Here is a 67,516-nt window from a genome sequence, read left to right as displayed (position 1 = left end):
AAAAAAAAAAAAACTTTTTTTTGTCATTTTTAGTCAAATTTTTGACACCAAAATTTGAATATCTTTACAACCACTTATCCTCTGGAGGCCTATGACCCCTCATTTTCTTTCTTTTTCAAAGCTCTACAAGATAGGATAGGTTTTGAAAAAAAAATTAAAATTTGAAAAATCTTCTGGAGTTGCTAATTAAGAAAGTCCGTGCGATCGAAAAAAATATGCTTAATTAGGATAGAACTCCTGACTGCTAGGGCAATATTTTTGATGCCAAGTCAAAAAATGTCACAGTTTGTTGCACGTCTGACATTTTGATTAAAAAAAATGGTGCAAATTTTTCAAATTCTTTGGTTTTAAATGTTTGTTTAGTTGTTTATACATGACAGACAGTCATTTAAGCTACGACCCTCGACATGGCCTGAGAATTCTCCGGCCAAAACTTTTATTGGAATTCGCGTAAAGCCCGAGTATGGCCCGAGCTGGCCCGAGCTGGCCCGAGAATTCGGGCCGTGTTCTGGCCACACACGGGCCACACCGAATGCCGAATCAATCGAAAGCAATTGAACACAATCGAATAATTGCAATTCGATTGTCGAACGCAATTCGATTGTCGAAGGCAATATGGTACTTGTAAAGAAATATGGAAATAATGAAAAATTTATGAATTTTGAAAATAATGAAATTTTCATGCGGGTGCTTTTTAGAGATGCGGGCGGCCGACGGTGGTAAACTCATATATAAATTTCATCGGCCTTACTCGAACGCAATCGAACACAATCGAATATTACCCAGGAATCGGCCGTTCGATTGAGATTCAATTACGTTTGACAATCGAATTGCAATTATTCGATCGCGTTCGATTATGTTCGATTGGTTCGATTGCGATTTTTGTTCGAAGTTGTTCGATTGACACCGTCTGGATTTTTATACTATATACTAGCAACTTAACTTGCAAATTGAGGTACAGGTGGTGTCTGGATTGCTTCACAGCCCTTATACAATACAGTTAGTACAGCAAATATTATATACAAGCGAAAAATGAGAAAAAAATGAAGTTTGTAACAATGAAATACCTCTCATTTCTATGTGAAATACCTGGAAATGCTTTCACCTTTTGAAAATGTTGTGCAGCAGCTTTTGTCTACCATTTTACCTTTCGTTACCGAACTTAAAAATATAGTTAGAACAGGCACAGGGCTCTAATACAAAAACTTTCCAAAAATGCTCTTTCTACTCTTTATATTTTGAAATCAGTGGTTCTTGCTCCACAATTTAAGTTGTTATGTACACAACACTGTAGAACCATATTTATAATGCCGTCCAGCCTTGCGGTGTACGTTTAAGGCTGTGCACTTATCAAATATTGTAAACATGTTTTTGCGCGGGTAAAAACATTGGAAAAGCCTATACTGCTGATGACTGCCCACATTACTTATGACATTATTATGACATACAACTTAAATTCCAAATGGGAACAAATATGATAAAGGTAAAACAATTAACCCTTAGTTTTTGAGAAATTCCCTCTACAAGTCCAAAAAACTTTGAAGAAATTTCTTTCAAAACAAAGTTTTTGGTTGCCACCCCACTTTGTTTTGTCGAGGCAAAATATTTTTTTGAAATTCCTGGATTTCCAATACAAAAGCAATTGAAACTCCTGGATTTCCGATACAAAATCAATTTTTTGGTGGAAAAATCTGGAATTTCCGATACCTTTTTCAAAACTTTGACAAATTATGTGGAATTTCCAAATGTTCAGATCAAAATAAAATTGAGCAGAATTTCCGAAGCACTTTGAAAAATTGACTGGATTTCCGAGTGCTTCTTTTATCTGAAAATTCCTGTCATCCACCCCCTATATCAATTTTTTTCTGGAAGAGCCAAATGCTAACAAGCTGACACAACACATGTGTACATGTACATTGACAAGTAATCCCTGAGAGAAGTTTTTATAGAAATCTGCAACAAAAAGGAAAGCTTCCCAGCGCTCCTTTGCAGCTGTTTATCAAACTTCCACCAATGAGGTTGCCGCATTTCAAACAGCCCTTTTTTTTGGCACCCGTAGCCTTTCAGTGCCTTGCACGACGGGTGGCTGTAAAATCCCACCCTTCATATATTTGTTTCAATCCATGATCCGTGGCTTAGGTTTTTTTCTCATCTTCAATTTACTGAAGAAAGCGGGAATTTGATGCAAGAGTTAGATTGTCAACAAAGTGCGGTAAAAAATCATTGAATAAAAGAAGAACTTAAAATCTTAAATATTTTCATTTGAAGAATAGGTGCAAAAAAGTGAAACATAGAAAAGTTTCATTTTTCATTGCATTAATCGAAATGGGGGATTTGGAAAATTTTCTATGTTTAGTTTTTTGCACAAACCCCTGTAACTATGGGCAAGCACCCCGCTGCTAAGATGTTGGCTTGAAATCGAAAATGAAACCACTCAAAACGAAAGTAAAATAGGCCCGTACTCGAAATCCCGTAATCTTGATTATTTTAAGTCTATACTGCCATTACCAGATGATCTCAATCGAACAGAACGGACGATCGAACCAGTCGAACCAAATCGAACGCAATCGACTGATTGAAATTCGATTGTCGAATGCAATCGGATTCGATTGATATTTGATTGCGTTAGATTGAGATTCGATTGCGTTTGATGATTGCGCGGTGCTAGCGGTTGCGTCATGGTTCCCGTTTTTTTGTTTCGCTAACATTGAAACGCTTCTTTTTTTTGCAAGGGAAAACATTTGGTTTTGAACCGTGACCTAAGGATTCGGCCCGAAGTGAGTAAGGGCGGGATAAGAAAAGCAAGTGTTATCATGGGGACGGAAGGACAAATTGCCGAATTAGGTCACGTGACAAATCATATCCTTTCCATACAGTTGAGAAAGTATGACGAAAGTGGTGGATTGTATGTTTTCGGGACATCAGAAGGCGTCAAACAGTCTTCTTTGAGTTACGATGGAAAATCGGTCTTTTTTAGAGCATAGAGCAATCAAACGCAGTGGAAACACGATTAAACGGCAATCGAACCCAGTCAAATGACAATCGAATGCTGTCGAACAACAATCGAACCAATTGAATATTACCCAGAATTTTGACGTTCGATTGAGATTCGATTGCGTTCGACAATCGAATTTCAATCGGTAGATTGCGTTTGATTTGCTTCGACTCGATCGTCTGGCCATTAGTGAAAGGTCTGGTTTTAATTTCTGGTATGCCATTGGATTTGAGAACTTAGCTCTCACTGTATACATTTAATATGTAAAACTTAAAAATCTCAAAAAAATACTTTGTACCTCAATACAATGTTGCACGCAAGCAACAAGCTTAAGGGGTCACTCACATATCGATCCTTCCCCCACGACTAACGTCAAATTGACACAATGGGATGGGGGTGGTTAGAGTCTGTGACGTTAAGAAATTTCACCATAAATATAGATTTTTGAGACGTTTATTCCGTGACAAATGTTACTTTCCATATTTCTTTTCCTTCGTAGGACCCTCCCGGCGCTCGGGAAACGTCCGGAGCAAAAAGTGTTCGTCACAAAAGCACAAAAGTGTTCGTCCAGAGCACTTCCGGTGTTCCGGAGCATGATTTTCAGCGATTGGTCTGCACCGGAACTCCGGAACTGTGTTAAGAGTCAGTTGCACCAGAAGAGCTCCGGAATTTCCGGAGAGAAAAATAGTGTTTTTTAGCTGCTCCGGAAAACTCCAGAAGTTTTCGGGGCGCCGGGAGGGTCCTTCCTTCGTTCCATTTTATAGAACAATATTAACCAAAACAAACAGCTCAATGTTTATGTCTCGTGTTCCTTTTGTTTAGACAGTCTGCGCGGCCCTTGAATTTTGCTGACGGTCGGTCTTTTTTTTGTAAACTGAGCAAGCCGTAGCAAAATAAAAAATGGCTAACGAAACAACAATGAAAGTGAAGGAGAGAGTTTCATCGATTTTTGATACCGTGAGTGGTCCTAAATCCGACAGCCCTGCCTAAATCCGTCCCCCCAAATAGCTGCTATGAAAAAAATTCTATGTTTACAAACATTCTCTCTCCAGTTCTAGTTCTAGTTCTATTAAGTGATCACATAATACGCTAACGTACATTATCATGATATTGAAAATAAAAAGTTATAAAAAATACCTAATAAAATGAAAATAACTAAAGCTAAAAGTGGCTGTAAGAAGAAGTAGTAAGATAGCGAAGTAGCGAGATATGACTGAAGCTGAAAGACACCACCACAAGGACTTAGAATAGTATGTAGTAAACGGGAGGCTAAGATGTGATAATGTAGACCTGAAAGGCTTCTGATTTGATGAAGTTAATAAGATATAAAATATACATTTAAATTTTTATATAATATATAAATATGATTACTTAAAATTAAATATTACGATTCAGTGTTATGTTTAATATAGGCTAAAAAGAAAGCAGAAACATTAATAGTAAATAATAACTTTTGCCTTGAATGCACGACCTAGCTGCTGAGCTGAATAGAAAAGAATAGAATTAGTGAGAGTTTGAGATTAGAGGATGATGACTAGATTGAGACTAGATACTAAGGCACAGCAGGAATATAGCTAAAATAAAAAGCTTGAAATCAGGAGGAGTTATGAGCAAGTGAAGGCAAAATGTAAACAATTAAAATGATACATACAAGTTAAGTATAGTGCTCATTGACACCTTTACAAAAAGAATCATAATTTAACTCAGATATGAGATTCACGGGTAATTCATTCCACAGGCGGATGGTTGACGGGAAGTAACTGAATTCATATGTTTGAATCCTTGCATTGATTGGAATAAGTTTAAGATGAGTGTTACGTGCACGAGGTGCAAGAGCGGATAAAGATTCAACTTTGCCATGAAGAATTTTATGCATGAATTTAACTTTATTTGCTGTTCTCCTGGTTTGAAGGGTTTTAAGTTCAAGATTACGAAGCATCGATGAGGGACTACTCATTTGCCGCCAGTCATTCGAGATGAAGCGTGCAGCTTTCCTCTGAACCATTTCCAGCTTATAGATGTTGGAGGCTGAGTGAGGGTCCCATACGACTGATCCATATTCCAGGATGGGTCGGACATAGGTTTTGTAGCATTGAAGCTTTGTATTTGGGTGACATGATCTGAGATTCCTTTGTATGAAACATCGAGTTTGGTTGGCTTTCTTAACAGTATAGTCGTTATGGACATTCCAGGAGAGCTTTTTGTGGATATACACACCTAGATATTTCGCTGAGTCAACAACTTCGAGTACTTGGTTGTCCATTGAATATGGTTGAATGATAGTATTACGCTTGTTGGTGATTCGTAAAACTTTACATTTGTCCGGGTTGAACTCCATTGACCATTCATGTTCCCAATTCATGAGTTGGTTTAAGTCTTCCTGAAGGCTTATGGCATCATTAATTGAGTCAATGACTCTGTAAATGAGTGCATCATCAGCAAACAATCTTATTTTACATTTAACCAATTCAGGAAGATCGTTTATGTAAACTAAAAACAAAAGAGGGCCGAGGACTGTGCCTTGAGGAACTCCAGAGATAACATTAGCTTTTTCAGATGACTTGCCGTTAACGACAACAGTTTGAGTGCGATCGGAGAGGTAGTTGGTGATCCATTCAAGAGTTTTACCCCTTACGCCATAATGATGAAGTTTTAGACAAAGTTTTTTGTGGTCAACTTTATCAAAAGCCTCCAAGTTGAACGATAAACTATATTGCAAGAACTCTCGAAATAAAACATCTAACAAGATGACTAAAATGTCAAGATGTCAGTTAATGGGATAAAAAAAGTTCGTTCGTTCGTTCGTTCGTTCGTTCGTTCGTTCGTTCGTTCGTTCGTTCGTTCGTTCGTTCGTTCGTTCGTTCGTTCGTTCGTTCGTTCGTTCGTTCGTTCGTTCGTTCGTTCGTTCGTTCGGAGGGAGCCAAAAAACGCCTAAAAAAAGGGTTTTTAAGACTTTGTGAAAAATTGGAACATTAATTTTTTTCTGATTTTTTGCATGAAAGAAGTAACATCATTGGTAAAAAATGGCTGAAGCAGATTTTCACAAAAAAAATTTTCGGCTCAAAAAACGAATTTTTATCCATAAGAATCGCTATTTATAAGCATAGATCAATGTTCTTGTAGTCATAATATTATTATTTTTATTACTCTTTTTTTATGATGAAAATATCACGGTGGAGCGCAATGGTTTGAGTTTTCTAGAAACCTTTTTTATTAAGCTGTGCTTTCTTCTGATAGTGGATTGTTTTTATAAAGAAAAGCGTTTAATAGCTTTTTTATTCCTTTTCAATAACTGTTGATAATTTCTACCAATAGATATGCTTTCATTATATTTTTTGGACCTACCGGGAAGTCCTTTAATTTGACCGTTGTTCGTTCGTCTGTTACAACCTTTTCTCGGGATCAGCTCATTAGTTTTTTTTGATTTTATGCCTAAAGATGGAGGACAAGGTTCTCTAAAACGTGGCTGAAGAAGTTTTTTTCGGAAAAAATTTTTTGGCCGTAAAAATTGGATTTTCTTATTTGGGGAAATTCCCTTGTGTCATTTTTAGGGAAAAAGAGCATTTCTCGCGATTGGATTGATATTTTTTTCTGATTTTTTGCTCTGTTGTAAAATGGTAATATTTAAAATCTGATGAAGCCCAAATGGGCCAAAATATGCCTAAAAATGGGTTTTTTTGGACTTTGTGTGGAATTGCTTTATTAGTTTTTTCTAATTTTTTGGACAAAGATAGAAAGCAAGGTTCTCTAAAAAGCCTTTTTTTCTGGAATTTTTTTTTGGCTGTAAAAGTCGGATTTTCTTAATTTGGAAAATTCCTTTTTGTCATACTTAGGCGAGACCAATTTAATTTGTTGTTTCCCCTAGGGAAAATGAGCATTTCTCGTGATTGACTTGGTATTTTCTCTTATACTTTGCATAATTGATATAAAATGGCAGGGCTGCAAATAAGCGTTGTGTCGGAATGAAAAAAGAAATAAACCATTAACTTGAGAGTTAAATATATCTCTTACACCCCTGTCTCTTACTTGGCCTATTCTTTTAATACTCGCTTCCTTTGTAGCTTTCAGGGTGTTTCTAAGTTAACTTTTATCGACTTGCTTTCTTTGTTACTTTCTTTGTTTCTAAGATCACTTTTATCAACCCGCTTTCTTTGTAACTTTCAAGGGTGTTTCAAAGTTAACTTTTATCAACTCGCTTTCTTCTTAACTTTTAAGAGTGTTTCTAAGTTACTTTTGTCAACTTGCTTTCTTCGTAACCTTCTTTGTTTCTAAGATCACTTTTATCAATTTGCTTTCTTTGTAACTTTCAAGGGGTGTTTCAAAGTTAACTTTTATCGACTCGCTTTCTTCGTAACTTTCAAGAGTGTTTCTAAGATCACTTTTATCAATTCGCTTTCTTCGTAACTTTCAAGGGTGTTTCAAAGTTAAGCTTTTATCGACTCGCTTTCTTCGTAACTTTCAAGAGTTTTTTTAAGACCATTTTCATCAACTTGCTTACTTCATAACTTTCAAGAGTGTTTCTAAGTTAATTTTTATCAACTCACTTTCTTCTTAACTTTTAAGAGTGTTTCTAAGTTAAGTTTTATCAACTTGCTTTCTTCGTAACTTCCAAGGGTGTTTCTAAGGTCACTTTTATCAATTCGCTTTCTTCGTAACTTTCAAGGGTGTTTCTAAGTTAACTTTTATCAACTCGCTTTCTTCTTAACTTTTAAGAGTGTTTCTAAGTTAACTTTTATCAACTTGCTTTCTTCGTAACTTCCAAAGGTGTTTCTAAGATCACTTTTATCGAATCAATTTCTCTGTTATATTACAGTAACAAACTGTTCAAAGGTAACTTTTATTTTTCCTACTCGCTTTCTCCGTAACTTAAAAAAAAATATACACTGAATGACCGACAGGATTTTGAGTTTGACCGACAGGATTTCATTTCTGTCGGACATGATGTCCGATTGACTAAAAATATTTATTTGCAGCCCTGAATGGTGATATTTAATTTTTGATGGAGCACAATTTTCGAAAAAATAATTCTATGGACAAATTTGGGCCAAAAAGTGCCTAACATGGGTTTTTTCGGACTTTGGGGAAAATCACCCTTTATCGTCAATAGGGAAACCACGCTAAAATATTTATTCACTCCAGTATCTACCATTATAAGTCATACCACTTTAACAGGTCGATATTAATTTGAGTTGTTATACTCATGGTAATCCATTCAAACTACACTTTCTCACTCTCTTGCTATTTGTTCTATTTTTATCTGATTTTGATCAACAGTTAAGGTCCATTCAGCATGTTGCTTGTTTTTATTTTGTCTAGTGATGTCTTATGTGTTTCATTGTTTCAATTTTTGTTTCATTGATTAGTTTTGATAATCAGGTAGGTCAATAAAATAAAAATCAATTGATTTCATAGGTTAACATATTGAAATGAATAAATTATTGAAGCTGAAACCAGTAAGCATTGATTTCAATAGGTGCTTTGTTCAACAACTTCATAATAAAAGTAAGTCAGTTATATGTCAACATAACTTACCTGAAAAAAGTTGTTTTTTAACTCTCTTACCTTGTTGAAATGTGAGCCATTCCTCTGAATCCTCATAGCTAAATACATTTTTTTCAACAATCCAGCTGGAATTTAATTTTCTTCAAGATTTACCATATTTGCTAATTTTTAATCCCTGTCAAAATTAATTAAATTAAGGTATATTATATACAGTCCTTCAAACCTTATTACATTACTCCCTTGTAAATTCATAGATGATAGATTTGTTTTGGGATGTGGAAGCAATGTAGTGGATCAGATACATAAAGTTCAAGCTGTACCAGATGTTGGTACTAAAGGTTTTTTCCTGAGGTACAAAAAAGTTAGCTATATGTGACCCCCCAAGGGATTTGGAGTACATTAAAAATGAGACCGGTCTTGGTGCGGACAGATCGATAAAATGCGCGGCAAAAAAGCGGCAAAAAGATTACCGTGCGGTAAAATGATACTTTTGTATCTACCAGAAATTATCCAAAAATCTCTCCTAGAAATTCCATTCAAACGCACTTGATCGATCACTAAAGAGCACCATTAGAATGAGTGCGGTATTCAGTGCGGTCATGGTGCGGACATTTTGTTTTTATTGTTTTGCTTGTTTGAACTCGAGGCTGAAATTCTTACGACAATCGAAAGAAATATAAACAAACAGCGGGGACCGCACCATCGTCCACTTTCGTCGCCACTTTGTCCGCACGGACCATACGGTACTGTGCGGTCTTCTGGCCGCTTTTTTCAGCTTTTAGTCGCACAATAACCAGTCCAAAAGCTGCAGAAGCATGACCGCACCAATACCGGTCTCATTTTTAATGTACTCCAAATCGCTTTGGGGGTCACATATTATCTACTCTAAATCCACGTTTAATAATCATATAATATTTAATTATAATAATTTAAAAAGTTAATTAATGGGTGTGAGTAAATAAATAGAAGCAAGGCAATACAAGATAATTGAATTTTGTACCACCAAAGTGTCCCTTTCTACCCTAAAAAGTAGGGGAACCTACACTTCTCCGCTTTGGATTATCCCTCCCTGCCTCTTCTTACTTTTAGCACTGATCCTACTTTACAAATATTCTAGTTTATTTCACTGTGATAACATTAATCACAGACCGCCATAATCCCAAGCCAATAAACATTCTTCCTAACATTCCTATTTCAGTCCAACAAAAACACTTGAAAAGTCAATAGTTGGTGGAGTGACTTTGAATCATTTAGCTTGGGCATCACTCTTTGGAGGTATTTCCAATTAATTTAAACTGATAATTATGTTTGATCAGTTTTATAAGAACTACTTCATTTGGTTTTGATATTATTTACGCACATAATAATGAAAATTACTTTCTTGAAGAAAAGCGCTGTACTATGAAAAATATATTGTTATCTTCAAGTGCCAACCGGATTGATGGCATTACAAGGAAATGATAACGCAGGAAGGTTGATTCGAAAAGAGCTAAAGAATTTGAAAATCAGCGATGAATTTGTTGTAGGTAAAAACATATTTTCATTAATTGTCTGTTTTTTGAACATAACAGAGGCCACCAGTGTCCCCTTTTGGGCTGATTGCTTAATCACACTGAAACCTTGATCCAACTGAAAATAATTTCAATGATAATAATCAATTGTGCTCTTTTTTAAATGTTTTTTTTTTACTGTACAATAAATTGTATTCAACTCAAGATACAGCTGAATGAATTTTATCTACATTTTTCAGTGAAAGATGAGTATACTTCGTCGGAATCATATGTGTTTTTACAACCCGATGGTGAAAGATCTATCATCATGGCACCTGGAGCAACAAGCCTCATAAATGGGGATGCAGTGAAAAACAATTTTGGTAAAAGTTTTCTACTTTGTAAAATATTATTATAATTGTTATTATTATATTATTTTTCAATACTACATTTAAATGCCAGTTTAATACATTTGTGCTTGTTGTTTAGTCTAAAGGCAAAAAATTTTTGTCATGTAAAACTGCAATAGAATTGTGAAAAGTAACATTTCTTGTTTATGATTCTATTTTTCTTTCACAGGACAAGCAATCAATACCAGAGCAAGTATGTTAACAACAGAAATTTCTCAAGTCCCCTTGAAAGGAGTTTCAGAGCTGTTGATGCAAGCAAAGTAAGATATAGACTTTATGACAAATTTTAATTATACTTTACTTACAAGAACACTTTAGTGCACCCCTGGACCATGACATCAGAAGAAAGAGACATTTTTTGTTTGACTATCAATTTCTTGACTTTCTTTAGGAAGTCAAACATTTTGTCAATTGTTGACTTAGATGTATCACCTTCAGTAAGTATATTGGAAGTCTTTCAAACAACATTTTTTCTTTCATCTTACTTTTGATGTTTTATGCACAGTAATTTGCAATCTAGAGAAGCATCTGGAAGTATTTAAAAAATTATGTTTTTCTTGTGACCCTCACTAGAACTTTAAAACTTTTGATATGACCAAACTCTGTCCGTTGTCATTTATTAAAGAGCCTGTTTTTTAGAACTCTATTTTGTATACTAGCTGTAAATGTAAATGAAACATTTTGCAACTTCCAAGACTCTTACAACTTTCAAGACAACTTACAAGATCTTTTTCAATAAGTCACATGATTGTTTTACAGGTTGCATTCGATGAAGCAAAGCTTGGAACAATGGATGAATTGAACAAAGTTTTATGTAATGCAAGTATTATAAAACCAACTTTGCATGCAGCTGAAGAATTTTTAGCAATAAACAGACCAGACCTGAAAGAGTAAGGCAGGTTGTGTTATGTTTTAACTGTATTGGATTACCTCGTGTTTTCTCATCAGAGTAACTCTTGAAACTTCTGAAATGAGATTTTCAATCACTCAATCAAAATTTCCAATTTTGTATGCCTGGATCATATGCTGTGGAAATAACATATTGTCAATGGAGACCTTTATTTCAAATTTCAAAAGAAGTTTACAAAATATTTTTCCTCTCGTAATTATAGCAATCTGAAGCCAGATGATGTAGTCAAGTATTTGATTGAATTAACCAATGCCGAAATGGTGGCTATTACAAATGGTTCTAAAAATGCAATCCTTGGTACTAAAGACCATGTAAGTGATACGTTTTTGAAAATATATTACTTAATTAAAAATGTAGGAACAAAGTTTAATCCCTTAGATGACTGCTTTTAAAAAGTTTAATTTTGCTAAAAATATTAGGATTGAGTTTTTAAAACTCAATCTAGGATTGAGCATTTATTTGGCTGGTGGGGACATAATAATGTGCTTATTATTATTATTATTATTATTATTCGACGTCAAATACAAAACTGGACGGTTGTCGTCTGAAAAATGCACAAAGATGGCGGAAAAAATTCAAGAAAATAATCAAAAATCACCATCAATAAACGACTTTTGCAGCCCGTCAAAGTGCATCATAAATGAAGAAAACGCACTAAAAGATACCCTACAATGCAGGAAGTGCCACCGTTTAGTTCATTATCTTTGTACAGAACTGCCACTTTACCAGATCCAGATATGCTTGTCATACAAATCAAGAAGTTTCCAGTGCCAAAACTGTACCAAAATCGCACCACAGGTAATGGAAAGGTATAATTCAAATGAAACATCAAAAATTGAAGGATTCAAAAACGAAATCAAAGCTTGTGAGAATATAATGAAAAGGCAGGACGAAGAAATAAACCATTTGAAAGCACAAGACGTCAATGTTATGGTCAACGAAATGAAAGAAACTATCGACACCAGAATAACCACGCTTGAAAAGAAGATTGAAAGCATCATCGAAAAGAAAGAAGAGAAAAGACCACCAATGAGCTACGCTAAAATCACATCCAAACACATCGAGAAAAACATTGGAGATGCGATTCGAAAAGAAAAAACAGGAGGAGCAGCTGATTCGATCTACAGCACGCAACCTAATTTTTCATGGGATTGATGAATCGACAGATGAAACTGAAGAAGAAACAAAAATCGAGGACGAAGAATTTATCCATGACAAAATTATTGGTCAGCGGCTCCATCTGAGGAATATAAAGATTACCGAGACGCAGCGGATCGGGAAATTTACGAAAGAAAGAGAAGATAAAGCGAGATACCGACCAATCAAAGTCACATTTACGAACGAAGAGGACAAGAACACAGTGTTGCAAGCAATAACAAAAGAAAAAGGCTTTCCTTACCGAGTGACAGAGGATTTGACCAAAAATGAAAGACAGATAATTAAAGAATGGTGTAAGGAAGCCGAAAAAATGAATGCTAAAATCAAGGAAGACAACACAAAATGGAAAGTCCGGGGGAGCCCGCGAAAAAAACTCTATTTCAAAAAGATCATTGTAAAAAGTACGAGCGGTTTATAGAGGCCCATGTGTCTCACGGTGGCCTGCAAACCTGTAAAGCTTTATTATTATTATTATTATTATTAAAATCACTGAAATCATTGACAAAGGATCTCACACCTAAGAGATTCACTTTTGTTTCAGAAGGGATTTTTTGTATTATTTGCATTAAGTTATAATTTCAACCATTTTATCCATTTTGTCCTACAACAGCCAACTAGTCTTCATTTTTTTATATCTTCACATCACAGCTTGTAAGTGTGCCGGTCAGACCATTAAAAAAATTAGTGGATGCAACAGGAGCTGGTGATGCTTTCCTTGGTGGTCTCATTGCTGGTAAGTGTCACACTTTTACAGTAGCATAGACAAGAGGGACGCAAAATTTGTGCAGAAAAGCATGATACTGTAATCATCTACTTATAGTATTAAAAGTCTGCTCTTTTACACAAATTTTGTGCCACTTCTGTCTCTGCTTCTGCTATTTTACCCATGTCACTGTCTCACAATTCTTCACAGAGACCTTGAAATGCCCAAAAAAAAATACTATGCGCAATGTTAAAATATAAAAAAATAATCCTGTGATTTTTAAAGAATCCAACCTGAAAGTCGTAAGTAAAAGTAAGTGTATTCAGCTGTTGGTAGGGTCTGGAGTGAGGGGATCCTTTACTAGTTGGGCTAAACCTGAGAAATCAAATACTGAGGTAGAGTGCAACAATTACTCTCAGCTTATAGTTACTTGTTGCCTAGATCAGATTACCCAATCTAAAGCTACTCATTTCCTGAGTTAGCATATATTTCTAAAGTTCTTCCCGTAGAACAATAAATTAAATTTGTCTCTCCTAAAAGCACTAAATTTGGAAAAGATCCACATGCATGGAACACAAAGACTTCTTATACCTTTAAGGTAGTACGGCTAATTACCTTGATTAACAATGTTTGAGATTTAGCCATTATTGCTTGATTATTAAGTATATTTAAAAATATTACTTCTCTAACAATTTCAGGAATTCATTTCAATGGCTTCCCTTTGTCTGAAGAAGAACTATGGTAATTATATAGTTGACCTCACAATCACCTTCTAAATATCGACACCCTTTTTTAGGGATGAAATTGAAAGTCGTATATTTAAAAAAGCTTTTTTCTCATCAGACTGCTAATTAAATAAAATATAGTTTTTATTAGTCACATCCTAACCTTCTCTTGTTACTGTCTCAAAAGAAGGGTATCAGGTTAGGAAGGGGGTTTATTTTTTAAATACTTCTATTCATAATCATACATTTTTTTATAAACTTGACAAAACCTTAAAAGGCAGTAAAAGGACGAAGTGGTTAGGTAAACCTAAAGGTTTGTCGTTGTAACTGTTATATACCTTCAATGGTTTCTGCCCCCCCTTAAAATAAGGGGGGAGCAAAAAAATTGCCTTTTAAAAAAGGGGGAGCAAAAAAATTGCCTTGTAAAAAAGGGGGGCTTTTTTGTCATTTTTTTTAAATAAGGGGAATTCTTTATCAAGGGCTGCAAGAATCTACCAAAATAAGAAAAAAGGGGGGACTAAAACATTTGGTTTTATTGATAATAATTTTCTTTGTCTAATAATATCTTCTTTCCCGTTTGTGTGCTCACAATCTCATGCCCACTATTTTGCAGACCATGCTATATTGAAAGTTATGTACATTAGAACAACTTTTAACAGACCAAATCAAACCATAAAAACTATTATTCTCCCCAATTAGATAACGTCTTAAGGTGTTTTGAGTGTGTAAAAAGTGAAAAATTTTCTTCGACATTTTTTCCTAAATATCCCCCCCCCCACTCAAACGGCTCGCCGGTGCCCATGAATCTGTATCCTCTCTTCTCTCTCTCTCTCTATTGTAAAAATTGTTTGCTGAAGGGTACAAAGATTTTCTTGAAATAGTTGGTCGACATCAATGATCTTTGACATTAATGATCTTTGACATTTTCAGCTCTGTCACTTCCAAAATCAATGTCATAGGCATGAAATCTTACTTGTATTTTACTGCCTAAATTCTCTACTTGGGAAGACCACTCGCTTGACCTAACTTAAACTAGGACTACAATCAGAAAACATTCCCAGTTCAAATCTAATGATAAAGATAATTTACAAGGCCTAAGATATGAACAAAACAAAACTGTTATACCAGATACTGCATCTTTTGTTTGGTTTTATTCATAACAAGTTTTATTTGTGTCATTTGATTATAGGATCCAGTTTATTTCCAATGATTTCTTTTTACTGAATTTTATTTAGTTGGATATCAATCATTATGTACCCAATATAATGTTGATGGCATTGATATCAAACCAATCGTTGTACTTTGTTATTGTCAAACTCTAAAAATAAAAATCTGAGGGGGGACTCCTTTTTTTTTTCATTTTAAGGGGGGACATTCTAACAAGGGGTATCGGTAATTTTTGTTCGATTTAAGGGGCGAGTTTTCTTTAAGGGCAAAATTGCATTTTCAGGGGGGACTGAAAAAGTAGGCAGAAACCATGCTTAGACCCTTTTCACACGTAACGGTTCCATTTCCCTTCCAATCGAAATGAAGCTATTCTATTGGCTAGAAGTGACGTAAAAATTCGATTTAACTTATTATATAATGGCTTTATTTCGTTTTGGAGCAAAACGGAACCGTAGCATGTGAACGAAATCTAAAAGAGTAAGTTTAATTACACACCTTACTTTAGTCCTAACTTTTCTATGTAAACTCAATGTAAAATCAATCTTTTATTTATGTTTATTTTATGTTAGGAAACTTGGAGAGCTGTCAAACAAAACAGGTGCTTGCAACTGTATGGTCCTTGGTGCACTTCCCAATCTGGAATCAAAACATCAGTTGCGATCTGAAATTGAATACTTCCAAGCCATGACAAATACTTATACTAGCATCTCACCACCTTCAAGTTCAGATACTCAACCATCATTATTTTTGGAGAGCATTCAGTCTGATTTGAATTCAATTAAAGAGTTACAGCAAGTTCTTAATTTGAAGTCAGTTGATGAATTTGTGAATCAAATTGATAGTTGTGGTGGGAATGTTTTTGTTTCTGGGATAGGTAATGATGTCCATCAAACAGAACTTTTAATTTTTTTATTTCTTTTATAATACATTTTTGAGATGTGCTATTCTCTGTTACAAAACAGCTTTGTATCCTAAAAATGTAGATAAAAAAAGGTATCTTAAGCACCTTAAAATTGTATTTCGTAACAATTAGTGTTTCGTAAACATTGTAAATTTGGGATGGGTGTGATACTGATTAGAAAATGTGTAGATATTTTTTTTAATGTTTGATATCTTCTTGCTGTGGTTTTACTGTTATCTACTATTTTCCTTTTCTGTTTAGGGAAGTCAGGAGTTGTTGGAACTCGATTTGCTGCATCTTTATCCTCTATTGGTGTGCCTTCCCAGTTTGTGCATGCTACAGAATGGGCTCATGGTGATCTAGGTATTTTTATGGATAAGTATAATAATTGATCGACAGTAGTTTAAGTCTTATTATAAATTTAAAAAAAACAAACCAAAAGACGTGTTTTAGATTTTTGTTGTAATAAAGGGTATCATTTAATTTCATTTTCAATAGATACTATCTTTTGATAGATAACCATAGATACTGTGGTTTTTAATTTTTATGTTTTTGTTTTATTTATTTCTTTGCTGTATGATTTTAAGCTGTTTTCTGGGATTTCAAAATTCGCAAAAACATATTTCTTTATACTTTCAAAAAAATTAGATGTTTTTTGTATAATCTGCCAAGTATCATCTGGATAATATTGTTAACAACCATAGTTCAAAGGGAAGGACACCTTCCAAAAAAGTGAAGAAGGGGGGGGGATCAGAAATTTTCACTAAAAAGGGGGGGATAGCAAGGAGGGGGGTCGTTTAAGAAGGGGGATCGTTTAAGAAGGGGGATCGTTTAAGAAGGGGGGGCTTACATATATTGTAGATTATTTTCCAGCACTGTTATGAAATTTAGTCTGCATGAAAGGAAATTCTTTATTTTCACTAAAAAGTGGTATTATATTTGCCAGACTTAATTTTCTTTACTGTTTCCCTTCCCTTTTTACCATAAAAAAAATAGCCCAAAACCCTTGGGGGATTTTTAAAGGTCGGGGGGATGCCAAGAAGGGGGGGGATCATTTAAGAATGGGGGGGGGGTCAGACCCCTTTCCGCATATGTGACAACTTTAAAGAATAAACTATTATTTAGATGATAGTGGACAGATTATTGGTTGTTATTAAAACAGTATATAAAATAATTTTGATATCCTTTAAAAGTCCTTATCAACATATCATCTAAAACCATCATCCAGGAACCTGCACTGACCTTTGTTTCTTTTGCTTATCAGGAAAAGTGAGTGATAACGATATTGCCATCTTAATCTCCCATTCTGGAAACACAGATGAAGTTACTCGTGCGATGCAGCTTTTGAAAAAGAAAAATATCAAAATTCTTGCTCTTATTGGGTCAGAAGGTATTTCTTTAACTTATTAACTTAATAAAATTTATTATTTTGTTATTCATCTCCTTTGCGTGTATGAACACCCTCCAACTAAGACAAAACGGTCATTTTTGAGCTACCTTAAGGGAAGAAATTTTCGCGCAATTTAATTTTGCAGCTTTTTGACAAATCCGCGAAATTAAATTCCGCGAAACAAGAATAATCTCATGATTTAAAAAATCACCTAATACAATTGGTGTTTTTGGGACAAAATAAGCCATATTTTAAACAGAAATTCCTCTCTGCCGCGAAATTGAATTCCGTGAAACTTTCGAATTTTGAGCTGTGAACCGTGAAATTAAATTTTAAATAAATTTACCAGGATAAATATTCATTATATGTGCGTTAAAAAATCTTTTTTCCAATATTCTGTAACCTGAATTAACTATAAATGTTTCTCGTGTTTTCTTTCAGACTCTATCCTTGGTAGAGAATGCAACCATTCAATCTGCTATAACGTTCAAAATCTGACTGAACCATTGGGTGGGATACCAACCAGCAGTATCATTTTACAGGTTGAACGGTTTTCCTCAAAATTCCCAAACATACATTAATTGAAGTAGACTCAGATGCTTTTATTTGATCTATTGGGCTCTTCCAGAAAAAATTCGTTAATAGCGGGTGGAGGATATATTATTTTTTCAATGATCTACCCCTGGACATTTCGATTTTTCACCCCATGGACACGCGTTTTATCCCTGGACAAGCATCAAATCGGCCCCCTGGACACTAAAATTTACCCCTGGACATTGCAAATTCACCCCATGGACATGACTGTTTTTCAGGATTTTTTCGATACCCCTGGACAATATATCTTCCACCCCCTATGAACGTTTTTTTTCTGGAAGAGCCCATTGTAGCGTCTTTTAAAAGTAAATCAGAGCTGTTAAGTTGTTATAAAAGGCTGAGAGTTCAAACAGATGATCGATATCAAAGCATTCTTAATATTGACTGACTTTATATTAAATTTAACTGTAAAAGATATCAGTCGTAAATTCTGAAATTGGAATATCTGTATCACTAAATTTTAACAGAAATAGTTTCCAGTCTTCAAAATTAAAAAATTGAAACAGAAATGTGTTGTTTTAGTGGCCAATTGTTTTTGTTTCGAATGCTGGTTGAAATGTAGTAAAATAATGTACGTTTTCTTTTTTCGTAGGATACTCTTATAAATGGCATCATGTGTGAATTGATAGATCGACGAAAATTAACACGTTCAGATTTCGTTAAAAACCATCCCGGTGGTTCACTTGGAGTCAAGTTTACAAAATAGCACCACTGATCTGAATTTTACTCCGCTTCATTAGTTCTTATTTTCTTTATGAAACTGTTCGAGTGACAGCTTGAAAAAGATCGAGATCAGTGCATTAGACCAGAAACAGGCTGTAGTTGATCATCATGTGTAGGCTATCCAAAAATCAAGTGTACGATGTCAACTTTTTGTACTTTTATTGCCTCGATTAATCGAATGAGCGCATGGGCCAGAGAGATTTAACTGCAAACAAAATGTTGTCACCTCAATTTGTCATTAGCCATCTTGTCCACTAAGCTTTAGTTGTTATTAAAAGACACATTGAAACTATTGTATACGCCTATCAACACTTCGGGTCGGGTCGGGTTTTGAGAGACTGCTATAGAGTTTACAAGAAAATGACGTCTAAATTCAGACATTTTGTCGTCATTCCTTCCTTGTAAACTCTAGCCCACCCTTCTCACGCTTTTAAAAGTTGATAGGTAAAAGGTGTATTTAGGGCAAGTAAATAAAAATACATATAAATGTTGTTTGTATGGGTTGAAGGTGGTTATTTCGTCCTTGGCAAGTCAATTTAAATTAATTTTTACATACGCGCAGACTTTAGAATTAAAATTAGTTTCCAGCACTACATTTATCTGAAAGTTTTTGTACGGTTAAACTTTTCTTCAAAAAGGACAATTCAATTTTTTTTTTTGATTTTGATAACTTTGTAAATAAGAACGCATTTTTATATTGGTATAATTTTTAACAAGAATTTATAGAACAGACGACATTAAAGAGAAGTAATGTAACAAGCTTTATAGTGTGTTATTGATTCACTTTTTTGGTACAAACGCAACGGGGAAATCATCCATTTTATGTTTTACTAATGACAATGCTTTTTTATCCGTTTCAGTGAAAAATTGAAAATGAAATACAGAAAAAGAAAGAAATAAAGTACTGGCTACAAATCAAGGATCTTGGATTGCAGATTCCAGTACCAAAACCAAAACGTTTCAGTGATATTATAATACAGGAAGAACAAAGATTGTCAATTTAGAAAAATCTTGGGAAGATTGCTGCTCAAAGAGACTCTGGAATCGGAGATTGTCCAACTTAATCAATAGCACAAGAACAATTCCATCGGAATCGTTTGGTAGTTGAAAACCAAAACAACAAGGGAATCCTTTATCAGCACCATCATGGAGAGGATGTCTTTGTTGGAGAAATTGAAAACATTGAATCAATGGCAACTACAACAACAACTTCACTTTGCCAAACTACAATCTGATGTTGAAGCTGTCAGCAGTAAGAATATTATTCCAGTGTCCACTTTTTATGTTTTTTTTACACTTTTTGTCTACTTTAATGGGACAATTTTTCGCGGATGGTATCATAAGGAGACAAAATTTTCATGATTTCGTTTCTTTTTGCTGCCAAATTATACGTACATTTTTTTAGTTTTGTTCAGAAAAATTTTACGGATAAGACCTTTCTAAATTCCATTGGGACTTAATTTCGCGGATGAGACCTTAATCCGTGAAACCCGCGAAATTTAATCCCCGAGAAAATTTATCCCATTAAAGTAAATTTTGACTTTAAAAGCTCATAAAAGTGAGGAGCTAGTGGGTCGAATGGTAATGGGTCTAAAGCAAAACTTCAAATTCTAAGTTGGGAGTTCTACTTTCTAAATTGCATTACTTCAAGGGTTTTTTCGGCCCCAAGACGTAAAAAACTATACGAAGTATTTTGTAGGGGACTCTGTATCTTTAAAAAAATTTTGACCTAAAGAATATTCGGAATAACTTTGTTATCATTGATACCATTAAAAGTATATTTCATGTAATTTTACATGCCGCTTGAAACTCTTTGGGAACTTTCTGATGAGATCAATCGCAAAGGGTATTTTCTTTTTGCCTCAAAATACCTGTGGGGATCCTTTACATGAAGTTGTTTATCAGTTTTCCTTTTCAAATATAAAGGTCCACAGAATCTGTCAAACAAAGAGAACCTCGTCATCGGGCGTCAACAACAACAACAACAACCAGCCGACAGTATACACCAACAACACTTTGAAAAACCATCACAATCAAATTTCATGCAAACAATGAACCAAAATGCACTCACAAACGCATTAAAAAGTGTCAACTCGAATTCCTTGAATACACAACCAATACATTCAAACCTCATGAACGAGAACTCTTTAAACTCGGTGGATTATGAAGAAAACCTTATAGACGAAAAAGACGAGATTGCACAAGCACAAACTACGAACAAAGGCGGTGGGCTTGACAACTGGTACTTATCCGGCCTACAGACAGTCAAATTCATGTCTCCTTCTGATTGCGAGAATCTCACCGAGGTGGAGAACGATGATGACGTCATCAGTGACCATGAGGAGGAGAACAGTTGTCATGACAACCAAGAAGATTTCTCTGATCTTGATGACGTGGTTTTACAATATGAATCTGAAGATGGAGTGCGACCCTTCTCCACCGATGTCTCTGAAGACGAACATGAAACCCTTCTTCGTAGAGATGAAAATTCTAATCATGATCTTCAAGACCCTTTCCAAAGATATTTGAATGTGAACAGCTCCAAAACACAAAGACTGGTGCCTGAAGCTAGTACAGTTTACACAAAAAATGCTCACGGAGGAGAGCAGTACAATCAAGGTCTTCCAAATAGAGATAATAGTGCACTCTCACGCGGAGGTCTTTACGAAAATGAAGGAGACAGCACCAGTGAAGAAGAAAATGAATGCACGGTTATCCATAATGAAGAAGAAAGTGCTGAAGATGAGATTGCGGTGGGTTATTATTTTTCCCTTTTAGTTTTTGAAAATGTTTATATTGATCAATGAGATTAAGACTTTCAGGCAAACCTCCGCACTTAAATATTAACATTTCTTTCTAAACGAATTTTCCATACAGTTTTTTTGTTTTCAAGGCTCTTAAGAATTAATGATTTCCAGTGGGTCGGACTAATGTCCGATCAGAGTTTCTTTTACTTTAAAATTAGATTTTTTGGATCGGACAAGAGGCAATTCCAAGTCCTGCGTTCTAAAAGCAAAGCGGTTTGCGCCTGGTACGTCTTGTTTTTGGGTATAGCTTCTGGAAATATACTGTTGCGTGAATGAAGGTAGCAGGAACCTCTTTTGTCGGTAGTTTTCCCCGGATACACTTATGATTACTCTCATTCACTTCTCGACTTCTTAATGTAAGAGGCATAAAAATCTTAGATCATGTTCATGATGGTGGAAAGCTCCATAGCAACCATTCTGGCTGACAATCCCGTTTAATAATTACACTCTTACTCACTTTCGTTCTTTAGGCAAACATTGACGAGAGACCTGTCAAGTCAATGATCAATGGTAAGCAAAATAGTGTACTTTATACTTCTTTTATATTAACGTACACAAAAGTAGAATCGTCTGTTTATCACGATATTTAGTTCTCTTTCAGAACTTTATCAGGTAATTTTTGTATCTTTTACAATAGGCCATTTCACAGTCACAAAGCGTAATGGGTAATCAGAACCACTGCGCGCTAATGACGACTTACTATTCGTCCAAAGTTTTGTAAAATTTTGAAAATTCTTACGTCTCTAACCAACGGGAAACCGTTATCGGGGCGCAATCAATCCTGATTACCCATGATCCATTTCAACTGTGAAATGACCTATATAAATTAGCTCTAAGGATTAATGATCTTTCTTGAGGCGCTGTTTTGACGCGTTGTTTTGTAACTTTGTTAAAAAATAGACAACTATTTTGAAAGGAAAGGCGCAATCTGTGTACCTCATATAATGAACGATTCTATGTATTGTGTAAACCATACCTATTTGCATACTGGAAGATTTAGAATTTATAACTCTTTTTTAAATTTATTATAGGTATTGGCGTGACGTTTGAAAACATAGTTGAGAATGAGCTCAAGAATGACATGGTAGGTATGACTTAAGTGCCTTAGTAGAGAATCAATTAAATTCAAATTCAAAACCCTTCTTTTACAAACTTTCTGAAAAATTTCTTTCTAAAACTGTCGCCGAAATGCCTTATGATACAAAACTCTCCATAACTGGAAAGCCCACGTGGGGAACGTATAATTGTTCGAGCTCAGAAAATTTCGAGTTATGGAGATTGGATTATAAGGCATTGTTAACTGAAAGGACCAGCAAATTTGTTCGAGTTATGGAGACGTTAGATTAATAGAGCTTCGAGTTATGGAGATTCTACTGTATTTGATTCGATAATTGATATTTTCTTACTTCAGGAGAATGTTTTAAACACGTCCACTCCAATGAAAAACAAAAGCCACAAATTCTTAAAACGAGGCGAAGGATTGAAGCGTTTTCAAAAAGGAAATAACGCTTTCATACCTACAAAAGAAAAAGAGAAAAACAAAAACAAGAAGCCCGCCTACCACAACAAGCAACCAAAAAATGACAAGGCCTTTGTTATGAACATTGACCCACCCCCGCCCAATAAAGCATCAAAAACCGCCTTGGTAAGGAAGACCCGCCCTGGGTTACCATTGAAGTTGAAATTAAAACATCGCGTGCAAAAGGAGGCATCGAATACCGTTTCTAACACAGTCCCACAACTACAACACTTGGAAAAGATTGCAGATACAGTTAAAGCAACGGATACAATGGACCCTAAATTCACCTCACAACCTCTTAAGTAAGTGCTTCTTGAATCGATTATGAGAGGTGTATTTTGCAGCGTTACTCTCTTGGTTATCATTCTAAGACAAAACGCCCAGTAAAAAATGACTATCGGTATAAAATAGAATTACAGTACACTAAGTATTTGTTACAGAAATTCATTGACATGTAAGACAAGTGCAATGAATTGCAATTACGGCCATTCCAAAGGAAGGGGTACGTTACATCACGCTCAATTGACTGAATACCGCCAGTAGGTCGACCTAGGAGCGCCGCGACCCATGCACCATTTGATACTGTTTGATAGCACCCGGTTTGATCAGGCATTATACTCCAATCGTGGTTGACAATTTCTTGGAATAGCCAATAGCTGTGGAGATCACTGCACATCTGACATTTTCTTCACTTTAGAACGACCACACGCCATGATCACCGAGATGCTGTTTCATCATCAGTGATGGAAGCTTCATTTCAAAAAATGTTGATACAGTATACAAACAAAGAGGAGGTTTGTTGAACACAAAACGCTAGACCTCCTACTCTACCACTATTGTATAATCTCAAAATATTTTTTAAATGGCGGCTTTTGATATACCTTTTACAGTAGAGTTTCTATAACTCAAATACGCACAGGGAACATAAATTTGTTAAGGAAGTGTTATTGTTAAGGAAATTTAGTTATAGAGTAAGGTTTAAAAGGCATTGTTGGGCTTATAAACATATTAAAAATTCTGAGATTTAAAAAAAACTTGGCCTGGGTGAATTATAAACATTATAATTCATAGGCTTGTAATAAGCATAGGCTATGCCTGGGTGCTTTGAAAGCTTGAGCATACACAAGCCTGACCAGACACTTGCTTATGTAAAAAACATGTTTAGTGCTTGGGAATCGAACACATTGCAGTGCAATTCTGTGGGCAGAACCCTCATACTACCGATCGGCAGAATGTTAGTGAGGTACAATAATAGCCTTATCCAAATATAAACTCGTTATGAACTAAGAAAATGATTTGATCTTCTTTCAATCCTTCTTTTCTCCTTCATTTCAGAAAGAAAACAAAGATCTTGACGATTTTGAAGCGTTAGAAGAAGCAGCAGAAAATATGTCTTTGTCATCCAATTGTTCCTTTGTCCACAAAGTTCTTGGCGGAAAGACGAAAACAGTTTATCAGGGCGAACATTCATCTGCTCTGATGGTAGATGGGCTGCAAAAATTCCAAGAAGGTAAAGATAAATTTTGGACTCTCATCATGATGATATGAGCCCTCCCCCATCAGGGAATACTCCTTACGAAGTAGCAATTCCTCCTTTTTCAAGTCGGAACGTTTAGCGCTGTCCAGACACCGCTGGTTCTGTGCACGCGAGACACAGATACCATTATGCATAGCTAGTGGAAAACAATCAAAATAGATCGGCTTTCGTTGAAATGATACACCCTACAAACGGTTTAGTCCAAAATCAGATCCAAACAAGAAACTTTTCGAATTTTTGTTTGCTGCTTTTGGATATGAATGGTATTTGTTTCGTCGTCCGAATTGATTGCTAGCCTAGAGATCCATGCCATGATTTCTTCTTATTGAAGGCGAAATGAATAACATGGTTTGGGCTACGGTTTTGAATCTCAAAATATCAGTTGATAACACAGGCGATTAAATTTTCTTATTTTTTTGACTAGTCTTACTTTTTCGGAAAAAACGCAAATGTCTTTTAATTTTAGTGTCCCCGCTAAATTCAAAACTTCCAATTGTAAATTGTTTTAGTCCTATTTTGGCCTCGCAGGTCAGACTCGTCTTGTATATCTCAGATTATAAAAATAGATGACATGTTTCCTGTCTTATTGATATCGTGCCAGGCTTTTAAAGATCTAAATCTACTTTTTCCTAGTTGGTAATATGAAATCAAATTCAACTGTGAAGAAAGTCACTTCAATCTCAAACAATACCCAATCTGAAAAACAACAACAACAAGATGATTATGATGATGAAGTGAAAAACAGTAAAGAGACCGAACGGCCAAAAAGTTCGTACGACTTTGATGACGAGTCAACGTGGTCAGATAATAGTCTCAATGATGGAGAAGATACTTCAATATTCTCTGCGGGAGAGTGCAATGATGACACATTAAGGGATACGTCAGACAATGAGAACACTCCATCGCATGTTTCTCAGGAGACAGTACCACCCAAACGGATCATAAGCAAACGTAAAGACCGCTCTGTATCTCAGGTAACTATCGTAAACTTTTTACTTCATAAGAACAAGTTTATAAGAACAGTGAGGTTCAAAAGAGGCAAAAATTAAATAAATTGTTAGAATTGGTTAATAATGTATAAAACACCACAATTTAAAAACTAGGAAAAAGATTAGAACAATTTATAAGGGCAAATGCTAAAACAATTAACTGAAATCGAAAAAACTAATTGGTTTTTATAAAAAAGGAGTGATTTTAGCTTGATGTCTAAGACCAGTCTTCACTCCTCCAGCACTATACAATTCACTTGGCAATACAAAGGTCTAATTTTGTAGTACGGTCAAAATGGCATATGCCAGCGCGTAGTAGAGATCGGCTTTATTTTAGTCCGACACCCGATGTAAAAAAATGGTAAAATTATCGAACATTTAGGATTTGGATTACGGAGTTTTGCCTAACCGCGCAACATATTTTGCAGCAGAAGAGGTCATGGACCTCATTTTTGGGTGGATTTTCGGGACCAACTTAAAATTTTTCAGTGTTTTCCGACATGACATTGGACCCGACTTGGGACACGGCGAATAAAGACTGACTGCAATTTCTCTTCGATGGGAAATTGGCTTGCTGCTTCCGAACTTAAGCATGGCCGGCCACAATCGAAATATCAAATAAGCTTTGTTTAGGCCTTTCTCCGGGAAAAAGGGGAGGCGATTCATTTATGTCATTTTTATGATAATTATTCTTTTTTAAAGACTAAAGCTTAAAAAACATTACTTTTGTATAAAATCGTTCCCTTTAGAATACAACCACAGAATCTGAAGAAGGGACAGTGGAGCCGTCCTCCCTATTAACACAAACAGTTGATATACCCACATCCAGTATTTCAAACACGGTCAAACAAAAGTTAGCTGAATTAGAGAAAGAAATCAAAACATTTCGAATGGAGAATGATAAATTGGCGAAGTTAAGAGAACAACGAGAAACAGAGGTCTGTAGCACAGATATCTTATATAAAACACTAGACAGAGCTACACACCTGAGTGGTGCGAAGCGAGGAGTAGAGAGAATGGGCTTGATCAATCAAATTGCCGGTACCGAACTATGGTCTAACTGTTGTCTACTTTATCAAAGATTGTCGATTATCTTAATTCAGCTAGGGACAGAGTAGCTCAATCTAGTATTGTATATATAAAATATCTGTGGTCGGTAGACTACATTTTCTTTAGTGTTACTTAAGGAGTAAATTTTACGTAAAGTTACACATACCAAATATACACCTTTCCGACTGTAGCCGCCAATTGCCGCGCGGGTATTTTTTTGTCCGCGTTATCCCACTAAAACCGTCCCAGTCCTTTTTTCGCACCTATAGACAATAGAAAAATGTGTCAAAAAAGGATTGGATCGAGTTTAGCGGGACAATTAAATAATTAAGTGGCACGCGCCTGACCGCGCGACTACGGTCGAAAAGGTGTATTCCTTGCTCGGTGAAACTGAAACTTAACTGCTTTCTAAAAACCTTCCGGAGACCCTTCAATGTTTTCTTTAATCTAGGTTTCGAAATTACACAAAGAGATTGAATCTTTTCAACGAAAACGGAAAGCAGAAACGGAACGATTTGAATCTTACAAGACCGAAGAGACAAAAAAGCTGAGGGCGGAGAAACGAGCGTTTGAGAAGTTTCAAAAGGCGGCAAAGGCGTTCCCGAATAAACAAGAAAGGGAAGAGATGAAAGAACTGAAACAAGAGGTCTTTATGAATATTTTTTCCCCTCTTTAATTTACTTCAAGGCGATTAGAGAGCATCAGTCCTCTGTTTCTTTGATGTAAGTTCTGAGGTTTGTCTGTGACCGCAGTCAAGGGCGACCTGAAGGCTCCTCTTTTAAAGCTGTCTATAGACATATAGGGGAGGGCGCTCACTCATTTCCCTGGATTTCTGTACGTACCCTTGATCCGTCTCTTTAGTTGCTGAGCATCAGAAAGGCATGAAGTACCATTTGGGAATCTTTGGTATGATGCTGCTGGGGATCGAACCCACAACCTTGCGCACCGTAGCTGGATGCTCTACCTTCATACCACGACTGCTCTCTTAAAATACTCTCTATAATTCGATCCTCTCTGTAATTCGAACAAATTAGACTTTCCGTTCGAATTCGAATTAGCGAGCGTTAACTGTATGATGTTTGTATTTCAGTTAGAACGATTGACAGAGGAGCTGAAAACACGTGAGACACGATGGAACAATGCATCGGTCCGCTTTCGTACGCGCGTCACTGATCTGGAAGAAGAAAATGTAGAGCTGAAGAAAGAAATCAAAATATTTGAAGAACAACGTATTGAGCGATGGAAGAACAATCATAATAATAAGGTTTCTTACATATATTCCTTTTTATGATCGTAATTAGAAAAGGGTGAACCAATAGGTGGAGTGAACCCAGCAAAAAGGTGAACCGGGTCTACCCAGTCGTTTGTTTAAAAATGCTGTGTAAGGAAATGGTCGAAGATACCTTAATTGGTGTCTTTTAAGGTTTCGATTAGCTGGACTGGGAAATATAAAAAAATGTCCTTAGTCATTCAAGTTCGTTTTAAAGTTGATGTAAATTGTGTCCAAACAAAGTGTTATACCAATATAAATGCCTAACATAGACATCCTTTAGATTTTTTGAGCCAGTGGAGATAAAAATAAAGGACCAAAACTGGGTATTTATATTCCAATGTTTTTTTATGGCGTGGGACTTGAATTCCATTGTTTTCGAAGCAGAAATTCAATGGGGATAGAAAAATAGCACAATAAACTTTGCAGTGAGAATTTACTTACTTATTTAATGATTTTCAGCGGGGACAAAAATTAGAGTATAATTTTTCACTGGGGACGATATTTTGGCCAATTTTTCGAGTGGGAAGGGGTCCCAGTGAGCCTTTGAGAAGGGGTGTACATAGGTACATTCATTTTATGCTTAACTGCTTGAACCAATGATGAAACCAACTCTACTTATACTGTTCTTTCAATTTTTTAGAAACCACCACGAGTGCAAAGCCCTCCAGAGAAAGCACTCGACAAAAGACATTCCATTTTTCAAGGTAGTTTTCTTCAGACTCTTTAACAGTATTGTCAAACTCTTGTAAGGCCTCTGGAGTCAAGTTCATATGAAAATTATGACATTTTCTTTTATAATAAGTATGCTGTGTCGAGAAAGGTTCATGAAATAAGAACGTGTTTTATTGATGTTTGATACATAATTTAATTTGACAGATTGCCAAAATAAGTAATTATAAAAAATAAAACATTAATGGGAACGTAATTTGGTGGATTTCACGTTAAAAACCGTTCATGATTTTTATTCCATAGATCCTTCGTCGATTGGGGTTGAAATGAATGAGAGGCTCAGCTTTTCGCCACCCTCTGCGCTTTTAAGGTAAGTAAAGAAGACCTTTTAATAAATATGAATGCCTCAATCTTGAAAAAATATGCTATGACGTGGATTTTAAATATTGAATGTTTCTATTGAAAAACTAAGAAGCAAAGATCATTTTCTCACATTGTCTGTAATAGGTACATACAGGTCGTATAAAGACTAATCAAATACTTATTAGTTCATTCATTCATTTATTCATTCATTTTCAGTACCCAACCTCAAATGCAGCCAACTCTACCACAGACAAAAGCTCGGCCATTACAACAAAAGAACCATGAATCGAATGAAACACAAAATGCTCTCACACCAGGTGCCATGCAACATCTCAAAGACGGAAAGGTAAGATCGAAACAAACATTTTTTTCAGGGATAGACACACCCCTTTGTCACAAAGCCGGTGGTCAAAATTTCGTTTCCGATAGGAAAAATACCCTACAATTTCAGCCGAACTGGGAAAAGGACTTCATTCCCATTTGAAATTCAATGTGAAAAATTGCACTCCAAAACTCCCCACTGAATTTTTTTTAGCTTGGAACAAAAGGATTTTTATCCCAATTTGGATTTCGACATAATTTTAACCCCGCTTTGGGAAAAACTTCCACCACGGCTGTGAGAAAAGGGTGTATAATTAGATGACTTGAGATTTTTGGCCCGCAAATAAACTTTCTTAGTTATGAGCAAAACCTCTTAAATATTTCTACCTAAAATATTTTCCAAAACTGATTTATAAAATTTTAAAGTCTCATTAAAAAAAATGGATTCTTTTGTGAAAATTCGTGTGACTTATGATTTCAAAAGCAGTGTTTTTTACAACACTTTCTATTATTCATATAATCAAAATACTTTATCATCAAATTCAAACACATTTTCTCACTTCGTTCAGGGTCGTTAAACGGGTCTCCCTCATTTTGTCTTCATTTATTCACTGACTAGACTGAAGTCCTGCACGCAGACGGATCCAAGCTAATCACTTTTCCGAACGGTACGAAGAAGACGATCAGTGGGGACGGCAAAACCATTTCTATATGTTTTTTCAACGGAGATATCAAACGGCTACATCCTGATCAACGTGTGGTAAGAAAAAGAACCAAGAGAAATTTCCAAGTTTTTAAAGGTTTTGTTTTTTGTTGGTTTACTCGTCAATTTAATTTACTAGATTCTTCACATTCAATTGACACGGATGTGGAGTAAGATTGGTCAGAAAGAGGAAAAGAAAAATATTTTTTTTTGTTTATTCAGCACAGTGTAACAATAAGGAGACACCGTCCTGATAAGAGACAAGTGTCTGATATGAAACGGGAACACTTGTGTAAAAATAAAATTTTTAAGATATTTACATCTCTCGGGCACTTTCTACTGATCAACGGAGGTTGATTTGCGAAATATTTGACTCGGATCTAGTGAGCCCGAAATATTTAACTCTCGAAATTTTAAATCTATATAAAATCCTACAAATTTTCTGAGCTCGTAAGATTGAATTTTGCGAAAAACGATCCATTTAAATCCAATTAATCCTATATTTAGGTATATTACTACGCTGAAACTCAAACCACGCATACAACTTTCAAAGATGGTCTTGAAGTTCTAGAGTTTTCAAAGTAAGTCACTTAGATATTACGTTGGCGTAGTATTAAAATAATTCATTACATTTTCGTACAATACGAAATAATATTACAATATTATATCAGACACGTCAGATCAAGATCTTGGGTTTTACCCGGTATTTCTCTATAGAATTACGTACTCTAGTTCGGCGAATGGACTGTTCCAGAAAAAAATTATACCCCTATGTTGAGGTCCTTTTTTTGGGAGAAGTAACCCCTGGACTTTTTTTCCAATTTTCCAGGACCACCTTGAATTTCTGACCTTGTTTTACTGACCACCCTGGATTTTCTACCTCATTTTACTGACCCTGGACTCTTACACTCGAAAAGACTTATTTTTTAGACCACCCTGGACGTCACTCCTCCTCAACATAGGAGGTACAGACTAAAGTATTTCTGTATTTAGCACAATTCTGTGTTTTGATTGGTTTATTTATCGCCCGAAATCGGCGCCAATGTTTTTGTTGTAATAATTGATTTCAACACAAATTTTAAAATCTGAACATCTACCATCCTTCTTTTAGCAAACAAATCGAGAAGCGACATACGGACGGGCGTACCGAAATCATCTTTCCGGATCAAACCGTCAAATACGTGAATCTAGACGGGAGTGAGGAGACGGTTTTTGTGGACGGTATGGTGCAGAATGTTGACAAGACAGGCGTCCGGACAGTGATGTATCCTAACGGACAACGAGAAGTTCATACGAAACAATTTAAGGTAATATTCCATACCTTCCTTCTAATTTTGAGACTAATTTTTGCGAGAAATTAATTTCGGCGAATTTAGATGAAATCTGAAAAACATAGTTTTATCTTTGTTTTTAGGATTCAAATTCATTTACTTAATTTGAGCAAAATGTAGATGAATACCTGAGGTTTCTTGGTTTTTTTTATTTATATTTTGTAATTTCTGTCTGTGTTATATCTAAACTGTTTACTTATTAAGGCTCTCGTCTCATTTTGAACTTTATAACGTGTAAGCTAAACTGGCGAAGGGATTTAAAGGAATGTAGGAATCGAAGACACTTATTTCCTACATACGGTTTTTATACGATATAAAGTTACGTCGGGAAAGGTTAAAGGTTCGTCTATAGTCTTCAGATATATCTCTCGAGAAAGCTGAATTGGCCTTCTCATAAATGTTGTTACAAGCAACGCTTACCTCGTTTTCAAGATATTGCTATGGTAATTGATTCCCAGAGGAGTTTATTTTATTTATCAAAGTAACACCTGAAGACTCAAGGGATTTAATCACCTTAGTAATGGTTTCAAAACAAGGCAGTCGTTGTACTCAAAGTAATTTCTGCATGCAAAGGCTTTTTGACAAGTTTCTTTGTTTTTACATTTCTAGCGCCGTGAATATCCAAATGGAACGATAAAAACTGTTTACGAAGACGGTCGCCAGGAGACGAAATATTCTAACGGAAGGCTTCGCGTTAAAGATAAGGATGGAAATCTCGTAATCGATCGATTGAACCAGACGTAGAACGTATGTTTTTGGTGCTGTCAAGGATCCCTGCTCCATACAAGGAAAGCTTTAATACTTTAAGTCAAGCAGACAATGACCGGTAAAAACGCAACAGAATTTGTTTGAATTTAAATAAACATCCTCAAGGCTGATAAATACTTCATTTCCCTTTTAAGAATATTTTGAAAACAAGAGAAATGAAAATTGAGAAATTTAGTTAAGGATTTTTGATTATTTACGAAATCTGTTCCGCTTTTCCGGACACGATGCCGCATCAAGCATGAAGGTGTAAACTCATTAGTTTTTCGGTTTTTTAATTTTAAGAAAATTACTGGGCTTCTTTCTAGATGGTTGTGAGTGTCCAGATCAGCAACTTTTCAACTTTTACTTTCAACTCGAGCCAGGTCCCTTGTTTACTTTTTTATGATTCTGATAGCGCTCGAGACAATTGGATTGTATCACGTCCATCAGTAAAATTTAGAAGTGTTAAATGGCTCTGGGTTCGAAAGCTTGAAAGCTTCTATAGCTCTAACCATCAACTTAAGTCATTTATTGACAAATGTTTTGAATCAAAAGATATTTCCCTAGTTTATCGTTTGTCGTTTTAAGTGCTACTTCGCAAATTGTCTTCTTTAGATTTTCAAGTAAGATTTGCTGCGATTTGTAATATTTTTTGAATTACTTTTTTATAGTATCTGTTAGCTAGACATTTTATGTAGATATAATATTTGTACATATTTTTTGAATGATATTATTAAAGAATAAATGTTTAGTTCCATTTTAACAAAAGCAAATTATAAATTGTCTCAGCTCTCTCTGAGCGGAGTTTTATTATCAGGTTCCTGTGTTAGGGAGGGAGCGGTCTAGGGCCAAGCGCCCCCGCTTCGAATGTTCCGCTCAGATCTAGTGAGCCGGAAATAACCGATAGAGCAATAAACGATTAATTGCACGCCTGACGATTACTAGCCAGTTTCAGACCCTTTTTAGGGGCTTTTATGATGACGTCAGTTTTCAGTAAAAATTCATGCAAGAATTATTTTTGAAAAGTTTTTAAAAATAAATCCAAGGATTTATTATAGTCATTACTGGATAAAGGACTCGATGGGGAGCGATCAATGTATTTTGAGAAATACAATATTTTTAGAGAACAATAGATGTTTTAGCCATGTCCGCAAAGGATCTGTCATGGCCGCTCGAAGGTGTTTTTATTAATCTCATTTTTAAAAAGTTCTGCAGCTCTCTTTCTTTTTGTACCTTTGCAGGGAAAAAATTTGATAGTAAAGCTAGAATACTAAGACAAGATCTTAGACAAGAAAAATTCAACAAAATGCTTGTAGAGACACGAAATTTTCAATTGGGAATATCTTTCCAAAACGAAGGTCCGCTGTCTGTCCTCGATCGAGGGAAACTTTTTTGAAATTTACATATTTTTTCTGAAGAGCAAAAGAAAATGCATAAGTACACTTTAACAAGTAAGACTTTGAACAGCTTTGGATGGGTTTGGAAAGCACCCAGAACCTCTTGGGAACTTGTTTTTGATCAATATTGAAGTATTTTGCAAATATTGCAGAAGTCTACAAACCTTTTGTCCATGATTGTATGTCATCAAAAAATTGAGTAATTTGGCTGAGAACATTGTATGCTTATTAATAGTGATTCTTATAGATAAAGACGCGTTTTTTGAGCTGAAAAATTCTTTTTCTACAAAAATCTGCTTGAGCCATCTTATACCTACTTTCATGGAAAAAGTCAGAAAAAACAATGATCCTATATTTCACTAGTCTGAATCGCAGACCTCTACAAAACCACAGGTAGTATAGGAGCACGAATCCGTTAGTGGATGCAAGCAGCCTAATATTTCACAAAGTCCAAAAATACCGTTTTTTAGCCGGGTTTTGGCCCAAATTTGCACAAAAACATTTTTTTTTCGAAAATCGGGCTCCGTCACATTCGAGGGTTTATAGTTATGCATCTTTGTGCAAAAAATCATAAAGAATGAAAGAGCCAATCTCGAGAAAAGCTAATACCTAAGTAATTGATAATGTGCTTATAAAAAAATGTCGAATTTGGCCAGTTTTTCTATAAAAACACGCCAAGCAACCAAAATGTCATATCATGAACATATAAACGACTGGACATCTATCTTTTATTGTCTCTTTGAAGCGAGCTTCGTTGCCGCCTGTATTTCAAAATTGGTATAAAAAATCCGACAATATTCCGTCATAATTTTATTTCTTTGAATTGTTTAGGTAAAATGATTGATCGAGCTTGAACATTACTTCTAATGGTAATGCACAAAAAAATTATTTTCAATTTTTTTCACGAGTTTGCAATACATTTTATCAACATTTTCAACTCTGAAATGCAGAATTTCAACTGCGTGTATACTTTTGAATCCCTTTTGTCACTCCAATAATTTTTTTATGACTTGAAAAAAATAGCTTGCCAAAGTTGAGAGCCTGTGTCATAAGAATATCGAAATTAGAATGTGACACTCTCTAAAATTATTAGACACTTTTAAGTCAAAATTTGGAAATATTAGTCGGAGTTTTGACAAACTGACGATGATTTTGCCTCTGTTATCTTTGTTATGATATACAGGGTGTCCCTAATTAAAGTATCGAGTTTGAACATGCGATTGAGTAGAAAGTTTTATGTGCGTGTTCACAAAATTGTATTTTAAAGGGACATTAAAGTAGTAAAATGTAAACATTGCGCGAACCACGTGTCATTAAAGAGAACAATTAAAATCACGTGTTCAAAACAAACTTGTAAAACAATTGAACAATCAAAATTAGCCATATTTGGTTTGATTTTTTATTTTGACATGTGACATTTGTTTTGATTTTGTATCCGCTGCATACAGTTTGTTTACAAATTTTGCAAGTACTGTTATGTCCCTTTAAGCTCTCCCTCTTTTTTCATTGTCATTACGATTAATTTATACGTTGTAACTACCTTTTGTAATAAGCCTGTGTGATGGAGAACGTTCTTATATTTTAGCGATAACACACACAAACTTTTCTACTCAATCGCATGTTCAAACTCGATACTTTAATTAGGGACACCCTGTAGATAAAAGACTTGAGAAAAGTAGAACAACAGAGACTTTTGTCGAAGTTTTGACGTTGTTAGCAAGGTATTCCCAAGAGGTATATCATCAAAATTTATTGTTTCATTTGATCATTTAACGAGGCGGCAACGAAGCTAGCAGTGTTATCTTCAAAACTACAAAGGAGATGGATGTCCAGTCGTTTATATGTTCATGGTCATATCTAAACATACATATTCTTCAAAAGTAAGCCCCATGGGCAAAAAAACATCTATCTCATAAAATAATTGAGTAATTTGACTAAGAACATTGATCTATGCTTATTAATAGTGATTCTTATCTAGATAAACATGCGTTTTTTGAACAAACAAAATTTTTTTGCAAAAATCTGCTTCAGCCTTTTACCTATGATGGTATCCTACTTTAATTCAAAAAATCAGAAAAAAATAATGATCCAATTTTTCACAAAGTCCAAAAAACCCGTTTTTTAGCCGTTTTTCGGCTGAAATTTGCCCCCCAAATTTTTTTTTCGAAAATCGGGCTCCGTCACATTTTGGCCACCACCATTTTGCACCTTTGTACCAAAAATCAAAAGATTCCTATGATTCAATCCTGAGAAAAGTTGGTAACAGACGAACGGACGGACGAACGGACGGACGAACGGACGAACACAGGTTAATTTATAGGACCTCCACCCCACCGGGGTAGCTCCAAAAATGAAAGAAATCAAATTTTAACAAATGTTGAAACTTAAATCGAAGAATGAATGAAGGTAAAATCTGTAGAAGTATTTTCTAGCGAAACCTAGTTTACCCGAAACGGAAATCTAAATCGTGATAAGGATAATTCAAGCACTAGTCGATCGCGACGCTGGCCCTTGAATTTAATGGTGACCTTCGATCGGGAAACAATGCTAACTAGTCAGGAGACTTCAGAAATATGATGAAATGTTAAATCTTAAGGAACATACTAACATAAACCACAACGAATTGTTCCGAGATTATTCAAAGAGAATAACAAATTGGACACGAAAAACATTATATAATTAAAATGTAATATTTCTTGATTTCCAAAGTAAAATTTCAATTTTTGAATATAAAAATGCGTAGTATAAAAACTTTTAACGACAATTAAAGTAAGTGGATTATAAACGATATTCTACTATATTTAAAGGTTACACACAAAGACTATACTCAACTAAAACTTATGCAACATTGAGAAGAAAACATATACATCCTGTCGGTTTGAATAAATATTCAATAACAATAATTTCCCATGGATGTCGGGATCTGGGTCGATTTATCCAAAAAAGACTCAAAAAGGTTCTTACAGTATTTTGCTAAGTCTATGTTTAGAGCTCCACAACCCTTCAACTTTCCGTCACTATCATTAAAAAAATTGCTAGTCAATATTGATGATGATACGCAAACTGTAATGAAAGAATGATGGCATAAAAGGTGTACAGTGCGTCCGGAAAAAAAGCGGAACAGATTTTATAATAAAGTAAAATCGTTATAGAAGACAACCATAACAGGTCATTAGGTCATAATAATGCATATAAATTATTATATTAAAAAAGAATTGTTAACTTGTTTCTGGACACACTGTATTTTCAGGGTTGAAAAAAAACTGTAAGATCACAACACAACGTCAAATTCTTCCAAAAACAAATAAATATAAACATTTAATTGCAAACACTTAATTCAAATAAGTTTTTCATTCCAACGTATTTTAGGGAGTTCAACTCAGACCCATTCATATTTAAAACAGAAATAACTCGGATCAACTCGTACGTAACAACATGATTACACTCATGAAGATTCATTTGTCATTTTTCTCATGGCGTCTTTCATAGCACTCAAGTATTTGTTGCTGGGTGTCTCGTTAGATTTCGCCTGAAAAGGAAATTGTAACGAAATTGAAGAGAATTTCTCAAAAATGTTCAAGAATACTCTCGTGTGCTTAATCGTAGGAGGGGTCATTTTATAATTTTTGAAAAAAAATCACCCCATTTCACTTTATGACCATTTTATGACCTTTATGCTACGAAATGCCAAAATTGGCCAAAAACCTTCATTTTCCTTGGAATTTTTAGCAAAATCAGGTCAATAGCACTTAATTAAGACTCCCCTATTTTGTTGGTTTTTATCTGGAGTACCCACCCCCCTACTTATTCCACCCTTTTTTCTGAAGAGCTACGAAAAAGATTTATGGATATTTAGGTCTGAAAATCACAAAGAAATAAAAGGACAAAAAAGAGGACCGAATGAGATGCACGTGTTCTTGTAGTAAAATACAGAAGCAAGCTTCATAAAAATAGATGCGGTCAGTTCTCTCTGATCCGAACCTCAACTTAAAAGCCTTGGTCCCCTAAGCTGACAAGTTGTATAAAAACACTACGTAATTCGAACTTTTACCTAATGAAATGAAAATTTTTGCCCCATTGAAGATGGAACTAGAGAGAGGCCACTGCATGAGACTTACGACTGGCTTCCTTTGTCGACTCAATCGAATGATCGAGCCCCAGTACTTCAATAACGGAAACATCTCCTGAAAAATCAAAGAAAATACTCGTTTACTCAACATTAAAATCAATCTGGCTGACCCTAATTGAATGCCGAAATTGTGTCAGACCAATCAGTGCTCAGGAAAGGAATCGAATGTATCGTCACAGTGATACAAGAAATTCGGCAAGATACTTCAAATTTTGAAGAATTTTACTGAATTTTGAGACGAAAAAGCCTCTTTTTCTAAACTCGCTGAGACGGAAGACCCTTATTTACTGTCATTGATAAATTGCAAACCACAAACCTTGATGAATATTTGTGCAGCTAACTGTTTTGCATAATGTAAAAGATTTCCAGAACCTTCCATATGCCCACTGCCAGCCTGTTTTCAAAAAGAGAGAAGATTACCAAAGCTGCCTATGTGTTGAAAGTAGGTTTTGTGAATATGGGCGGATTTGAACAAAAACCCTCTCACTGGTAAGACAGAAATGATAGAGTTATCTCTCAACTGGACTGATCCCCTCCCCTAAAGTCGGAAAAGTTGAAACGCTGAAGATTGCAGTCTCTGGCATCAGCACCATTCGAGGATAGAGTGTTTCCAGGAAAAAGCGGAAGAGAATTTACATAATCGAAATCCTCGTACATTACAAGGGTTTTGCCTCTGCACAAAAAGACCAAGGATCAAGGGATAAGTCATTTGAGCCTTAAGATACTTCCCTGGAGATATTTACCAGAGATATTTTTTCAAATGAAAGAAATGACTGGGAAGAGCGTCCATATAATCGGTAAATGAAAAATCAAAAAGACTGCATCATACCGTAGCTTCAATTTCTTTATATTTGATGGAATATTCATACTCGTCAGGCATTGTGACGTAACACTCCGTCAGATCGTCTGATTTGTAATCTTCATGATTTCTACAAAACAAAACGTCAATACTTTATGCGTCAAAAAGTGAAAAACATCATATCCGAAAACAAAAAGGACCAGGGAGTTTGTAAATAATGGTAGCGTTAGCACCCCTAACCCCTGGAGGGGGTTCATATAAAGGTACTCGGAAATCAAAAGGGCTTGGAATACACTAGGACACTGCTTAGGGAGATTAAATCAAACTACTGTTAGTCGGCGTTTAATCTGTAAGTGGTTAACTTCAAAGAAGACTTTAGAAATGTTTGACTCCTTGACTTCAATTACTTAATACAAAGATTCTGAAAACTGAAAATGCAATATGTATATTCTATGAGCTCTGTAAAATAGTATCTTCAAAGCATTTAAAAGAGTCGAATAGATTTTAAAAAATACTATCCAAACAAAAAGTTTGTTATAATATTTTTCAAATCCACGATACTTTGTCACTGCTAATAAGTACCATGTCGTAGATAAAATTTCGGGAGAATTAAGCAAGCATAATAAGCACAGAAAGATAAAGTTCTGAAATTAATACGCATGCTTAGTTCATGTCAAGGTCCGCTTTATAGCAAACCTATTTCATTAGTTGAACCTGTTTGCTTAAGTCAGAACGTCAGAATTCAGTTATTTTAAGATTGTAGTCAGATATTGATGTTTATGACGATATGGTTGATAGATTTGGCCTATAACTAAAAAATGCACCATCTTTTGTAACGTAATCCTGCCTATTTACATTACAGAGGTTTCCAAGATCGGAAATGATTTATATAATTTTTAATGTAAGCACCAAATTAAACATAATTACTTGAATCTGATTGGTCAAGAAGGATTTCGAGTAGTAGAATGAATCGTTAAGTTCTAATCAAATTCTTTGAGCAAGAAATCTATCATAATTATCACCGTAGAAGAGGGTAAAAATGGAGTACCTTTCAAGAAGTTGTAACATGATGTCATAAGGCATCATCAAAGGCTCCTCCTCGTCAGTATCATACTTGCTCATGTTTTCCACAACTTTTTCATCGTCGATCAATATATCATCATAAAACTGAAATAGGGAAATTTTATTAAAGCTCTTAGCTCTGGTTTAAACGGTCCGTACACTTTTCAAACTGCTCATTCTGAATTTTAATTTAAATTGGGCAGAAAGTTGACTGTCTAAAGTTGACGTCAACGCAATAACTTCTTTCTATCTTCTTCTAGCAAAGTTTTTAACTGCCAACTTTCTATCCTCTTTTAGCCCTCTCTAACTAATAATGCCTATCCTCCTAGGCAGTGCAAAAAGACGGCCGTCTAAAATCGTGCTTAGTAATATAGTTCTTGACCGATAAAAATGTGTTAAAAAGTCCCTTGGTTATTGCTTCTGAGAGAAAGAAAAAACGCTCAAAGGTAGAAACAAATTCCCATTGCTAAAAGTTCTTTAAAGGTTTGAGCCTTGATAGTGTTATAAGGGATCGCTATTTACGCTTATAAAAAAATGTGTAGATACCTGATAAACTTCAGCGATCTCAGGTTCATCATCCTCCTTGGGGACGAGTTTGGGATTCAAAATATCTATAGTCACTTTACTGGCGTCATGTTTTGCTATCTTGAAGGTATCTCCTTTACCGATCCCATACTTCAAGTTTCCGATCACAGTTTCTGTGTAAAATTCCGTTAAACCTTTCGCCTCAATTTTACTGAACACGACCTTACTGTCTGTTTTCGATTCCTTTTGTGTGTACTCGTACAGCACCTGTAGATTAGTTTTTCCTTTGGTTTCGAATCTTTCCTTCTTTTTGGGTACCAGAAATGTTTGAGAAGCGTTGAAAGCTTTATCCGTGAAAAGGGGTAATTTCCATTCGTCCCCTTCAAGGTCCCGAAACTTGAATAATTGTCCCAAATAGTCATGAACCGAGTCTATATGAACGGTTTCAAACTCGCTTAAAACGTTCTTCATCTTATTATTTCTCGTTGACGAAGAACTCTCTTGAGATTCACCACCACCAAGACTGGTTGCATTGCTTTCTTGGGAGCTCGGTAGACTAGTAGAAGCGTCTTCAGTTTCCATTAAACTCTCGTCTTGACTACCGATAGAATCAGTCACACTAATATCATGGTTTTTCTGAAGGTCACCATCCGCAGGCTTTTGACATGGCGATGGGAAACTGTTCTCCAATTTTTGTTTCTTCGATGATTCCTCATCCCCAGTACCCTCTTCTTGACGCATTGGACATTGTTTTCGTTTTTGTTGACCACCGTTAGTAATAGAGCTCATTTTCTCATCTTCAACGATAATTTCATCTTCTTTTCCTTCAGTTTTATTTGATGTCGTTCCTTCTTTTGAGCGCCGCTCGTGGAGACAGGGTATTGATATCAAGGGTGGATCATGTTTCTGAAATTAAATCAATACAGATGATCTATGAACGTAGTGTCGTTAAAAATTTGAATCAAAGAACAAGAGATTCTAGAAAATGAGAGAAGAATTAAACATGAACAAAATATCCTCTCTTCGGCTTGGGATAAAATCTTATCCAGTCTCTCAAACTTTCACAATTTACACATATATGATACATAAATGAATGCAACTCCAGATCCAGAAGCAGCCACTGACCTAAAATTTGCAAATATCTGCTCTGATTTGCCAGCTGGAAGGCTTTCCCCGAAATTAAGAACAGTTCCTCGTTTTCCAGGGGAGAAATCTTTACTTAAGAACAGTTATATTTTTCCAGCTAGGAGGTAAAAAAACTTTCGGAGCAGGTACAAAATTACCAGGCGATTGGTTTTATGCGGGTTAAATTGTTCTTATCTACCAGGGCTGACAAAATCTTATAAACAGATCGCAGAAGAAAAAGAACAGATCTCAAAGACTTTTTGACTTTTTGGAAATTCCCTCAGAACAGATAGGAAATTCTATTTTTTGGATATCAAACTGTTTATTCATAAGAACAGATCATATTTTTCCAGCTGGTCTCAATCTTCTACCACTTTTTTCCAGCAGACTTTTTTCTTTAGTTCACTAAGAACAGACTGCCATATCCAGCTGGAACGTGCCTTCAGAACAGATATTTTGAAGTCCCTCTTTGGTGGATGCTTTCGCAGATCCCGCCAGACTTTTATTGCAGAATTCTTAGTTATTGCCTACATGTTTTTAAATAAGCAAGGCATATTGACCAATGAAAATCAAAAGAAAATTGACACACATAAAAATGATAAAGGAAATTATTAACGTTGAAATCAGTGCCCTGCATATTTTATTGCGAAATTAATCTATTTGAATAATCTATGGAATCATTAGAGCTATCAAAATTGGGTTTCCTCCTGTAGGAAATGATTTCCATATGATAAAAAAATGAAACGTGGTTTTATTTCAAAGACACAAATTTTGGAATTAAGCGGAGAGGCAAGATGACAATTCTTACTCTAACACTTGCAGTCCTGTGTATGAGGTACGGTCTTGACCATGTCACCACCCTCGTTTCAGTATGAATGTAAACGATACCACCAGATTGATGAGCCAAAGCTATCCAACCTTCTGGTAAATCTACCTCTGGAATCTTTCCTGTGCCTGAAAAAAAGCACAAGGATTCTTTTGGTCCGAATGAATATAACAATTGACAAAAGTTGAAGTGCACAAAATTTTCATGATATTATCTTTTCTCCTTCAAGTAAAAAATATTCAAAAAAAGGAAAACCTTTGCAGCGTGTAAAATCTTGAGAAATTTAGTTAAGCTAGAAGGTAGCATATTTTTTTTATTGAAAAGGAAAACCATTTTTTGTGAAACATTTGTGAGCAAACTTGCTAACTTACAATCAATAACAACACGTTTTGCTGCCGCTTCAGCTTTATCCATGTTGGTTAGTTGTGTATTATTGTCATCAAATATTTCCAATTTTGATTTATTTATAATCTGTAAAAAATTATACTTATTAAAAGTAACCAAACGTGTTACTTGAAGTTGTACCTACAAGTCACTGGTCATCCCTAAATGAAATTAAGTAGGCAATCAATTAAGATTGAGGGGCAAACATTCCTTAATTTTTCATACTCAAAATTTTATTGTCATATGACTTTTTAATTATATCATATAGCATAATATCTTTGCTAGTTAGGATGTCATATTGAATAATTTTTAAAAACTCCAGCATCAAAACAGTGATAAGAAAAATTAAAAAAACCCAGGCCCCCTAATTCCAGCCCCGAAAATGGCTGATAGGCTAACGAAACGGTCAATTGCATAACTAATTACTCCACAATTCAGTAGAGGCATATAAAAGAAGCGTGAAATTAGATATTACCTACAAATAAATTTTGTTCAAATTTGCATTCTAACATTCTCCTGAATTAGCATGCTATAACCTAGCCTAGTTTTAACTAAGCCCGTATTCACAAGGCTAGGACATACGGCTTATGGCAATATAGCGTTTTTCGGCGATTTAAAGATTTTTTATATTTACGGATTTTAAGTTTGCCTTGGAATACTGGCTTAGGGAGAGGGTGCGTTCATAATATGAACGCAGGATTCGGTGAGCTTCTGATTGGTCAGAGTGGGTCACGTGGTATAAAATCGGGAGTTTTCGTGAGCGATAGAAGTTTATAATTATTTTATCAGAAAACGAGTAGAAGGGGATGGGGACTCATTGAATGCAAGATCTTTCTTCAATTATATTATGATGAGATATTTGGAATACTGTATCAGAAAAAGTTTTCAAGACCTGATCCTGACCTATTCGTGCTTCTCTTGTTTTTGGGAAGAATTGAACTGATGAAGAAAAAAGAATGCTATTCGTCGTAAAGACAGCAAAAGTTGCTTGTTTCCGGAATGGCAAATAATAAAGTAAAGATTTGTGATTGAACCCCAAGTGGATGCCTAAAGTAAGTAAGTTGTGATTGAACATTGACTATCGTATGTGGCAATATATAAGAGAGAGTACTTGTACAGATCCTATGCTGTAGTTCTGTATTCTGATTGGATTGCATGACATGATATTGTATTATACTGTAATGGATAGATGATAGACAGTTCTTGGTTTTTGACTGGTTGTGGTTTCTTGTTGTTTTATGAATTTGAGACTTTACGCTCGATTTTACAGACAATGACATTTTTCGTTTTCGAAGAACATAAAACTGTCGGTCCTTATTTTCAGTGACAGCTATACGAATTCAAGACTCAAGAAAATGTTTTTTTTGGGGGGATTGATTACATACATTGTTTTGTATACGGTATTTTAGCCTGCTAGTCTAAAGTAATTTTGATTTATTTTGTTGAAGGTTATTTTAAAGATGAGCTTTGTAAAAATCATACAAAATACTTTTATGTCAAATCACAAAATTATCACTCAAGAAGCGAATTTGTCTCTTGTTGACTTTTCCATAAAACACAAACATAACTTTTTGAAAGAAAAAAAAATGAACAAATTTTTCCTTCACTCTCCATTGGCACACTTTACAATAGAATTTCATTTTATATTTTACAAAAGGAGCGCAAAAACTGTAAGACGGAGAGTTTGTTTATCTAATCTTACAATAAGAGCCAATCAGAAGATAGAAAAAAAGACGAAATAAAAAAAACTCTAAATAATGTTTTGATATTATGTTCTGTGTGTGGTGTGATTTCATATTTTTGATATGAAACAAATTAAGTCAACGACTAATAATTATGCAAATTATGTGAGTTTACGTTATCCCTCGCCGCGAAATTTGAATTGTTGTTATTGTCAGTTGATAAGCTACCGAGTTTACTGTCCCTAAGCTAGTTATTCAGTCACAACTTAACCATCAGATTTATCCAAGTGACTGAATCAAACTAGCTTAGATTTCTAGGCTAGCTATAACCCTGCAAATCTTATCGCATGACGTCCTATAAAGTATTAGGGATTTACTTCTGTAATACCGTAGCTTCATGTAATGTCAATATACCTTGTCAGTGTAGCTCTAAAGCTCTAAAACAGCATCTAATAACGTGAAAACCAGAATATGATTCTTCAATGGGAATCAAAACTATAAAGTGCACTTACAAAAATCAATTTGTCAGAGCTAAAAAAATTTATAACGGCACTGTCATCATTGACAATAAAACAAACAATAAATCTGTCAAGAGCCTTCCATCGAAATGATCTATCACAGCTCAGTCTACCATTTTTAGCGCGGTCCGAGGATTGAGCCGAAAACTCTCGCAGAGCGTCTGAGCTCCCGCGCGGCGCTCACCGCGGGGATGAAAAACTTCAATCTGTCAATCATTTTCTCAAGCGAAAAGAATACGCGATGCAATTCTAGCATTACGATAGTGCCGCGGATCTTCAATGGATAGTATTCTATTATCATTATCCCTTTATTTTCATTCCTAGAACTTTTGCAAAAAAAAAGGGAAAAATAGAAAAGTTGTATTATTTACTGCTCTATTCACATACTGAATTTGAAAGATCTTCTATGTGGCGTTTTTTTGCAAACTTCAAAAAACTGATTTTTGTCCCGCCTTTGCGGGATTTTGGCTCAAGTGCTTGAGTGCAACATAGGGTACAAAGTCCAAATATCCCGTAATTTTTGTATGAAGAGTTAGGTCTACACTGCTTGTCTAATTCCACCATAGCTACTATCTGGTCTGCAAAGTAGTTACAAGTAGTTACAGGTATATGTACCACAAAACCCACAGGTACCTCAAAACCAACAATTTTATTTCAGGAGTTCTAGAAAAATCTAAAATGTTTTTATCAGCATAACTTTTTAAGATTATGTTGGCATAATAGTTTCTTTATTATTTAAAACAAAATTGAGCATTTATTGATTGGGTAAAAGTTTTTTATCAAGATTTAACGCTAGAAATCTAACTTCAAAATTTTTGAGTTTTTTCAAAAAATGGTCAGATAAGTCACTTGCTATTGACTAACCTATCAATCTTTCGTTTTCTATTACCTCTAGGCATAACACAAATATAGGAAAAAAGTCCTAAGTGCTGTAAGCAATGTGTTTATTCTAATTGCTCTCAAAAAACTCACTTTTTAATTGTGGGTTTTGAGGTACATATGAGAAAAATTGCGAGTTTTAGAATTTTTTTATGTTGAACACAAAAATATTTATCTATTTCTCAAACATACTTCTGGAATACAATTTTGTGAAACATTTTCGTCAAGAAAAACTATGCAAAAATACAACAATAATGTTTAGCCAGGTTTAGCATATATAACTCAAAAGCTTAAAAAAGTATGGATATTACATCATATTTACTAAAGCTAGACGGTTTAGTCCTGATACTTTGTTAAACATATTTTCTATTAAATCATAATCTGGAATGTTCATTCGAAAGGGAATGACCTTTAATGGCCCAGCTATGATGTCATGAACTGGGAAAATGCTTATATCTGGAAGATGGTCTGGGGTGTCTTCAAGAACTGTGCCACTTCTAACTTTAGACAGTGTAACTGAATTTAGTCAACAGCTACCAGTCTCTTTTGTTAGCGGTGCCAGGCCTTTCCAGCTATTCTTGAGTTTTTGGATGTCGCTTTCATCATGAGTTTCATCTTTGGACATTTCGCTTCCTTCAGATTCAAATTCCTCACCTTCCTCATCTGATGACGAATCCTCCTCAAACAATCGTTTAGAGATTGAATGTTGTTTGGTTGGTAATATCATCAGTGGTTTGATTCCATTAACTTTATAGCTTGCTTTGCTGCAAACTGAACGAGAAGAACATAGACATACTGGGAACTGCTTTAATCCCAAAGCCAAGCATTTTTGTTGTAAACAGATACATTAAGTTTTTGCAGTTGATGAATGTTTCTCTGATCTCCTCTCTCTTCTTCTTTGCTTCTTCTTTTTCAGTTTCCTTCTTCAGTTTCTCATCCCTGATTTCTTTGGTTACTACCCTCATTGAGCCGTGTACCTCAGTCACCCTTGTAGTTGTGGTTGCTTTCTTTTCTTCATTTGGCTTAACCTTTTTTATTGTCAGAAGGCCAGGAAATTCCTCCAGTTGGATGCTTCTTTTTGCCATCTCCCTTATCAGGGACTGAGCCTGGTTAAATTTAGCCTTCCAATAATCATGAGAACCTTTTCTTTTGTCAGAAGGAGACATGGTGAGTGATGAGTCTGGAGTCGATGTAGATGTTGATGGAGGGATTTCTTCTTGTATACATGCTACTGCTCTGTCAAACTTATCTTGCTGCATGAAGTTTACGCTCAATCCACTTGATGTTATTCCAATCCACTTGGTACATGAAACTAATGTATCTTTATCTGCCCATTTAGGCCTTATCTCTCTCAAGATAGTCATAAAAGCCTCACAATTTATGTTTTGCATGGGATTAAAAAAAGGGGTTCTTAAAAGCTTTTCGATATTCATGGTGGAGATTTAACTGTAATTGCACTGTAATCTGCTGTAATTTCAACAACCTCAAATGCTTTGCAAAATCTTCTTTTCATAGTAAATAATAGTTTCATTTGCTTCAATTAATGCCTAAATCAGTTTGATTCACTATCCAGACATTGCAAAAAAGTTTCTATCATTTGCAATAAATAACTATGTAGGGATGTTTTGTAACTTTCATGAGTGCTAACAATAGTCAATGCAGTTTCCAAAATCATTTCAACACAATTAGGAAAACATCTCCCCTCGTTATATTTCTACCCGAAACTTTTTGACAATTGATTTTGTATTTCATATAGGTAATTTGTATGTAAAAATTAAGGCTATGGCTACCTTAATTTTTACATACAAATTACCTATATGAAATACAAAATCAATTGTCAAAAAGTTTCGGGTAGAAATATAACGAGGGGAGAAATAATTTGCAAAACTCCCTTGTGGGTTTTGAGGTACAGCTATTGTGGGTTCTGTGGTGTAATAGGTAACTCTAACTTATCAACATATGAATAGTTCTACAACAAACTTACCTAGATGTACAGGTGCAAATTTTTACCTTGATTGACCCAGTGGACTTAAAGATATTGTCAATAATAAAAATGTGGGTTTTGAGGTACGTATTCAAAAAAAGTGAAAATTTTAAAAAGCAATGATACAGAATGATATTATAACATATAACATTGAAAAATATCAGGAAGAACTCTTTTCATGGGACTTCTCGCACCATCAAACAATTTTCTTGATAAAGGCAGCCCAAAAAAATAATTATTTAGGTCAGAAATTTAGTGTGGGTTTTGCGGTACATATACTAGAGTTATTTTTAAAAATAGCTTATTCAGAATGTTTTATTTATAAACATTTTGAAGACCAGATAGTTGCTATGGCGGAATTGGACAAGGTATCCCCCCGTCTATTATGTACCGTGAGATCAGGCTATATATATATGCATAGGCCCTCAAATGAAAGACTTGGTTGGTCATTAAAATACAAAGTTAATCAAAACAAAAATAGTAGAGTAGAGCTGCGAGCAGAGCTGCATAGTTGTATTTTAATGACCAGACACAAGTTCATTCATTTGAGGGCTATGCATGTCCATGTTGTTTACCTCAACTGATGCAAGTTACCCGATCTCACGGTATAGCTCCGAGAGTATTTCCTTCGCTTTTTGTTCCATGCCAGACGTTACTTATCGATTGATTAAATATCGATTAAAAACGATTGCTAATCGATAAATAAAAAATTGTGAGTAGTCTATATATCGATTATATCGATCTGATATAAGATATCGATTATATCAATTAGATATTTAATCGATATCATCAATTAAAAATCGATAGGGTCGAGGTATCGATTAAATCGGTATTATCAATTATTAATAACACTGTAATCAATAATATTATCGATTAAAAATCTATGGTGATAATTTGAGTGCTAAAAAATTGTGAGTATCGATTAGCTATTGATTATCGTGCTGGTGGGATGGAGCATGTTGCATTGCACCAATGCGAAAAAAACTTCTCGTGTCCCCAATCCTTTAAAGGTTTCAAAGATTCAAAATACTCACCACAGCCACCGGTTTTTTTACCTTTCTTTTTGATTTCAATCTTGTTGTGCTTAGAAATAAAATAGCTAGACAACAAAGATGCTGACGATTAGCATACGTTCTTATCTATCAAACCGCAAAATACCTCGGGAATCAAAAGCTATTTCCGGGAAAAGCTCTGTTACACAGATAAGAAATGAAAGATACTGTCGAATGCAATCCAATTTAGCAAATATAATCACGATGTTGACGGTTTGCAAACCATTTTGATTCCATGTAGATTTCGCACGAAGGCGGCGGAATCGCAATTTTCTAAAAGTACTCTTCTTAGGTTCCAAATAAACGGGCCCCCCGCTTGTTAATTTTTCGAAAATTTTCCAACCCCCCCCGGACCTTATTAGGACCCCCCCCGTTTATTAACCTCTAAGAATATTTTCAGCTGTCAAAGAGAAGGCCCCTTATTTTGCTCTAAATAGCCTGATTTTAGCCTATTTTTACCTTATTTTGGGGTTTCAGAAGTACAATTTCCAACCCCCCCGGCAATTAGGCCCCCCCCCCGTTTATTAAAATCTAGAAAATTTTCCAACCCCCTCGTTTATTCGAAACCCCCCCCCCGTTTATTTGGAACCTAAGAGTAAAAGTTTTCAAACACGTATCATCATATGCCGATTGATAGTGTGAAGGTTTCGATCCTATCCCGATCACAGACTTTCACTGTTCGCATCCCAAGCTCTTCCAGGCAGGGTGTTAGGGAAATACGGTGATAGACTCTCTACCTTCACTCTTAACAAGCGTTCAGTATTGCACTACTTCGCATGTTTTCGACGTATATTTTGTTCTATTGTCTTAAATCCGCCAGTGAACCCTACTAGACAAAGTGCTCAGGTACACAGTCATGGTAGTTAGTTGCTAGTGTATAACAATGAACTACTAAGAAATTAATATTTCCCTTGTTTTTCAAATTTAAAACATACTCGAAGTAAAAATTTATTTACATCTTATATAGCAATAGAACATACAAAAAGTGCATTTTTTTAAAAAATTACAGAAAAAATGAATCAAAAGCATGGCGTTCTAAATTCTGAATTTAGAAAGCCATGAACCATGATCAAAAGTCGATTTTGTCCCACTTATTGTCGGAATTATCAAGATAGTTCCATTTAATTGTCGACTGGATTAAATACAGAAAAAAAGTATACTTTTAATGCGTTTCTTTTAATGCGAAAGATGTACATCGTCAGACGTGAGCCCAATACCCATTGCATAATTTCTACTACTTCGAAAAACCTTTATATCTTTCAACAGTCTATTTATAATAACTTAACGCCAAATTACAACCCAAACAATATCTGTCTCGTTTCAATGACGGCATTAAATTTCATATGGGACCTTACAAAGAGCAAACCAGTATTGTTATCATTAGATCGCATTATAATGTAGCGAGAGACAAATTGCTTGTGTCATAATTATGTAAAGTCTTCTTGTTTTAATTTTTCAGCAATAACATTACGGTTCTGCCGTGCCGTCACAATCGACGGCGATTTTCAAATAGATGACGTCATCTTTGACGTAAGTACGGCTTTCAACTTCCTCTTGGTTTGCGAATTTAGCACCGCCGAAAGATGCGTTTTTCTCGATCTTCTTCGGCTGTCCAAGAAAAGGTTCGTTGTCAGGACATGGGTTTGGTTTGATACTAAATCGTATATGTTTGCGTAGAGATGGGTCGTTGTTTTGATCCAGTAAGTAGAACGAGACACGATATGAAAAAGGCCATTTTAGAAGGTTGTCGTAAGCTCCTGTAAAGTGAAAAAGTCAACGAGTAATGAATTACTGTATACACTTTTTTTTTATAAACAACCGAGTTGCTAATGTTGATAATGGTCTTGCCCTGAGAATGGCTAAAAAATCAACAACTTGGATTTAGCAACCTCGCCCTGAAACTGAGCATGAACCGGGAAGCAACCAAAAATACCTAAAAAAAGAGGCATTTTCGGCATTAGATGTGTAATAAATTTACCAGTAGAATCAGAAAAAAAGATGTACAGTAATATAATATAACATATCTCATAATTATATGAATAAATGATACAGCCAATTCGATTGACTTCCAAATTTGCCATACTCACCAACTTTGCCAAATCTACAATTTCAATGTCAAAAGATCACAGCTTCATGGCAAATTTGTACATCGCTACGCCGCCATTATGATTTCCGTTTTTGTGATGCTTAGTCAGCAGTTTTCTGTCGGCGTTTGTAAACAAACGATTTTTTAACCAATCAAATTGCCGATCGGCATTGTTTTGCTTTAGCATTGGAAGGTCTTCTATTTTTCAAAATCTTTGGCAAAAGTGGCAAAATTGGAGCGAAAAGAACACAGGTCTCGTGGGAACAGTGTTTTGTATGGAGACGTATAGAGGTAAGTTCCAAAATTGCCAAGAATGCCAGATTCACCACATCTTTTTTATTTGGCATTTATGGCACTCAAATTTTGCCACATTTGCCAAATTTTTGTCAATCGAATGCGAAATAATTGGCAATCAGGGCAAAAATGGCATATTTTGAAGTCAATCGAATTGGCTGATAGTTATATCATGAGGTGTTTGGGTTCAAGGTAAAATATCACAAATTGAGTCGGGCTAAGCAAAAATAAATGATCTTGGATTACCTGGAATATACAGGTTCTGAGATGCTTCTGCTTTTGACTGTAAATGAAACCCAACTTACCTTTAAGAATGCTGATGAATGCTGAGATATGTGTTCCTTTTCCTTTCCCATCGCCGTTCAAACATAACGACGCCGCTAACCGGTAACCATGACGACTGGTGTAAAATGGCGGACTGAATAGTGTGGGTGTATTACCATTTTTGGCTTCTTTCATTTTTCGCCCAAACTCGTCGATACGCCAAATCAATTGCGTTCTGATTAAAATTGAAAGGTAGTAACAATTTTAAATATTTTAAACAATAAATTATCTTTACCGACGAGTAAAAATCTTTATTGGGAAATTACCTTGAGCCCTATCTCCACGGGGAAGCACATTTTTTAAGATGTAAAAGCGACATATTTTTGAAATCCCATTCATATAAAACAGACTTCAGAATCTTCTAGAAGAAAAAGAAATACAGTCAACTCCCTCCAATTCGAACTGTCTTGTTCAAATCTTTCTGTAATTCGAATTAAAAATTTGAGTCCTTCAACTCGACTATCTTCAATCCCAAAAATTTCTGTAATTCGATGAAAATTCTTAGTGCTCCCTGAAAGATCGAATTAGAGAGAGTCAACTATAAGAAACCTCACCTGTTGACACGTTCCATATCAGCCAATCGTGTTTGATGAGTCTCCAAGAGTGCACCATGGTCTTGAAGTAATTCGTGATGTTGATCCAATCGCTGACCTTGTTTCATGATGATGTCATAAAGTAAGCGTACATGCTCGATAATACCTGTCTTGTAATGACGTGCCAATTTTTCTCTTGCACACTAAAAAATAAAAAGCGATTCAAAATCATATTCCAACCTGTGAGGACGAATAGAATTCTATTCAACGCACAATCATCGCAGAGAAAAAGAACCATAACAATAATCCAAGATCTTGGATAAAGTTCAAGGTTGATATTTTTATTCACGTCATTGAAAACACAACTAAAAAATGTCATCAACTCTTTAAAAAAAAGAGTCAGTGATAAAAAATCATAAAAATTTCATCTTTGCTGCAAAAACAACAGATTTAAAAAGAGAAGAATAAAAACATGGCTTTTTCTTTGCAAGCATGTTCATACAATAAGTAACCATAGTGTTGGCAAACAACTCTATGAAAACTAACTTGGCAGCAATACCAATAGAAAACGTGGCAATTTCAAATGAAAAATAATATTTTAGTGTTATAAGGAAAATTGAGAGAATTTTGCTCTTCTTAAAAGACAGATATTTCATATCAATCTATAGGTTAGATTAGTCCGAAGAGCAAAAAACCGTTAGAGGGTGATCCGTAAGAGGGTGCCAACAGCCTAAGTGCGTATTTGACCAATCAAAAAACAAGACTCAAGAAGTCAAATTTCCACAATAGATTCCAATACTGTACAACTATTTTAAATCGTTAAGAGACTTATTTAGAGTTTACAATGTATATAATTGATGTCAACATTTCTGTACCTGTAGGAAAAATAGTCCCAGTGTTCTCACGTTTAAAAGGTTTTACTTTTAAATAAGAATGATACTCATCAGTTTTGATTTACAAGCTTTTTCACATTGGATTGACATTGATGTAGAGCAAGATTGGTCAAAAAGATGAGAAGGAAAACAATTTTTTTTTTAATTTAGCACAATATAAAAATAGGGAAACGCCGTCCTGGTATGAAATATGTGTCTGATAAGAAATGGGAACACTTACGTAAAAAGCATCAAAATTTTCTCAATCAAACTTACCCTGTGTGGACATCCAATCTCCTCAAACTGGCAGACAATTTTTGTTCTTGGACAATCTTCCTCAATATGTTTATCCAATTCGTCTCTGGCAATAGTCAATTTCTTATCACACTTGTTTGGACATGGTAAAGGTACTTTCAAACAGTCTTCCAAATGGAGCTAGAAAATAAAAAGTTTCTTAGCAATCAGAAAACACCAATAACAGAAGACGAAAATTCCAAAAATAATTTTTGTTTTATCAATTTGCTACTTTATGAAATCTATCAAGTCTTATATCGATTTAACATATTTCACCTGATTTCACCTCAAGGAGTGATCAAGGAGTGACATACAAGTTATTTTATCATGCATAAGATATCATTTAAAACAAGTTAATGGATCAATTATAACATATAGCCCAACAATCAAAACATATTGCAACATGTACCACTGAAAACCTAGAAAGGGAATTACTTAAGGCTTTTTAGGAGATGGATGGTGTTTCTTTTTCAGCGTTCTCATCAGTTAATAGAAAGCAAAGTTGAAGAGCCAAAAGTAGAATACTACTCTACTTAAAATCTTACTCTTCAAGATAGCCTAGCAGACTAGCTCACCTTTTTCTCTTCTCTCAAGAACCGTGAATCACAGAAAGCGCAAGAAATGATTTTCTTTCGACAATCTTTATCCAAATGTTTCTGTTGGAAACGACGTTGAAATTTGGCTCCACAATCGTTGACGCAAAGGATGTCAGCATACTCACATTCTTCCATATGTTCCTGCAGATAAAATGAAAATTATGTGTCAAGTCAAGAATATACATTTTTTTTTTAAAGAAACACACTTTTAAGAAACATGAGGCTCAGAATGCCTAAAAACTAAAAAACAGCTAAGAAACATGCTGAGGCTGAGAATGAGAAAATAACATTTTTTAATTCGGTTTTTTAAGAACCTTCCAATCCAGCCTTTCATAAGGCTGATTATGTCAAAAAGTTTAGAAACATGTAAGAAACATTTTAAAGCTCAAAAGGCCGATTTCCTAAGAAACACTGAGGCTGCTTGGTAAAACTAGTTTCTTAAAAAAAAACGTGTTTAGGTTTGGCTTTGATCATTTATCATATTAAAGTACGTAACTCTTTCAAAAACAAATACGTTGCTAGGAGACATTATTTTTTTTACAATACCAGGCTGATTTAACGTTCACTTATGAATTTACAAGGTTTAATTAATAATCGGGGGGGGGGGGGTTAGGAATAACAATGTCCAAGGTGAAAAAATGGGCGGATATAGAAGAATTGAGGTGAAATGAGTTTTGAAATACTTTTTCATGGGTATTAGTTGAAATGAGAATGTTCCGTGTGGAAAATCAAAAAATCAATTAGAGGGAGACATCTTTTAGTGACCATGGAGTACAAAAAGTTTGGCAAAAATATAAGTATATACCTGTACGCCATTATGATAGCCTTCCCACCTGCACCCCCATTCATTGTTGTTACACTTTGCTTCCAAAGACATAATTTCCATGTTCAATTCTTTGTCCAAAGAACACTGGAAAATTTTAAAATGAAAATATATATTGATAGTTTTTTATAAGAACATCCAAAATTTTTGAAGCCTTCGGACGTTCTTAACTTTTTGAGCTGTTGAACGGTGAAAAAGAATATAGCTATTTCATTTTGATACTTAAATTTTTAACGAATTTCGCATTAACATGTTAAAACTTCTGTTAATGTCAATTCGACTTTCAGTTCGAATTCAAACGTTCGAATAGAAAAATAAAGATCAAACCTTATCACGATTGATGGACACCTGATCAACCGGGCACCTCGGCTCCACGCTAAAAGCAAAATAGAGAAAATAAAGATGATATAGTCGACACAAATAATTTTCCAGTTCTTAGCATAATAAAACACGGTGGAGACTCCGCCCATAAAAATAAGTAAAACCAAATGTTCAATGTCCGATAAATTCACTTTCAATCATATTTTATTGGATATCTATGGCCAAGTAGTCCAAAGCAGTCATTGAATCGCCATAGCCTTTAGCCATGATTTATTGCTTCTGATGTTTAATGGTCTGTAAATAATTATAGCGCAATTAATTGTGTACAATCTTTCGAAATATGGTCTCAAGACCGAACTTACCGAAGATATTCATGATAACAAGATGAACAGACGCGATGTCCACATTCTTCGAATTGTACCGGATACCTCAACACGTCCTTACATTGTGGACATGTATATTGCTTCTCAAGTGGTAAAAGGAAAGTCACTTTAAATCTTTCTTGTGGTGCAATAGGTGACATTCCACGCATGCTCGATGAATTGGACATGATACTTGCGCTTGATGCAGGTCTTGAACCCTGGATAGATAGAAAATTTAATGTTAATACTTCATAGTTTATACGGTAAAACTACAAAAAGCCGATGTAAAAGATCTTTTATGAATGAAAATTTAATACATGGTAATCATCTGCGTTGAGCTTTCATGAACCAGTAAAAATCTTTTAGTAATTTAATTCATTTATAAAAAAATTTAAATGCAATTTAGTGATTTAAAGACAACTCTTTAAAAAACGTCGCATAAATCAAATTGTCAAAATATATTGGGAACCCTGGGTATTGTCTTTTTTCGAGATTTCAAGTTGAGAATGGTGATTTCAGCCTTTCCATTTTATTTCATTTGGTATTTCGATTTGGGAGAGGTTTATTGAATTAATTGGCTATAACCCAAGCGTAATTGTACAATTCTAACATCCTAAAATCTTAATGTCTCAAGACTCAGAGTTAAGGCTCTTTTCAACCCAAAATTAAAGTACTTAAAAATCACTTGTTGTCTAAAATTTTCTAGGAATCTTAGCGTTGTTAAGAAATCTCAAAAAAGAAAACTGAAAAAAGCTGAAAAGCTGAAAAAGAAAACGAAATAAAAATTATACCGCTTGTTCTTCCGTCCCTTCATCACCCTCCGCCTCTGGTTGCCCCACCTCCTCACCGCCCTCGGGTTGTTCTACCGCCTCAGCTGGTTGTTCTTGTTGTTCTTCTCCCGATGGTTCTTCTGATGGCGGTTGCTCTTCTTCATCTGAGAAGTGAAAACAAAACTTGATGTGATTCTTAGATGTTGTTTTAAAGAGAATGTTGGCTTAGTAAAGGGACTTGTATGCATCAAATCACAAATGAACCAAGAATGCGCTTCAAGTTATATGTATATTTATAAGCAACTCAGTTGAGTAAGGATGCTAATAAGAACATTCATACAGTTTGTTGAGACAAGCCAAGCATTTGGACTAATAAGAAAAAAGAACTACCAACCACACTATTTGGTCGTAATTATATACTATGTCCTTAATGTAGAAACGTTCATTGAAAAAGTTTTTCAACCTTCCGAATCAGATGAATATCTTTCTTCATTCACAATATCCATAGCAAGCTGTAAAGTTGAATCATTCATCATCTTGAAAGTGTATAGACTCTAACAAAACTATTTTCAAGGTATAAAATCCAATCCAAATTGTTTCAGTTTTTTAGAAAAAATCCTTCATGTTGAAATCAGTCATTTTATATGATATACATTAGATTTTTTACGACAAATTAACCAAGTAGTTGACCCATGTCCTTCATTCTTCTTCTGTAAAAATATACTCAGATCTGATTTCTCTTTTCATATCTTTGATAAAATCATCATTATCAGGTGAAATACATTTTGAAATCTTGAAAACAATCTCTCGAAATATATTCGATATTGTAATGTAAGGCAGGAAACAAGTTTATGAATAAAATTAAAATTTTAAATAACTTACCTTGGGCCTTTGGACTCTTTGGGGTCTCCGGTTTTTGTTCCTCTTGAGCTTCTTCCTGCTGCTCTTCTTTGGGTTGCTCTTCTTCAACCTTAGGGGAGGTATGGGGTTCCTCCCCTTCATCTTTCGGCTCCTGAGGGGTGGGAGCTTGAGAAGGTACCTGTTCCTCCTCAGACATAATTGTAGCAAGAATGAATAATCGAAAGATAAACCAGCAAAAAAATAAACAGAAAAGTGTACAAAAATGTTAAATTCCCCACTAAAGTTTTAAATGTTTATTTCTAGCTGTTTCCTTTTAAGATTTCCTTTTTTTCTGATGTTTAGTGTATCGAGTGAAGAACGCTTAGTGACTGTATATAAAGTTTGTTTTGAGTTTGATCACAAAATAAAAATAATGTTACTATATGCTTAGCATTCATTCCTTAGTGACAGGATTCCTAGCCGTTGAATCTGATTTGCGAAGGTAAAACTTTATGAATTCATCAATGAATTATAAAATATTGAAATAATTTGTTTCGTATAGTAACAGAATAAATTTTAAGATTTTATTTTAGATTCATTCAAGCTTTACATGTGAATAGCAATAGGTTGACAAAGATTTTCTTTTTTTTCATCTTGATTTTTCTTGAATCGAAGGTTATTAATTTTTCATTTTAAAAAATCATTTGTTTCAATCAAATATTACATTTTGATTCTTTTCTTTAAAAAGGTCATTTTAAAGATGTGACTATTAGTATAAGCACAGTGACACGAAACTAACTTGAAATACGGGGAAAATACGAAACTTTGAAACAATAATGTAAAGAAGGCATGCTTCAAAATATCATGACAAACAAACAAAAGGCTTAAGATAAGAACAATAGAACACCAGTCTCTAAATAGAGAATTCTAAGACAACAGTGTTCTTATAAATAACATGTAATTCGTAATACAACAATAGTCCCCCGAATTGAAAATTAGCCTCACTTAAAATGAAGATGGCGCAACTCGTTAGAATAACTGTATCCTAAACCACAGGGTCTGAAAAATTAAAATCGATTGAATAAGTTTTTGAACATTTTTCTAAAAATAGCATTCAATAATAAGTTTGGTTAACTTATTAAGGTTGAGAAATCATCGGCAAAAGAAGTGACTAAAAACCACTCATCGACGACATTTTTACCGACAATTAGGTACAGGACATCTTCACAACGATAAAGCCAAAAACAATGAAACATAGAATTGAGCAAACATCAAAATTCTTCGAAACAAGGACAAAGTTGAATAAAAAACGACTAAATTATCGTTTTAAAGTCAATCGCGATTCTGTGCAAATAAGTACAGTTATATTATCGTCTCTAACATGCCTGATAAATTGTCATAGCAGACAACAGTCCTTTGAATATTGAATGATAAAGGACCTCAACCATAAAACCGATGCCGACGACAAATAACAAACGATGAAAACTCAGTGTCCCAAAAATATTGGTAATGAAATTGTCACATAAATAGGTCAAAACCACGACTTTAAATATGGGCAATAAAAAGACCATTTTACGGAACCAATTTCAAACGCAAAGAACCAGAAATGCATTTGTTTGACACCCACCATACTGTAACAAGTGAATTTAGTAACTAACGATTTCTGTCGAGAAATGATCTGTGATCAAGGGAGTTTAACGTAAAAAGCTTTACTACCCATCTCATCTCATTATTGAAAAGAAGGTCATTTGAATCATCGGTCAAAGTCTTCGTCCCCTTCAAGTTCCTCATTAGGTGCACACTGAAAAAAAAAACCCTAATCAGCTATTAATCCTTATGACAAAAGCATTGAGTTTCAAGCCTAATGCTAAAAGCAAGTCTTCATTCTTTCCTCTGCAAGCAAAAGCGATGTCTGAAAAATTTGCACCGTATTTTACGTAACGGATAGAATTTAGTAGTGCTTTCTTTGTATTTTTCGCGTTTTATGTTTTTCGAATTCTGGCGGTTGAAGTTGCTTCCAATCCAGCGTTTATATGAAACCACAAGGGCCGCACAACTTATGTAGGAAAAAAGTGGCTCACGCATAGGAAATTCTATTCTAGCCCTCGGTTATATCTCTTTGGCCACAAGGGGGAGAGGCCCATTGACAGTAAAGCCTTTCACCAGATTTCGAAAAATATGCCGCATATATCCATGGAGAGGCTATTGAGTTCGAAGCCCGAAGGGGCTAGAGAGGAATCTTCCACCTTTTTCAAGCAAGGATATAGAAATTAAACATTAACACTTGCGCCAATTTAGTATGACAGGTTGAATCTAGCTCTTTCTTTGTTTATGCACGGCATTTTTTTACTTTCAATCTGGCGTTTGCGTGAAAAACCACCCGGGTGACGCATTTTGAGTGACTTCATTTCCCATCCGAAAGTTTTAACTCGAGGCCCTTCGGGGCTTTGAATTCAATGACCCTAGCCAATAAAGTTCTTTCACTTAAAGTGTGCTATTTTCTCTCGAAATAGTCTATTTTAACAACATGTTATTAGAAAAGAGAGCTTGAAGTATACCAAGTATTCGACGAAACAAATTTGTCCATCTTCGTTCAAAATCATGTATTGTAAAGATAAGAATCCACGATCGTCCATTCGTATTGAAACTTTGTTGGAGGGAACAAGTGCTTTGGTTGAGGGCTTCAGTAACGATGTCTTATATCTGTAAAAAAGTAAATCGAGGGGAAGAGAAAATGGTGAAATAAGCCTACCTTTCAAATACTATGTGACACATCATGTGCTAATGCCCAAAGATTTAGCAATTCTTTCACCAGGTAAAAATTTCAATTTAATTTTAAAAACCAAGCAGGATATAATTCTCAAGAATTCTAACATTACCTACTTCAAAAAAGTTAAAATCACCCAGTAATGTTTCTCCCCCTTTGGATGGAAAAAAGATCTGACAAAAAATTGGTAAAAAGGTGTAAACACACATACCTTAAGAATACACGTCTAATAATATTTGAGCGGAAAAGCGATCTTTTACTCACCTGTTGCTTTGAGTTTGAACGCATTCAAAGGTCTCGACCATTTCGGAATCTTTTGGGTAATCAACCTAAAGAAAAGGGAATTGATATTTCAGTACTAACAGTTTTTCGATGGAGCCATAACTTCAGCATCCTTAACATAAACAAGAAGCCTACCCCAAACGCAAATAAATTGTGTTCAACGGAGTGAAAAAAAAGTTACAAACCTTAAAGGAAGAAATTTGGCGGATTTGTCTGAAATCCGCCAAATTAAAGTTCTCGCCAAATTTAATTTTTTTCAACCATACGCAAAATTGAATTCCCGCCAAATTTATTTTTTTCATTTTATGTCCGATTGTTCACAATTTATCCCTGATATCAATGTTTTCACCCTGATTTTAGATCTAAATATCCGTCATACGCCAAATTAAATTTCCACCAAAATTTCTTCCCATTTCTTCCACTTTTGGACGGAAAAAAGGTTATCTTAAAAGAAACTATACAAGACTTAAAAGTTTCTAATAGTTCTTTTTCGTCACATAAAACATGCTGCACCAGAGTGTACGGCAATACATTTGGAAATTTTCGTAGATATTGGGTCTGTTAACAGACAACATAAAACGTGGTCTTTTTGTTTGTCGACTTGTTCAAATGCTCGTTCAAATTTGTATGTCGCGTAAAGAAAGAAATTCACTTACATGGGCGCTACCGGAATTTCCGAAAGTAGATATTCTGAAATAAGGTGCATCGGGTGACATGAGTATTTGGATGACATCCGAAGTCATATCCAACTCTTGAAAAGCATCCTTCAATGCCAAACTCTATGGTAAAGTCAGAAACATAATTAAATCCCAGTAAACTCTTTTGGAGATTCTTTCAACAGTTTTCACGGGATTAAAATTCAAATAATAGGATAAGTTAGAATAAGTATAAAAGTTGTCTTTTAGAGCTTTTAGTTTTTTTTTCACAGGGTCCACGGCTGGACAGTTCAGTTATATAAACCGAACAGAAACTAAAAACCCCTGTAGTTCTTTTATGGATCAAAGGAAGATCATTGTAATAAGTTTGTTTAGTTCTTTATATTTATTGATAAACTAGGAGGATTTAAAAAAATATCATGGTATTTTCAGCCCCAATAAATATTTTTGGAAGAGGAAGGAGAATCAATAAAACCAAAAACTGTGCGTGTAGTTTCTCGTCATTTCCTAGTTTACTAAATGTTGAATTTCCACGTTTTGCATGCTAATTCATAATGTCAATCAAAATGTGCGATCGATTTCCATCCTACAAGTTTTTTACATAAGAACGAAGCACATGAAAACATAAAACTTCATTGCCCCGTTGCATTTTTAAGGTTTGCAGACTACAAACGACGAAAATATTCACAAAATGCTTAAAACAAGAACACTTTTAGACTTAAAACCTAAAAGATTTGTTTTTCCTATAAAATGAGTTTTATGAATGCTTTTTCATTCAAAGATGTTTTAATAAGGCTAGGCAAGCGACATCAGCTAAAAAGATAAAACGCACAAGAAGGCACATGAAATAAAGTGAATAGTAAAAATTGTTGTCAAAGTCAATCAGCGCTATAGAGATGTTCTATAAATAAAGATCGAAAAAGTAAATACTCTCACTTGAGTTGCTTACAAAGTCATAATTCATATCTCATCTAATGAGGTCATCTTATTGGAAAGTGCTAAAAAGATTTATATATCAACTTCTTTACGTGTTAATTGTACTGCAGTTTAAGGCATGTGAAATTTCAAATAAATGTTTCTTTCTCCGAATGATAGAGAATATGGCGGTCACATCAGCAGATTTCGATGTATTCAGACAAAGTCTCTACAATGTCCAAAGATACCCCTATGGTAAATCTTATATAGACTTTCATAATGCTTGTACAGTTTTGATGGAGAAATACAACATTGATTGGAACACGGTACTTGACATGGTCAATATGACAAATAATGGGACAATGACGTCACAACAAGTCATTGACATGCGCAATGCATTCGAATTCGGCATTGTAGAGAACTACAAACAAAAAATTGTCAATGTCTGCTTAACAGTTTGTATTGCACTTTCAGTTCTGGGTGTTTTTGGAAATTCTGTTATAATAGTGTATTTCCTACGTAAAAATAAGTGGAAAATCATGAAATTATCATCCTACCATTTCCTTATAATATTGCTAGCAATCATAGATCTGTTCATGTGTGTGAGTCTCTGCTACACCTACTACATTGAGTGGAATTGGAAAATGGATCAATGGAGTTGCGAATATGGTCAAGTGTATTTTAAACTCAGTTTAACAAATCTCTCTTTCTGGTTTGTCATTTTGATATCTTATGAGAGATACCGGAATATTGTTCGACCCTTTGACGGCCGAACCTACCGTCGGAAATATATTGCCATCATTTTGGTCATGATTAGTGTTTGTGTCCTGATTCCATTTGTGTTAAGACAGTTTGATCATTTTAAGTTCAAATGGCAAAAATTGGGACATATTGGAGTTACTCTTTGTTATGTTGATGTAGCAAATGCAAGTCTGGTGGAGTACCATACGACATTGATAGCGTTAGGTTTGTTGGCTTTTGCACCTACTGGATTGACCGTTTATTATTACAAGAAGATTTCAAATTACATGCAAAGTGAGGAATTGAAATCACATCTTGGTCAAGCTGCCGAAAAGATTCGTCGAAGAAATAAAAGAGCTTTGAGAGTTATTCTGTTATTAATTCTAACCTATGTTATAACCTCCATACCAGCCAGAGGATACGTTTATTTCTACTGGCATTATTTGATCTTTGAATTCGATCAAATCTTATACCCTGGATGGAAAGTATTGGTGGCATTAGATTATTTTTCACATTCGATCACTTTGTTGAATAACGTTGTCAATTTTATTGTCTATGGATGCTTGATGAATGGGTTTCAACAATTTTTGTTGAATATATTGACGTTTGGTCTGAGAAGGAGATACATGAAGAGACAATATACAACAACCTCACTCGGAGATTAAACTATACATTGTCTTCTACAGGACTCTCCGGTGCATAAGCAAATCTTCAGTATTTTACAGTGCTCGATACATAAGTAGAGCGATGTCAGTCATAAAGAAAAGACACTTTTTTATTCTACTACTGGCAGTTTCATGCCACTTTTGTGACAATCTTCAGAGTAGCAGAATAAAAAAGTGTCTTTTCTTACAAGAAGTTATATACATTAATTTATACTTAAAAAAACAAAAAGTATAGTCCTCTAAGACGCTACCATTGGTACACAAGCAGAATGGCTGAATGGACTCTTCGAATAAACTGTTCGTTATATCGATATACAGGTAAATGGAAGGAAATAAACTTCCCTCGGATCAACTTATACAAAAACATAACTCTATGACTTTTTATATCAATTTTTGCTGCTGGTAAGATAAAATGAAACATGAAGCAATATCTCTTAGTAGCAACATTAAAAGAGACACAACTGTGATTTTTATATAAATTTGATTTAAAAACATCTACGATTATATAATGTAATTATTAATGGCTGTCTTGCTAGATTCTTTTCTTAATTGTGGTGGTATATTTTTCAAGCTTTGATACTTATTCTTTAAATTCAGGAATTTTTATTTTCGTTTGTGTTTATAAATTCACTTACCGTTAGTTTTTATTGTGAATATCATGCTATATCAGAAAGTAAATAATCCAGGTATCATAACCAATTGTTCAAAAACATCAAAACAAGATTTCTGTGATGTTTTGTTTTAATCATCGTCATCCTTTGACGATCTAGGTTCGTAAGGAGGTCTGTTTTAATACATTTATAGTCCTGTCGACTGCCAGTTTCGTTACAAGTTCTAGGATCTATAGGGAACCATTGGGCCATTCCATTTTATACTTAGTATACCAAGTTGTAAACAAAGTATAAGGTTTGATTTCTTCTGAAGAGTTAGTAACATAGTGTGCAGGGGGGGTCAAGGTCCCACCTAAAATTTCAGGTCCCAGCACTTGAGAAACTCCCACCTGATAGTTGACTTTCCAAGTCCCACCTAAAATAGGGATTTTATTTAATAAAAATTTTTTAATTACCTAACTTTCGAATGACTCGTTTAAAGCATAATTTTTGCCTTATGATGGCCAACTTTTTTGCATATTTGATTGGCAAACAGTTGGCACTTCGGGCAGTTTGGAATTAAAATTCCAATAAAAAGTTAGGGGAATTTTCAATGAAAAACAGATTACTGGATTCAAAGACAAATATGTAAAAATCTAAAATTTAAAATAATTTTTCTTTCAAGATTTCCATAAGAGTCCCACCTAAAGATTTCTAGTCCCACCTCAACCTATTTCCCCCACCTGAAAGTCCAAAATTTCAGACTCCCACCTGGCTGTTTTGGACCCAAAAATCCAACCCCCCCCCTGCAGAGTGGGGGGGGGGGTGCACACTATGAGTAACTGAAACTTAAACAATCACCAGATACTCTAACAACAGAAACATATTTTATCTAAAGCCCATGAAATAGGGTTGAAAGCAAACAAACCTTCATGATGACTTTATTGAGGACATCAGTGGATGAGAAATTGAAGTCGACAACATCATCAGCATCCATTGTTGTGATACTGCAATCGGTTAAGATGCCTCCTTCTTCTGCTAACCTAAATGAAAAATATTATTTCTGTAATAAACTTTCTCCTATTAAATAAGTAATTTGGAGGCAACAAACGAAGGCTCCCCTTTCCTTTCGATAGTTATCTACCCAAAGAGTGCCACTTTTTCTTTCAGGATTGCTCCACCTACCCTGGATCCTTCTCCTAATAGCTGAGCATCAAGCAAAGTGGTATCAAGTACCATTTTTTTACTAAGTACAAAGTCTTTGGTATGAGCCGACCAGGGATTGAACCCACAACCTTGCACATTGTAGCCAGATGCTTTACCTTTGTACTACAGTCCCCAAAAGTATATAATACGTAATCAAATGTCTAATGAGAAGTTTTCAGGGTCATGATTTAATGCTCTAACCAATGATATCAATCGATTTCGTCAAGTACCATTTTAAAAGATTGTCAATACTTTTAAATTGTTCGCCATTATAGTTTTACCTGTGAGGTAAAGCTTCAACTTATAAAATCTTTTGATTAGCTTTTTTAGTAGCAGACCCCCTTGAGAAAATGACTTCAGGACATCAACTTTTGATAGAAATTTATGTTTGGTGTCATTTTATGCGTGATATGCCATGATATTGTAAGATATGCCCTTGATCATAAGGTTTCGACCCCTTACTATGTATATCATTACTATCTTTTTTTTAAAGTGTTTCAAAGAAAATTTGTCATGTTTTACTAAGGATGAGGTACTTTGCAGGTGAAAAATTTCAAACCATTTTCATTGATCCTTAAATAAACATTTTGTCAACCTACAGTAATTTCAGAGGATATCCATGACCAGCATAACACATCTTCAATGCAGTTGCAGATGATTTCTCACTGGAAGATCCAAAAATGTGGAGACATTCCTGAAATAAAAGAATATTACAATTATTGGAGTTTTCTAAAACAATACTCCTCTGAAATGTAGCTTGACAAATTGAAGAACCATTCGTACTTATAGAACTTTCATCAATATAATAAAAAAGATTTTTAAGACTCTACTTTTAAGATTCTACTAGAACAGCAAAGTTGCCTTTTGAAGTTAGTTTTCAAGGATATGCACCAATTAAACAATTAAATGATTATGTAACTTTTTGACTTTTTTCTACCAATATAGGTCTTTAGTTTGATTGGTAAAGATATTGTAGTGTTGTGTATCATGTATTCAAGAATCCAGAAAATAAATCATGTAGAATACTACAAGCTTACCAATAAGACATTCAAATTGATTTTGAAAGTAGCACTTTCTTCATCAAAGTTGTATTCTTGAAATACTGATGATTGAATGAAAGCACTTGCTTGTGCATATTTACTTTCTTCTACAGTGACTTTCAAACCATTGGCAGATATAAAAACCGTAGCAGTCTACAAAAAAATGAAGAAAATAAGTTATTTTAAAGAAAGAAAATTTTTAGCAGTTTATTTAAAGGAATCTGCTATACAAAGATTACAATGAATTTTGTAGAAAATAAAGCTGAAAACTAGTGGAACAAGCAAAAAGGAAGAATTAATAAAACAATATTCTGAAGTATAAGTGTGGGACTTTAAAATTATATATATTGAAAAAATAATAAGGAAATTATAGAAGTTTTTCTCTGAACAGCGCTTTTCTTACGTCTTTAAAATGTATTGCTTTCAAAAGATTTGAAAGATTCTTTGAATTATCAAGACGAGCAACCAATATATAATCACTATTTTGTTGGCTTTCATGATGTTGCATCTTTTTCAACCTAAAATAAAAACAGATTTACCATTTTATCAATTTCAATCCATATTCTAGTATATCTGAAATAAAAGAAAAGTCCAACTCAAAATTCCAGATTGATCCACATACTATCAATTAATCTGTTAGAATTGAACTTATATTTTTGTCATGCTTTTTTATTATTGCCATAAGAAACTAAATTGGGCTCGCGCTTAAAATATGCTGAAGAGTATTTTCTGCAGTTGTCAGCAATTTTACAATTTTTTCAGTAATTTCTAACACTTTTGCTCCTTCAGAGCCATCCAGTGAGGTCCCTTTGGCTATATCTCTTGAGAATATACAACAGTTCATGAATATTAATATTCTCTCTATGATTTTAAGGTACAAAATTTTGTAAGTCTTGAACCTATATTGACGGTGTCATCTTTTTGTAATCACCTTACAAGTTGTAAAGTAGCATTGACTTTTATTAGCCTTTATTGCTACCTGTTCGTCAACTTAAAATAAACTATTACATAGATTGAATAAGCTTTAAAAGAAGATAACATAGCAATTTCACTGTGACTCAACCAAACTGTTTACCAATAGCAAAGTGGTAACCAAACTATGTTGTCAAAAGCAATATTCCCCTTCCTTATTGGAAAATAATCAAAGCGTACATGTCCAATCAAAGTTGTATTTTAAAATCACTGCCATGTTAATACAAATTTGTGACATAATTAACGCCATAAAGCACTTTTTCCTTAATTTCTCGAAAAAGACTTAAAACAGTCGGGAAATCCCTCAATTGCGGTAGTAATTTTTTACTGCAATTGCAGTATAAACGTCACTTTTACATTTTTCATATACTGCAATTGCAGTATATTCAAGAAACAGAATTCAAGATTCAATGAGAAAACAGGCAATTTTTGTACATAATTGATTATATCTTTTTAACGCAAAGACAAAATATTTTTTCCATAGATCAGATTCTTTTAATACAGAAAAGCTTTCTTCCCGTACGATTTTTTACAGTCAATCTTTGTCGACCAGCACTATATGTAGCCGTTATAAACCTTTGTAGGCTAACCACGAATGAAAACTACTGCAATTGAGGGATTTCCCTGACTGTAAAAGATTAATTTTATTAACAGGCAATTCTGAAATCTACTTCCTAATACGCTTCTTTTGACATATATCTAAATGACTATGCCTTACACCCCCAGTTTCCTTATGTTCTTTTTGGATATGCCATAGCATAAGTAACACAAGTTAACTGAGGCAAATCATTTTAATGGAAATTGTGGTCAGTGACCACCTATCAAATTTATCAGCGATTAAATACTTACTCGACTGAAGATTGTGGCATTTTCTACGACAATTTTCGACTCAATCATTTCAATTACTTTTCAATTATCTTCGATCGTATTGAATACCTTCAATTGTATCAAATACCTTCAATTTTATCAAATATGTTTCCTGTAGCAGCGCATCAAAATAATCTGAAATCGAGTTTATCTTGCTCAATTAAAACACGCAATTCAGGCAATCAGAATGTGCAATATGAGTTACTTGAGGATACCCAGGGCACACAAAATGGTGGAGAAAATGATGGGGAAATAAGAGGGTTGATCTTATGGCTGGCTATTCTTTTTGTGCTTTGGTTTTAGGTCACTGTCATCAAAAGTAATCAATAACAATCAAAGTACTCTCATACGGTTATCGATT

The 67,516-nt window shown here is 34.8% G+C and overlaps 5 protein-coding genes across 6 annotated transcripts in view; 2 read left to right on the top strand and 3 right to left on the bottom strand.

Annotated features, from left to right (window-relative positions):
- Positions 1-8,407: 8,407 nt before the first annotated feature.
- Positions 8,408-19,431, top strand: LOC136822832 (uncharacterized). The gene is made up of 16 exons (XM_067079146.1): positions 8,408-8,497; positions 8,752-8,848; positions 9,696-9,772; positions 9,925-10,023; positions 10,248-10,370; positions 10,567-10,657; positions 10,789-10,834; positions 11,157-11,287; positions 11,510-11,618; positions 13,114-13,198; positions 13,867-13,909; positions 15,630-15,934; positions 16,223-16,324; positions 17,226-17,351; positions 17,793-17,893; positions 18,538-19,431. The coding sequence occupies exons 1-16, from the start codon at positions 8,422-8,424 to the stop codon at positions 18,649-18,651; spliced, it is 1,725 nt and encodes a 574-aa protein (XP_066935247.1). The 5' UTR covers positions 8,408-8,421; the 3' UTR covers positions 18,652-19,431.
- A 96-nt stretch (positions 19,432-19,527) lies between these two features.
- LOC136822820 (centromere protein J-like) lies at positions 19,528-32,275 on the top strand. The gene is made up of 18 exons (XM_067079130.1): positions 19,528-19,920; positions 20,595-21,421; positions 21,946-21,985; positions 22,507-22,559; positions 22,887-23,296; positions 23,692-23,788; positions 24,330-24,504; positions 25,165-25,505; positions 26,270-26,458; positions 27,022-27,216; positions 27,661-27,834; positions 28,484-28,547; positions 28,816-28,882; positions 29,092-29,221; positions 29,816-29,956; positions 30,407-30,480; positions 31,011-31,206; positions 31,840-32,275. The coding sequence occupies exons 1-18, from the start codon at positions 19,815-19,817 to the stop codon at positions 31,972-31,974; spliced, it is 3,414 nt and encodes a 1,137-aa protein (XP_066935231.1). The 5' UTR covers positions 19,528-19,814; the 3' UTR covers positions 31,975-32,275.
- Positions 32,276-36,045: 3,770 nt separating this feature from the next.
- Positions 36,046-42,307, bottom strand: LOC136822876 (microprocessor complex subunit DGCR8-like). The gene is made up of 8 exons (XM_067079185.1): positions 42,212-42,307; positions 41,823-41,968; positions 39,911-40,795; positions 39,351-39,469; positions 38,333-38,432; positions 37,820-37,897; positions 37,493-37,558; positions 36,046-36,903 (listed from the first exon to the last, which is right to left on the bottom strand). The coding sequence occupies exons 1-8, from the start codon at positions 42,252-42,254 to the stop codon at positions 36,820-36,822; spliced, it is 1,521 nt and encodes a 506-aa protein (XP_066935286.1). The 5' UTR covers positions 42,255-42,307; the 3' UTR covers positions 36,046-36,819.
- A 6,931-nt stretch (positions 42,308-49,238) lies between these two features.
- LOC136822951 (TNF receptor-associated factor 4-like) lies at positions 49,239-56,923 on the bottom strand. Its single transcript, XM_067079251.1, has 10 exons — positions 56,497-56,923; positions 55,636-55,778; positions 54,845-55,062; positions 54,489-54,537; positions 54,144-54,248; positions 53,318-53,479; positions 52,725-52,883; positions 51,598-51,779; positions 51,025-51,218; positions 49,239-50,096 (listed from the first exon to the last, which is right to left on the bottom strand). The coding sequence occupies exons 1-10, from the start codon at positions 56,669-56,671 to the stop codon at positions 49,807-49,809; spliced, it is 1,677 nt and encodes a 558-aa protein (XP_066935352.1). The 5' UTR covers positions 56,672-56,923; the 3' UTR covers positions 49,239-49,806.
- A 364-nt stretch (positions 56,924-57,287) lies between these two features.
- LOC136822952 (cell cycle checkpoint protein RAD1-like) overlaps positions 57,288-67,516 on the bottom strand; it is a 16,937-nt gene continuing 6,708 nt past the window's right edge. For both annotated transcript variants that reach the window (XM_067079254.1, XM_067079253.1), the window contains exons 2-9: positions 65,720-65,834; positions 65,314-65,469; positions 64,876-64,970; positions 63,999-64,113; positions 60,160-60,282; positions 59,486-59,550; positions 59,013-59,157; positions 57,288-58,255 (exon numbers count right to left, since the gene is read on the bottom strand). In XM_067079254.1, coding sequence (XP_066935355.1) covers positions 58,208-58,255; positions 59,013-59,157; positions 59,486-59,550; positions 60,160-60,282; positions 63,999-64,113; positions 64,876-64,970; positions 65,314-65,469; positions 65,720-65,824 — 852 coding nt within the window. In that variant the 5' untranslated portion in view covers positions 65,825-65,834 and the 3' untranslated portion in view covers positions 57,288-58,207. The remainder of the gene's footprint in view (positions 58,256-59,012; positions 59,158-59,485; positions 59,551-60,159; positions 60,283-63,998; positions 64,114-64,875; positions 64,971-65,313; positions 65,470-65,719; positions 65,835-67,516) is intronic.

This window comes from Clytia hemisphaerica, unplaced genomic scaffold (genome assembly GCF_902728285.1).
Source record: "Clytia hemisphaerica strain Z4C2 unplaced genomic scaffold, Clytia hemisphaerica genome assembly, whole genome shotgun sequence".
In the NCBI taxonomy this organism is placed as follows: domain Eukaryota; kingdom Metazoa; phylum Cnidaria; class Hydrozoa; order Leptothecata; family Clytiidae; genus Clytia; species Clytia hemisphaerica.
The sequence above is the reverse complement of the archived record's forward strand: the minus strand, read 5'-3'. Positions and strand labels throughout refer to the sequence as shown.

What these genes read in the sequence shown, in the direction of transcription:
- LOC136822951 (XM_067079251.1), bottom strand. Translation starts at nt 56,671, where the DNA reads ATGTCTGAGGAGGAACAGGTACCTTCTCAAGCTCCCACCCCTCAGGAG. An exon ending in AAAGAGTCCAAAGGCCCAAG is followed by an intron (nt 55,779 to 56,496) that starts GTAAGTTATTTA and finishes TTCACTTCTCAG; the next exon opens with ATGAAGAAGAGCAACCGCCA. An exon ending in TGTCCATCAATCGTGATAAG is followed by an intron (nt 54,249 to 54,488) that starts GTTTGATCTTTA and finishes AAAATTTTCCAG; the next exon opens with TGTTCTTTGGACAAAGAATT.
- LOC136822832 (XM_067079146.1), top strand. Translation starts at nt 8,422, where the DNA reads ATGAATAAATTATTGAAGCTGAAACCAGTAAGCATTGATTTCAATAGG. An exon ending in TTGGGCATCACTCTTTGGAG is followed by an intron (nt 9,773 to 9,924) that starts GTATTTCCAATT and finishes GTTATCTTCAAG; the next exon opens with TGCCAACCGGATTGATGGCA. An exon ending in TTGTCTGAAGAAGAACTATG is followed by an intron (nt 13,910 to 15,629) that starts GTAATTATATAG and finishes ATTTTATGTTAG; the next exon opens with GAAACTTGGAGAGCTGTCAA.
- LOC136822876 (XM_067079185.1), bottom strand. Translation starts at nt 42,254, where the DNA reads ATGGATAAAGCTGAAGCGGCAGCAAAACGTGTTGTTATTGATT. An exon ending in AGATCGCTGAAGTTTATCAG is followed by an intron (nt 39,470 to 39,910) that starts GTATCTACACAT and finishes TCCCTATTTCAG; the next exon opens with TTTTATGATGATATATTGAT. An exon ending in ATAAAGAAATTGAAGCTACG is followed by an intron (nt 37,898 to 38,332) that starts GTATGATGCAGT and finishes TTTTGAAAACAG; the next exon opens with GCTGGCAGTGGGCATATGGA.
- LOC136822820 (XM_067079130.1), top strand. Translation starts at nt 19,815, where the DNA reads ATGGAGAGGATGTCTTTGTTGGAGAAATTGAAAACATTGAATCAATGG. An exon ending in AGTATACAAACAAAGAGGAG is followed by an intron (nt 23,789 to 24,329) that starts GTTTGTTGAACA and finishes CCTTCATTTCAG; the next exon opens with AAAGAAAACAAAGATCTTGA. An exon ending in CCACCCTCTGCGCTTTTAAG is followed by an intron (nt 28,883 to 29,091) that starts GTAAGTAAAGAA and finishes ATTCATTTTCAG; the next exon opens with TACCCAACCTCAAATGCAGC.